Source organism: Chrysochloris asiatica, unplaced genomic scaffold (genome assembly GCF_000296735.1).
Source record: "Chrysochloris asiatica unplaced genomic scaffold, ChrAsi1.0 scaffold00249, whole genome shotgun sequence".
NCBI classification, from domain to species: Eukaryota; Metazoa; Chordata; class Mammalia; order Afrosoricida; family Chrysochloridae; genus Chrysochloris; species Chrysochloris asiatica.
Window position 1 is genome coordinate 597420 of NW_006408767.1, and position 56392 is coordinate 653811.

Consider the following 56392-nt stretch of genomic DNA (forward strand, 5'->3'; position numbering starts at 1 on the left):
TGTTTGTGTGTTTTTTTAAAAAAAAAGCTAAAGTAGATAAAGAGAAATACTTTTAACTGATGGTATATGGAGGGGATTATAATCAATGTAATGAAACAAATTATATGAATTGTTGAATGTGAAACTGATGATGTGCCCTGTAAACTTTCACTCAATTTACAATAAAAACCTTAAATTAAATAAATAAATAAATAAATAAAGCCATGGATAACATTGCAAAGAATGTGTATTCCAGGACACTTAATTGTGCTTATGAGGAAGCGATAGAAAGACCAAGCGGCAGTCATTCAAACAGAACAGGGGAATACTGAATCGTTTAAAATCAGGAAAGGTGTGTATCAGGGTTGTATTCTTTCAATACACCTATTTAATCTGTATGCTGAACAAATAAGCTGAGATGCTGGTTTATATGAAGAAGAACATGGCATCAGGATTGAAGGAAGACTCATTAATAACCTGCGATATGCAGATGATACAACCTTGCTTGCTGAAATTGAAGACGGCTTAAAATACTTACTGATGACGATCAAAGACCAGACTTCAGTGTGGATTGTATCTCAATGTACAGAAAATAAAAATCCTCACCACAGGATCAGTAAACAACATAATGATAAATGGAGAAACAACTGAAATTGTCAAAGACTTCGTTTTGTTTGGCTCCATTGTCACCACTCATGAAAACAGCAGCCAAGAACTCAAATCAAGTATTGCATTAAGCAAATCTGCTGTACAAGACCTCATTAAAGTGTTCAAAAGCAAAGATGTCAGTTTGAGGACTAAGCTGCACCTGACCATGGTATTTTCAGTAGCCTCATATGTATATGAAAGTTAGACAATGAGAATGACCTTAGAAGAATTGATGCATTTGAGTTATGGTGTTGGAGAAGAATCTTAATAGTGCCATGGACTTCCAGGGGTGGAGGGTGGGATATATAGATAGACGTATGTATGTTGGAAAAAGTACAGCCAGAATGCTCCTTAGAAGCCAGGATGGTGAGACTTTGTCTCTCATGCTGTGGACATATTATTAGGAGGAACCAGTCACTGGAGAATGACATCATGCTTGGTAAAGTAGAGGGTTATGGAAAAATAGGTAGACCCTCCCCCTCCCCCAAGGAGATGGATTGGCACAGTGACTGAGGCAATGGGCTCACCCATAACAACAATTGTGAGGATGGCCCAGGACCAGGCAGTGTTTCATTCTGGTGTGCATAGGGTCACTATGATTTGGAACTGTCTCAATGGCACCTAACAAAAACAACAATAAGTGTTGCTGATGAGAATTCTAATTACAATCTAATTGTAGAAATTTTTCTTTGATTAGCTATGATTTTACTATTATACACTTAGATGGGGATTGTTTCTTATTGTTTTATAATTTGTATTTAAGGTACTTCATTCATCTAAAATTCAGGTATTTTTTTTTTTAATTCTGAAAAATGCTTAATAATTATCTCTTCAAATGCTCCTTCTTACCCAAAGCATTGTTTCTATTTATGCCTCATGTAACTACTATTCGACATACATTGGAGTTGTATTGTATTCTCCTCTGCTCTAATTTCAGCTGTTTTTTCTCCCTGTGCTATACTAAGGAAATTTTCCCATGTCTGTCTTCTAATTCTCTCTTCAGTTGTCTATTACCCATTGTTTAGTTTAGCTGTCTACTACCCATGGAGTATTTTAAGATTCTCCTTTTATCCTTGAACATCATTTTTATTGCTTTTAGTTTAAGTTGATGTGTTTTACATTGTCAGTTATCCTGTTTTAGCTTTACAGGGTTTTTTTTTCTTTTAATATTTTATGCATGTATTATCAAGATTCTGTTAATTCTAGTTCCTGGAGTGCTTTGCGTATGCCTGCCGAGTCTTACCAAAAAAGGTTCATTTCCTTATTTGTTTTTAACTACTTATTTAATCTCTTATTCAACGCTAATTCATCTCTGTGTGTGTCTTGAGAACACTGATACATGTGATCAATCTTACAAAAGAGTTTATGTTTGTCTCTGCAAAAGATCAATGGGTTTTTCCATGCAAGATGAGTGTTTATGTTATTTTCTAAATTTAGGATCACTGACCCATGTCATTAGGTGCAATCCAGTCAGTTCCAACTCATAATGGACCTATGCACAACAAAATGAAACATTGCCCAGTCCTGTGCCTTCCCCACAATTGTTGCTATACTTGTATCTTATCCATCTCATTGGGGATCTTCCTCTTTTTCCCTGACCCTCTACTTTACCAAGCATGATATCCTTCTGCAGTGACTGGTCCCTCCTGATAAGATGTCCATAATATGAAAGACGAAGTCTCAACAACCTTGCTTCGAAAAACTATTCTGAATGCACTTCTTCCAACACTAATCTGTTTAATCTTCTGGCAGTCCACGATACTTTGAATATTCTTCTCCAACACCATTAACTCAAATGCCTGTAGGTAGTGACTCCTGGTATGGTGCTGATGGTTAAGCACTGGACTGTGAATCACAAGATCAGTGGTTCAAACCCACAAGCTGCTTCTCAGAAACCCTATACAGGGTAGCTCTGAGTCAGAACCCAACTCGATGGCACTTAACAACAACAATAACAGAGTTAAGCCACATCTATACACTTGTATACTATGAAGCACAGAATTCCTTTTCCACTCAAGACCCCAGCCAAATGTCAAGTTTTCTTGCAGTTCCAAAATCAGTAGGCAAGATGGTTTATGTTCTTGTTTCACATATAAGACAGTTTTTGTGATTCCTGGTTTTATACAGAAAGCTGTCTTCCAAGACCCATACAGTGACCATGACCTCAGCTCCTCATCTGTGCAAGTTAAAACATAACCCTCAGTAGGCACTGTATGATTTGCACTGTACTGTCGACAAGGTCAGCAGTTCAAACTCACCAGCTGCACCTCAGAAAGTCCATACAGGGTTGCCATGAGTTGGAGTTGACTTGATGGCCCTTAACAACTCTCAAGTTTTAAATTTTCTTTTCCTTTCTGGAACCCAAGGACATCTATTCTTTGATGTCAAACGCAGTTCACTGTATGTAATTGTGTTGTTGTTGCTTAATGAATCTAGTATTTTTATGTGTTAGAAATGGATGGAGGCATTTCTGTGTGTGCTGTCTGCCACACTGACCTAAAGTCACTCCTTAACATCCACTGTTACCAACAGAGCACACCATTCTTAGGAATGTAACACACAAAAATGATTCATTCCCTATTGACAAAAAGGTGTTATGAAAAGTCTAGAATAAGAATCTCCATTAATATGTTAGATTTAATCAATCCGTTTCAGTGCTTCAGCTGAAAGAGTTTCAAATTAACTATCTTTCTAACATTATTTGCTGACATTTACATCCAACTTGATTTGAAAAACATTCACTGATCATTTTGTGCAAGTTCTCTAAAAATGAACAAAAATAAGCTGAGGAGGTGTTTATGGGTTATAAGGCTGATTCACAAGTAATTAAACTCTCAGATAAAATATAAGTAGTGAAAGCAAGAGTTGAAATGTTTCATGAATTCTGAGGAGAGAGGTAAGGTAAATTAAGACAAGAAGGTGTTGAGATTGGTTAGATTGTAACTCCTTAAAAGCAAAGAAGTACAAACTGAAAAAATACAAGTTTGAGTTCACTGTCATCATTAAGAGCAGTCATGTCAGTTCCAATTCATATCAACCATGTATAGGGTTTCCAAGAACCACTGAACTTGTGTTTCAAACCAAGCTTGTGGTCCATTGCTTATCCCTACAGCACCACAACAGGATTCCAAATACAAGTTGCTGCAGCTGTTAAGTTCCAGTGAGTTGGTTCTGACTCATGGCGACCCTGTATAGGGTTTCTGAGGAGCGGCTGATGAGTTTGAACCACCAACCTTATGGTTCAAACCAACCTTATGGCGGAGCGCTTATCCAACAGCACCATACCACGACTCCAGATACAAGCTTAGATAATAATAAAAGAAATCAACAGGCAGGTGAGAAAGTGAATGGCGTAGTCAAGGAAGAGAAGGTAGATAGTTTCCCTGAACAAAGGGCCTTTCATGGGAAGAAAATAAGTTCTGAGGCTTAAAGGCTTAAAAAGGCAGACTCCTTTTTTTGTTGTTGTTATTGAGAATATATACAGCAAAACATTACCAATTCAACTAGTACATATACAAGTTAGTGGAACTGATTACATTCTACAAGCTGTACAACCATTCTCATCCTCCTTTTCCATTCACTTATATGTTGTCCCCTAAGGTTTCTATCTGATTTTGAAATTGTTGTTGTCACTTTGATCCCATATAGATAATTCTTAAAAGAGTATAATTCACATTCTGTTGTGCACAGTGTCACTATGAGTCAGAACTGACTTGATGGCTCCTCACAAAAAATAATATATTAAAATATATCTGCAAATTTATATGTTTCCAACATCCAAATACAAATAAGGATCAGACTTATAAAAATATTGATAACAGGTCCCCTCAATGTAAACCCCCTTCCAAGACTAAGACTCAATGGAAATACACGCTCTGATTGGTGACCACACGCATCACAGATAGGGGGAAGTGGGGTAAAAGCAGCAATGAAGTGGCAAGCTAAGCCCTACAATGTTCGGTGGGCTTCTGTGGACCCAGATGGGGACCTGGCTGGCCAGCAGTGTGAGGAGACCTGAGGACTTTTGGGCCCAGAGTCAGTGGCGTGGCCACGGAGGACTTGAGTGGAGAGTGGAGCTACCGACTGATGGAAAGAGAGGGCATATGCACAGGAGCGCCCACACTTGCAGATGGTACCCACATGAACTGGCCCGGATGACTGAATGATCAGAGCTCAACCAGGAGAAGAAGGAAGAGGAAAAAAGAGTGATCTGATACAATTTGATGAACTTGACCTACACCTATGGATGCAGTGACTCAAAAGAGGGAACAAATCCTTACAGCAAGAAACATTCCCACCCTCTCCACACACAGAGTAGACCGAGATGGGCAACGAGGATATTGGATACCCAAATGGGTGGGGGGGACTACAAAGGCAAGAAGTGACTGGCTTACAAGCTTTCAAGAGGAAACCTAGAGCTAGGGGGCATGGAGGAAGGCAGAATCTCCAGTGAGTATTATCCAATCTGTCTAGGAGGAGCGGATTAAATGAAATGCAGATGGGTCACTTGTGATACTATAGTGAATATTTGTTATCAGGACTGATTGTGAGGGTTGGAAATGTAAAGGTAGAGGTTTTGTAGCAAGGAAGGGGATGATTAATTCTCCAGTCTAGGAGCGGAGGTCTCTAGGACCATCAACGGAGAAATGCCCAGAGAAACAGCAATGCCTGAGATAGTAGCAGAGACGATGACATGGAGTGATGAAGCAGTTGGGGACTCTGGATCCAGAGAGGGAGAGGGACTGTGTGCTGATGACGGGGGGAGGGGCCCCCAGACTTGTAGGATATACCCTTTGGTTGGTTGATGATGCATGGAGGGGATTGGAACCATGGCAATGAAACGATATACAATGGAATGAATGTAAAACTAAAGTACTCTCATGTAAACTATCATATAATTCACAATAAAAAAATACTTTAAAAATATATATATATTGATAACAAAAGACAATAATAATGAAGAATAGTAAGGTATATGAATTATGTCAGAGCTGATTTATGACGTCAGAATGGAATCATCAGAATGGAACCACATTGTAAGTTGAGGGTAACCAGTATTTAATATAGATAACTATTATATAGATCACATACAGGTAGTTGTTGTCAGGTGTCCTTTTGTCAGTTCTAACTCATAGTGACTCTACGTACAACAGAATGACACCACGTCCTATACTGCACCATCTTCATAATCATTGCTACATTGGGGCCCATTGTTGCAGACACTGTGTCAACCCATCTTGTTGCTGTTCTTCCACATTTACCCTGATCTTCTCTTTTACCAAACATGGTGTCTGTCATGGATTGAATTGTGTTCCCCCAAAGTATGTGTCAGTACTTTGACAGATATGTGATGATCCCCATAATGTGATCTGATGCTCTAAAAAGAGGATCAAGGGTGGGATGGTAGTGATTGTGGTTGTGTGCTGTGAAGTCTGTTCTGACTTTCAACAACACTGTTTAAGGTTTCTGAGGCTGTAAATGTTTACAGGAGCAGAGACCCTCATTTTTCTCCCACAAAGAGACTGATAAATTTTAACAGCTGACCTTGTAGTTAAAAGGCCAATAATCCATTTGTTGTTAAGTGCCTTCGAGTCAGTTCCAACCCATAGCAACCCCTTTATAGAGTTTCTGAGGAGCAGCTGGTGAGCTTGAACCTCTGACCTTGCAGTTCAAGCCAACTTTGCAATACAGCACATCGACCCACAGCACCACACCGATAATCTACTATACAATTCTTAATCCCATCACAGCCCTGATCCAAATCAAGGGAGATGTACAGGGATGTGGCATGCCAAACCTTGTATCTTACAATAGATAAAAAGGAACAGAAGGGAGCAGAAGTTGGTGGTGGGGTGGGGGGAGCTACTACCACCACGATAGAAAAAGCCAAGAGTGGAGTGAATCCTTTGGCCCGGAGATTCCTACACTGTGAAGTGCCTAGATCCAGGCAAAGACTGATGCCAAGATCTCCAAGGAATGCTGGGACTACGGATGCTGAAAGGAGACAAGGACCATTTTCCAGATCCGGTGCTCTGAATTTAGACTTCTAGCCTCCCAAACTGTGAAGGAAAAAATTTCTGTGTGTTAAAGCCATCCACATGTAGTATTTCTGTTATTGCAGCACCAGAGAACTAAGACAATGTCCTTCTCCAAGGACTAGTCTCTCCTGATAACAGCTCAAGCTACATGCGACAGAATCTTGCAAGCGTCTCTTTGAAGGAGCATTCTAGCTGTACTTCTTTCAAAACAAATGTGTTGGTTCTTCTGGAAGTTCATGGTATGTATACTCAAATAGTCTTTACCAACAGCACAATTCCAGGACATCAATTCTTCTTCAGACTGCCTTATATATTGTCTAGCTCTCAAATATATGAGGCAATTTTAAAATGCCACGGTTTAGGTCATGTACACCTCAGTATTCAAAATGATATTTTTGCTTTTTAACATTTTAACAAAGTCTTGGCAGCAGATTTGCCTGATACTGTTTTGCTTCTTGACTGCTGCTTCCATGGACATTGATCACGGATACCAGTAACATGAAATCTTTTCTCTGTTTGTCATGCTGTTGCTTATGGACCCAGCTGTGAGAAATTTTGTTTTCTTTATGTTCATATGTAAATACGAAATACAGTACATAAATGTGTAGTATAGAATGTATATAATGACCAAGAACTATGGATTTAATACTCTAGATGCACAGACTATTGAAAACGGCATCTTTGCAAAGGTTTTTAAGAGTTGGATAAATACAGAAAACGCAAGTATTCAAAGGAAAATAGTTCTTGAACCACTTTCAATAATTAGTCCTCATCTTGTAATCTGGGAATACTGTCCTACTTAAAGCCCTGGTGTGGTGCTGTAGGATAAGCACTGGATTGCTAGCCTTAAGATTGGTTGTTCAAACCCACCAGACACGCCTCGGAAACCCTACACAGGGTCGCTACAACACTCAACAACAACAACTCAGAAACATGAAGAACTCTGGTAGCATAGCAAATTACGAGCTAGGCTGCTACCTCAAAATTCTACAGTTTGAATCTACCAGTCACTCCATGGGAGACAACTAAGGCTTTCCGCTCCCATAAAGATTCACAGATTTGGTAACCCTACATGGGGTTGCTTTGAGTCAGAACTGAATCACTGCTAACATCACTCAGAAACCCTATACAGATTTCATAACACTTAACAACAACATAAATAACGCTAAGGGACCCTGGTTACACTGTAGGATAAGAAATGGACAGCTGATCATAAAGTCAACAGTTCAAAGCCACCAGCTGCTCCACAGGAGAAAAACATGCTCTTTTCTGTAAAGATTTACAGCCTCAGATACCCTGTACTATGAGTTGGAAACAACTTGCTGGCTCTGGGTTTGATTTTTCTGGTTTAAAACCAACTCTAGAAGCTTTGGTGGAGTAGTGAGATAAACATTGGACTAATAAATTCAAGGTTGGTAGCTCCACAGGCGTAAGATAAGACTGACTGCTTCAGCAAATATTGAGACTCTCAGAAGCCCTCTCCAGCTGTTCTGTTCTTACAGGCTTATACCGTTGCTATGAGTCAGAATTGATACTAAAGCAGTGGGTTTGGTTTTTTGGGTTTGGATCTAACCAACCCTCTTCTGTCAGAAGAACGACCAAATTAGTCACTAGAATTCCTGACAGCTGCACCTACCAAATTTTAAGCAGGTTGTCTTGGTTACGAATTGGGCTGCTAACCTCAAGATCGGCAGTTCGAAACTACCAGCTGTTCCGCGGGAGAAAGATGAGGCTTTCTGCTCCCGTAAAGATTTATAGCTTTGGAAACCCTGTGCAGGGTCACTATGAGTCGGAACCAACTCCACAGTACTTAACAACAGTCTTCCTTTAAAGGAGTTTTCATGGTGCAGTGGTTAAGTGCCAGACTTCTAAGTGAAAGGCCAGCAGTTCAAATCCACCAGGCACTCTTAGGAGAAAGATGTTGCATTCTACTTCCTTAAAGATTACAAAAACAACAAAAAACAAATTCACTGCCATTAAGTGGATTGTGATTCACGACAACCCTGTATAGGGTTTCTGAGGCTAGCAATCTTTGTTGGAGCAGTAAGCCACATCTTTCTCCACATCTAGAGTGGCAGATGGGTTTGAACTGTGAACCTTGTGATTAGCTGTCCAGTGCTAAACTTTCAGCACCACCAGAGCTCCCTTGGAATTCCTATGGGACTGATCTATAGGGTCATTATGAGTCATAATCTAGTTCAGGGCAAAGGGTTTCAGTCTTCCTTTTATTATAACATGCAACACTAGACTACCAGTGTTTATCACCCCCACACCCTCCCTTCAGGTCAGGGAAGGTAATAAGAGATAAAAATAATAATAAAAAGAAGAACAAGAAATTCCCTTAGGAATCCATAGGCAGGTGGAAGTTGAGAGAAATAAGGCAGTGTGGCTGACTCCTCATAACTCTTCCTACTCTCTCGGAATATTAGACAGTAGGGCGGAGAGACACAGACAGCTTGATTCCCTGACTCATTGATTCTCCAGTGACTCTTTCCCATCTTATGTCTCCTTTCATCACAAACACACCCACCCAGAAACATTCCTACTGAGGCCAGAAATGTATTGGTAAGCTTCATAAAATCAAAACTAAATGTAGTTATCTATGGCTGCTTATCATTCATGCCTAATTACTAAGCAGCAAACTATCCATGGAGTCCTGGTGTGGTGCTGTGGATTAATGTGCCAGACTGCAAAGCCGTTTGAACTTCAAGGTCAATGGTTCAAGCTCACCAGCTGCTCCTTGGAAACCCTATACAGGGTCGCTATGGGTCAGAACTGACTCCACGGCACTTAACAACAACATACTATCCATGGTGCATAAAATTAATTACATATTTGATTAGCTTTTTGTAAGTTTTATTTAATGTCAATAGAACCTTTGTTCTGTGCCTACTCCACCTTCGTTGTTTGAAGTTCTGTGGTTGCAGGAGAGATAAGGAAGGGCTAAAATACAAAATCACATCCGAAGAAATGCCTGCTGGCAAATAAACCAGTTAATTGAGTCTAACTGATAGAAACAAGGGATGAAATGCAGTCATGGAGTTGGAAAACCAAGCCAAAGATTCACAACACAGGTGGACACAGGAGCAGAGAAGGGGACTGGAATACAGGTGACCACATCAGGGAGCTCTGAACTAGGCCTATGTGGACAGCAGTTGTGCGTGTATTCAAGCAACTGAAGATAACATTGGGTTTACGGGACAGAAAAGACTTGCATACTACAGTATACTTTTCATAGATCAAAGCTAGAGAAGAAAAGGTAAGTCATGAAGTTGAGTTGGGGATGGTGGGGCTAACAAGAGGCAAAATAATTTATATGTCTGACTTTAAAGAATCAGCCAGTTTAAGTTGAGAATAATAGCCGATATTGACTTGTCTAAGCTGAAGAGGCTGAAAAGAGAAAAAGACTAAAAGGGCCAGGCAGGCAATCAATTATACATATATTGGATTATGGCTTCTCTTTATTCCTTCAACGAAATAGAGCTTCATTTCTCCACTCATCCTCCTTTCTACATACTTTCTCTCAGCTACCATTGTGGTTGCCTAGCAATGCAACAGAAATTCTGAGTGGCATACCAGTTAAGTGCTTACCTATCACCAGAAGGTTGGAGATTCAAATCCACCCAAAGACAGATCACAAGAAAAGCCTGATGTGCTATTTTCAAAAAATCAGCCATAGGAAACCTACGGAGTGCAGTTCTACTCTGACACACTTGGGATTGTAAGAGACACAATTGACTCACAGGTGGTTGATTAGGGTTTTTTTTGTTGTTGTTTTTAATCTATGCAACCAGGCACAGTGATATCACTCCAGACTAAACGGCTGGAATTCAGAATCAGTTGATGCAGGGTAAATTAAAACTTAGTGCGAACAATACCAGATTGCACCTGAGAAGTAAATAATTTTGGATATTTATATTTTGAAAACTGTTTTTAATTGTCTAAGGGTTGCAGTCTTGCTTTGGTTAAAAGAATATGATACAATGGCAAATCAAAAAACATGGCTACAATATAGAAACCTTTACCTAACAAAAGACGACCAAAATGTGAAACTACTGTTTCTTGATGTATCCTCCATCTAGATGTATACACTTCTGAAAGAGATATTTCTATCTCTATAATCCTTCCCCACAGTCCTGGTGTGGTGCTGTGGGTTATTGCACTGGACTATAAAGTTGATGTGAACTGCAGTGTCGGTGGTGCAAGCTCACCAGCTGCTCCTTGGAAACCCTATACACGGTAGCTTTGGGTCGGAACAGACTCGACGGTTGTTAACAACATAACCCTTCCCCAAGAATTCTGTGCTCTTCAATTTACACCACATCAAAACAGCAGTTTTGGCATCATCAAGATTTTCTAATTGTGTTCCTTTTAAATGTTCTTGGTGTTTGGGGAACAAAAAGATGTCTGAATTGGCAAGGTAAGAATGGATGGGATAAGGTTTTCCAATGAAGTTCTCATAGTACATCTCTTTCTACCATCAAAGAATGTGTAAGTACATAGTCTTGATAAATAATTCTTTGGCATAAATTTCTTGACCTTTTTCTCATGAATGTACTTTTCAATTTTCTTAACAATTCCTCATAATAAGCCCTCATCATTGTCCTGTTTCCTTTAATAAAATCCATCAAGATGACCCATTTAGAATCTGAGTAAACAGTCACCACTGTAGCTTACTGAGTTGACCTCCTGCTTTGAATTTTACTGGCCCTGCATATCCACTTGAAAGCCACTGTTTTGAAGCTAACATAATGAGACTACTGCTTGTGTGTTACTGGAAGAATCTGTCTGCAGCCAGCTTCTATTGCAAAGACATATTTAAATATACTTTTATCAGAATAAGTCTGTGCATGTATGACCTGAAACCCTAGTAACAATCCTTTTTAACTTAGCCCCTAATATTATTAAAAAATTATATGAACATAATGAGTAATTAACATTGCATTTTAGTACATTAATATCTATGACCTAATGTGCCACAGAAATTCAACAGGAAATGTCATAAGCTGTCACTTGGAGCCGGAATAGGATGCCGGGTCTCACGCTGAGCAGACACCACTCTCTGGTGTCCTCGGTAACAGTGGGGTCTTGCCATCATGCCAAGGCTCATATCTCCAAGCCTGCTTAGCCCCGATCCATATGTCTTCTTTCTGTGGTTGGCAGCTGCTTTGTAGGTTTAGATGGCAAATGACAGTTGTAATTAATCGTCATGGTACTCCTCTTGATCACATTTTAATAAAATCATAAATCAACACCTGACAGTAAGCTAAATCCCAGGAAGTCACAAGCAGTGCCATGGGAACTAGTGCCATGGCAGACAGTGTGATGGAGAAGTCATGGACTCCTGGGTATTGGCAGAGGCAAGGAAGAGACTCCCTGCAAGAAGAATGCCTGGAATCAATAATGGAGTGACTTGCTAAAGACGAAACCCATCCCTCTAATCTTGTGTTCTACTGAAGTACTCAAACCCGTATTTGGTATTAGGGTTTATACTCAGTCAGTAAACATCTGTACAGCCATGTTGTGTTGTGTTATGTGTCATCAAGTCAGTTCAGACTCAAGAGTGATCCAGTATAGGGTTTCCAAGAAGCAACTGATGGGTTTGAACTGCCAACCTCGCGATTAGCAGTTTAGGGCTGATCCTACAGCATCATACCAGGTCTTCTAGACAACCATACCATCAATAAACTATTGAAATGCTTATATACCACATGATGAATATCCACCAACCCAAGTTCCCAATTGACCCTCCCACCACATACACTCAACAGTAACATTATAGAGCTCATGTAAATCAGCAACTAAAAAGTGAACCCCCAGCCCAGTTTTCGCTGCCTTTCTTGATATGTGGGTGCTCCTGGTATCCTGATATTTAAATATTTCTAATAGTACCCTCTGTGTGTTGCTTTCATCTGTATCAAGCAAATAATAACAGACCAGTCTCAAAAGATGAAGACTGGGGGGGGAGGGGAAGTTAATTCAAACATAGGAATATGTGTATAAATAACTGCGTTTACATCCTTAAAAAATCAAATGTATCAGTTCCAAAATCAGACTCTTCCAAATAAATGCACAGCTTTTCTTTATGTTTCTAGAATCAGCTTGGCTTAGGAATTATGGTGTTTGTAGAATAAATGGTTGATGGTTTTCTGCTTGCTTCGCCTGAACATTTGACATTCCCAGTTTATGTTTTCTTTCATTTAAAAAAAGAAAAAATCAAAGAGAGTAGATATTAATCACATATGTAACTTCAAAAAGTAAAATGCTGATTTACTGCATTAAAGGAGATGAATAAAGACAACAATTTGTAATAAAAAGTATGTGCTTTATCGTTGCATAAGTACTGTCAAGACAGTTCTGTGTCAGAAAACCCTGTGTAGAGTTTCCAAAGCTGTAAATCTTCACAGGAGCAGAAAGCCTCATCTTTCTCCCAGTTAGTGGCTGATGGGCTTGAACCACTGACATTGTGATTAGCAATCCAGTACTTATCCTACAGAGCTACCACACTCCCGTAGTTCCTCATACTATCTTCAATAATTATAGATCATACTTCCAGCAAGATGAAGACTAGACTGACATACCAACCAGCTCTTCTACAACAAAGACAGAGTCACCTAACGAAGCAGATGTGGATGATCATCTTAGAACCCTGAGCTCCAGAAGGAAGGATACAGAAGTGGATTAATATTGAGTCAAACATGGCAAAACTGAAGACAGACTAAATTGTCAGCTGGCCTGACACAGAGCAAGAATTCTGAACTTTTAAAAGTAGCATCCCATTGGGAAGAGCAACCAATGATTGGTGACCAAAAAGGTGAGACCTTTTCCCCCACACCCTCCTGGGGACTAAAAGTAAGAATTTAATGAAAATGAAAACAAGAGAAATTAAGAAAATGACAACAACACACACACACAAAATGTATAAAAAAGAAACAAGTAGCACAACAAAGAAACACATAGAAAAATGACAGCAATCAATTCATATCTATCAATAATTACACTGAATATAAATGAATTAAATGTACCAGTCAAGAGACAGAGTAACCAAATTGAAAAGAAAAAGAGGACATCAATATGCTGTTTATAAGGGACACACCTCAGACATAAAGACAAAAATAAATTACAAGTCTTTATGTTATGTTATGTTATGTTATGTTATGTTATGTTATGTTATGTTATGTTATGTTAAGTGCCGTCGAGTCGGTTCCTACCCATAGTGACCCTGTACAGGGTTTCCAAGGGTGTAAATCTTTATGGGAACAGAAAGCCTCATCTTTCTCCCGCAGAGCAGCTGGTAGTTTCGAACCGCTGACCTTAAGGTTCGCAGCCCGATTCGTAACCACTACGCTACCAGTGGAAAAAAATATACCAAACTAATGGTGATCAAAAAGAGCAGGAGTGGCAATATTAATTTCTGAGGACGTAGAGTTTCATGGGAAAGCCAGCACAAAAGACTAGGAAGGCTATTGCATAATGATTAGCCCGTCAATTGAACAAAAGAGAACATAGTCATAATAACTATGTACTCAATGAACAAGCCTCTGAATATGTAAATCAAACTAACAGAATGAAGAGAAAAATAGATAATTGTACAATAATAGTAGTAAACTTCATTAACCACTTTTGATGAAGGGCAGAACTAGGAAAAAATTCAACAAGGACACAGAAAAACTTAACAATGCAATCAGCCAACTTGACCTCATAGACATACACAGAACACTGCATACAACAGTACAATATACATTCTTTACCAGCACACATGAAACATTCTCCAGTGTAAACCATATGTTAGGCCACAAAGCATCTTTCAATAAAATGTAAAACATTAAAATACTATCATCTTCTCAGATCATATGATAAAAGTAGAAATCAATAATATAGGGAGAAAATGTCAGTCACATGGAAATTGATTAAGTGCCTGCCAAAGAAATGCTGAATTAATAATAGAAATTAGCAATGAAATTTAAAATTCCACAAATCAAATGAGAATGAAAACACAATATGTCAAAACCTTTGAAACATAGCAAGAGCAGTGCTCAGAGAAAAATCTAACAATAAATCCAAGATCAAAAAGAACAAAGAACTAGAATCAATACCTTAACTGAACATCTCCAACAATTACAGAAAGATCAGCAAAACAAGCCCAAAGTCACCAGAAAAAAAAGAAATAATAAATATTAGAGCAAAAATAAATGAAAAAGGAAAAACAAGAAAAGAACCAAGACTAGAATTCAGTTATTTGAAAGGATTAATAAAATCAGCAAAGAACTGCCAAATCTAACAAGTAAGAAATGAAATCTGTTATTCTCTGCTTTCAGTTGATGTCAGCTATGATCACCCTAATTCCACATCCTCTTCTAAATTTAGCTTGAATTTCTGGCAGTTTTCTTTTTCCATGTACTCTTCCAACCATTTAATTATCTTCAGCAAAAAATTACTTTCATGTAATATTGATGATATTGTTCAATTATTTCTGCATTCTGTTGGATCACCTCTCTTTGGAATGGGCACAGATATAGTTCTCTTCCAATTGGTTGGCCAGATAGCTGTCTTCCAAATATGTTGGCAACAGTCGCCACGGCCCAATGCTTGGAACATTGACTGCTAGAGATTTGCCCCAGCTTAGCTCTTTTTTTCTATAAGAGAGCTGTAGGAAGCAGTTGGGGTGGGTGGAGAAATAAGGAATGGTTTATAGATTAAGTAAACCCATCCTCATATTAAAAGATATGCCTGATCTTCCTCAAGCCATCACAACTGTTAGGATTCTTGTTTTGTGGTTAAGTTTCTTTCAGTATTTCCCTAACATTAAGGCAGTGTCTGATGTACACAGGCTCTTAAAGTTCTTTTGGATATCTGAAGGCCATGGGTTCTTATGTTACCCAGAGTCTACCAGGGAAACAAAGGACAGATGGTGGCACAGAGCACACCCTACTCCAACTCCTTTCTCTCTGCTCTCACCCCTCCAACCTCATCAGTCAAGCAGAGTCCCCAGATACAGAAAGATACACTCTGGACTGATATGGATGTCTGCAGGTCACAGAACTTAGAGCTGACCTCACTGAGAGCTGCTGCTTAATGAAGATCTCTCTGGTACCCATTCATCGTTGCCTCTGATGAGGACTATACTTACCGTGGGAAGAATAATAAGTTAATAGGAACACACTAAGTGCTAGTGCAAATTAAAAGCCAAATCATTCTATAATCAAATAGTCATTAATCCAAAAGATATTATTCACTGAGAACATTTTATAAGTATTTATGGCCCTATTATATTATAATGGGCTATTTAATAATAAAATGCATTATATTGATTGGAATCTAACATTCGATTCAAACAAAATTATAGTAGTCATGTGTATATTTTCCTACATTTTGTAATTTATTCTTTGCTGTTCTGCTTGTAGTTTGCCCTAATCCGCAGGATCGGTTTGGGACACAGGGCTGTATCCTCTTCTCTGGCAGGGAATAACATTGGACCAGTGATAAATTATGTGAAGTTTTTGGCTGCATTACAGAAATCAAACACTCATGGAAGAAGCAGCCAAGAAATTAAACGATGCCTTGCATTAGGCAAATCTGCTGCACAAAACCTCTTTTAAAGTGTTCAAGAGCAAAGATGTCAGTTTGAAAACCAAGGTGTGTCTGACCTAAGCTATGGTATTTTCAATAACCTCACACACGTGTGATAGGTGGAAAGTGAATAAGGAAAAGCGTAAAAGAATTAATGCATTTGAGTTATAGTGTTGGAGGAGCATATTAAAAGTACCATGGACTGCCAAAAGAACAAACCAATCTGTGTTGGAAGAAGTACAGCCAGGGTGCTCCTTGGAAGCCAGGATATTGAAACTTTGTCTCTCACACTTCAGACACATTGTTAGGAGGGATTAATTCTTGGAGAAGGCTATCATGCTTGGTAAAGTGGAGGGTCGGAAAAAAAGAGGCAGATCCCTAATGAGATGGACTGGCACAGTGGCAGCAACAATGGGCTCAAATGGAGCAATGTCTATTAGGTTGGTGCAGGACTGGGCAGTGTTTCGTTCTACTGTGCATACAGTCAGTATGCAAGTCAGTACTGACTTGATGGTACTTAACAACAACAGAAATCAAGTACTATTGCTTAACTACACCTCCCATGTTCCAATATTTTGCTCTTTACAAGTGAAGATGGTAAGTCTGACTCACTATGGGCATGTCATCAGAAAAGATTAATCACTAGAAGAGGACATGGAAAAAGAGGGAAATCCTTAATGAGATCGATTGACACAAAGCCACAACAATAAACTCAAACATACCAATAATCCTGAGGAGAGCACAGGTCCAGGCAATATTATATGTGGGGTTGCTATGAATTGGAGCAGACATAATGGCAACTAACAACATATTCTGGTTTGTTGTTGTTGTTGTTGTTAAGTGCCTTTTGAGTCAGTTCTGACTCATATGACCCTGTATAGAATTTCTTAGGAGCAACTGGTAAATTTAAATAATCAATCTTGCAGTTCAAATCGACCTTGTGGTCCAGTGCATTATCTCATAGCATCACACCAAGAGTCTACACATAAAACCATCCCCTGTGACAACAGAATATTAAAACCTCTGTCATTGCCAAGAGAAAGAAAAGAGTTCCGGAGGTAGGAAAACAGGTGAGGATGTGGGGACTAGAAGAGAAAGAAATGGAACAGGAGAGAGGTGAAGAATGAAGGTGAAAATGGAAATAGGGAAAGAACAAAATACAGAAGGCGGCAGAAAATAAAATAAATAAAGAGGATGAGAAGGGGAGAGGTTGTTGAGAAAACACATGGAGCTCTAGTTCTTATAAGCGTGCTACCAAAGGAAAGTTTTGCGGGGGAGAGACATTTCTTCCCTCCCATATGGTCTCTTCCCTAAGGTGTCCATCAGTACTGCTTCCATAGAACCACCTCAAAATGAACATACAAACTCAGCTAAAGCAATGAATTTACTAAGAAAACAGCTTGAAACCAGGCTGCCATCTCCTTTCCAACCTGATTGCCCCTCCAGTCCCATTGGTGAAAACACAGTGATCACATTGTTACAAACCTAATTCTAATGATCACATTGAAACAAACAGATAGTGAATCCATGTCGATATTCTTTATAATTCATTAATGTGAAAACGATGCAGAATGAAAGAGCTGGTCCAATATGGATATGAAAAACTGGAATTTATTCTAACAATGGTAAAAGTAATGCTGAAAGAAGAGTTATACTTAAAAACTGGTTGTTGTTGTTAGGTGCCATTGAGTCATTTCTGACCCGAAATAATTCTGTGTAAAACAGAACGAAGCACCGCTCAGTCCTGTGCTATCCTCACCTGTATGCTGAGCTCATTGCTGCAGTTACTTGCCAATTCTTTTTGTTAAGGGTCTTGCTCTTTTTTTGCTGACACTCATCCAGTTTACCAAACATGATGTCCTTCTCCAGGGACTGGTCCCTCTTAATAATATGTCTGAAGTATGAGAGACACAGTTTCGCCATACAAGTTTCTAAGGATCAATCTGGCTGTACTTCTTCCAACACAGAACTGCTTGTTGGTACTTTTAATATTCTCCTCTGCAGGACCAGCCTGAGCGAGAGGGTTTCTGGAGACAAACGGAGAATGAAAGTGGCAGGCGACTTGAGATGGTCAATCAAGAGTGAGTTTATTACCTCCAGTACAGCTTTAAATACAATCTTAGGCAGGAAGTGTATTCGGGCACCACAACAAAGCTAAAGTTCATTATTATCTAGATAACAGTCAGGCACAAATATTTTCTCCTCATTAGAGACTTCTCCCCAAGCCACCTGGTCAGTGTGTTCGTTCCCATAATCTCTGGCATGCAAGGTTTTCCTTGCGGTTCTCATCAAGGCATTCCTTGGTTTGAGAACTGCCTCAGAGTGGGTTTCACACATGTCCTGTTCTTCCTACATCTCCCCCTTTTTGTTTTTGTAAAGCAAGCAATAGAAGCGCTCCTTGTGATTTCTCCATAAAGCTTAATCTTTGTTGTATTCATTTTCAGACTAAGGACAGTAAAAGAAGACTAATTATCAATATAATTATTCCAGCAATAATAGAACTTTCCCAATTATGAAACCAATTCTTAGGATTAAATACTTGAATGGCTTAAAGAAATGTTTCAGCTACATTAGAAGCATGATTAATTTTGTATATACTGTTTAAAGATATGAATCATCTGAGTTTCTAATTTCTTTATATCTATAGACACATTACCTCTGAAACCATATAGATGATTTTTTATTTTTTGCCACTCTATTTCATGACAATTACATTCTGCTGGGGTCACACAGAAATTGTTGTACTGCCATTCACATTTAAGTGAATTTTGATATTCTAATGCTACAATTTGTTCTCCTAGCCATTTTAGATTGTTGCAATTCATATACTTGAGAAACAATTTATCTAGTTTATCTTGTTGTCTCCATAAATGATGAGCATTCTGCTGCCAGTCATGTATGAATTCAGCATTTTAAATACTTCAACTTAAAGCCACTCCTGCTACCGTAGCAACTATAACTGTAGTTTTAAGTTCAAGGATAAGGGCTACAAGGGCTCCAATAAACCTTTTTGTTCTACTTAACACTTTACCCAACATTTTCATTAATACATGTATTTCTACACTTTTTTCCCAGGGCCTGGTTAGATTAATGGGACGACAAACTCCCAACCGAGTCTTTAACAAGATAACAGACATGTTTTTGTTATAAAGCGTGCAATTCAAACAAGTATACCGTTTACAGGAATGAGAAGTCAAACTTCTGTCCGTTACATTGATCTCTATTGTTCCTATACCAATGATATAAGGCAATCGAACACAGACTTGTATTTAGTCTCATTTACTCTGAATTCATAGATGCCTTACTATGACTCATTCCAGAAAAATTCCCAGTGAATATTTTGGAAGGTCATAAAGCAAAAGGTAGTTTCCATAAGTCTTATTGTTCAGGTCCTAAAACAGGATGAATCATCTGTGGCCGAGAGGGTGCCATTCCTCCCTCGTGCCAAGCCATTAATTGTGATGCCTGAGTTCAGATCACATCAACTGAAATATTTCAGTGAGGCTCACTAATTAAGTTACAAATAACATTAGCCTTTTCTTCCAATGAACAATTTGTTAAAAATTTTCCATGAGGTCCCCAATCAATAATGGTGACTGCATAATTTTTTAAAATACTTTAGCATGTTCTCCTCTGCATCTTGACCATTCTAATCTTTCAGAAACAATCCGATTACAACTTATATGGGTATGTTCTTTCTCATTATTCTTTTGTTCGTTTTGTAGTCACATTTGTCTCGTTCTCATAAAAGTTTAAACATCCTAACTATACAAAATGTCTTCTGCTAGGTTTTGCATTAATCCAATTATTCCACCCTTGCCATCCTATTTTTATACATAGTTTCCTTTCCCCTAAACACATTCTTCTTGGATCAACTATCAACGTTCATGGAAGCAGCAGTCAAGAAATCAGACAACATATTGCATTAGGCAAATGTGCTGCACAAGACCTTTTTGAAGTGTTGACAAGCAAAGATGTCAGCTTGAGGACTAAGGTGTGCCTGACCCAAGCCATGATATTTTCAATAACCTCATATGCATGTGAAAGCTGGACAGTGAATAAGGAAGATCAAAGAAGAATTGATGCCTTTGAGCTATGGTGTTGGAGGAGAATATTGAAAGTGCCATGGACTGCCAAAAGAACCAATAAATCCATTTTGGATGAAGCGCAGCCCGAGTGCTCCTTGAAGGCCAGGATGGCCAAACTTCGTCTCTCATACTTGGGACATATTGTCAGGAGGGACCAGTCACTGGAGAAGGATATCATTTTTGGTAAGGTGGAGGGTCAGAGAAAAAGAGGAAGACCCCCAATGAGATGGATTGGCCAAGTGGCAGCATCAATGGACTCAAGCATGGCAACAGTAGTGAGGTTGGCCCAGGATCGGGCAGTGTTTCGTTCTGCTGTGCATAAGGTTGCTATGGGTCAGTATCAACTTGATGGCACCTAACAACAACAAAAAACACATAGGCAAATTCCAGAGTCAAATTAATATTTTTCCTTCTTCTTGAGGGAACTGTGGACCCTTATCACTCCAGAGTTTGGGCAGCCAAATGCTGTCATTCACAAAAACTGTCTGTCCCATTTCCTTCCATTCTATTAATTGAGGTAAAGGAGGATCAAAAAGTTGTGCCTGCTGTGCCTAAGTGAAGAAACTGGTAATCACCCTTTCCATGGGACCCCAATAAGCTGCTTTTCCTTTTCTTGAGTCGTCCACAAAATAGGTATCTGTTCCTGTAATGGGCGTACTCAAGACAGTGTTAGAAATTATATACAGTGTACATTTTAAAAATCCCAAAGTTTAGATTGAGGGGAATAAATTGAAATAATTCCTTGAAATTCAGCAAATGCAATTTGCCATTGCTTGTGCAAAGTAAACTTGTTCTATGGGTCTCTGTTCCAATTCCCCTACACAGTTTCATATAATCAAAAATGTTACCAGTTTCTCTATAAAGTCCAATTGCTACTTGACAATCTTGATTTGCATTATCATAAGCTAATGTTCTAAGAAGAGTTTTAGCTGCCATGGTATCCTTAATCCATATTCCCTTGCTTAGTGGCCTCTAACATACACTTCTCTATAGTAGATAATGCTTGGGAATTGCCTCAAGACAAAGGCTCACTAGGGTCTGCTGGGGGGCAGGTTACAATGCTTTTATTGCCCTGCAGTTTGTTATGGTTCCAAATCTCAGCCAGAATATTTTCTCCTTGCCTATGATAGCTTTTTTTTTTTTTTTTTTTTTTAATTTCATTTATTCTATTCCATGTTTTCAAATCTAAGGTGCCCTCATTGGGGAACCAGGGACTATACTGTTCTACAGTATTTAATAGTTGAATTAATTTACCTTTCGATATTGACACCCCTACATTAGTTATAGAGAGTGTAATAAAGAAACGTAGGGTTTATATTTACTGTCCCCTTGACCCATGGCCCTGCTGTGCCTAATCCTTGGCTTTATGCCCTATGTTCGGTATCCCACCAAATTCTTTTTACTTACCTTCCAGGGCTCCCCTATGTCCATTGCCTACTGTTTTAGTTTCTCCTTTGTCAAGAGCTTATCCAGTCCCCTCTTGGGTGCCATTTGCAGGACCAGCCTGCACGAGGGGGTCTCCGGAGGCAAAAAGGGAATGAAAGTGACAGGGCACTCGAGATGGTCAATCAAGAGTGAGTTTATTACCTACAATACAGCTTTAAGTACAATCTTGGGCAGGAAGCGTATTCAGGCACCACAACAAAGCTGAAGTTTATTATTATCTAGATAACAGTCAGGCACTAATATTTTCTCCTTATTATAAACTTCTCCCAAGCCACCTGGTCGGTGTGTTCGTTCCCATAATCTTTGGCATACAAGATTTTCCTTGTGGTTGTCATCAAGGCATTCCTTGGTTTGAGAACTGCCTCAAAGTGGGTTTCACACACGTCCTGTTCTTCCTACTCAAATGCATCTATTCTTCTATGGTCTTCCTTATTTATTGCCCAACTTTCACATGAGTATGAGGCTATTGAAAATACCATGGCTTGCTTGAGTCAGGGGAACCTTAGTCCTCAAACGGACGCTTTTTCTCTTCAACACTTTAAAGAGGTCTTATGAAGCAGATTTACCTAATGCAGTATATCATTTGATTTCTTGACTGCTGCTTCCATGAATGTTGATGTTAAATCCAAGGAAAATGAAGTCTTTGGCAAATTCAATCTTTTCTTCATTTATCATGTTATTTATTGATCCAGTTGTGAGGGTTTTTGTTTTCTTAACATTAAGGTGCAACCCATACTGAAGGTTATGGTCTGTGATCTTCATCAGTAAGTATTTTATGTTCTCTTCACTTTCAGAAAGCAAGGTTGTATCATATACATATTGCAGGTTGTTAATGAGTCTTCCTCCAATCTGGATGCCATGTTCTTCTTGGATTATTTGCTCCGCATTCAGATTGAAAATATATGGTGAAAGAACACAACTCTAGTGCATGCCTTTCTCAATTTTTAAACCATTCTCTCTTGGTCTATGTACAGGTTGTTCATGATTACAATTAAGTGTTTTGGAATATTCATTCTCCATAATGTTGTCCATAGCTTGTCATGATCCACACAGTTAAAAGCCTTTCATAGTCAATAAAGCTTTAGGCCTTTTGCATCATAACGGTCAGCTCTCTTTTAAGGAGACAGCTCTTCCTGAGTCATATTTTGAGTGCTTTCCAACCTGAGGGGATCATCTTCCGTCACTATATCTGACAATATTCTGGTGCTATTTATGTTTCAATATTCAATATTACGGTGCTCTCTCACAGTGTTTCACTGCTATTCATAAGACTTTCAGTAACCGAGTCTGTTTTAGTCTGGAAGCTCTGTTAAAACTTGGGTGAACCTGCTGGCATACAAAATACTGGTAGCATAGCCTTCAGAATCATAGCAACATGCAAGCCACCACAGTAGTGGAAGAAAAACTGGTTCATGCTCTGTAATAAGACCATCACTTTTGAGTACTGAGTTTTTTACTAGTCATTAAAAAAAAAAAATCAGGACTCCTTATCAGCTTTCTACAAATTAATCTCTAATTTTGTTGTTAAGTGTTGTCAAGTCATTTCCAACCCATAGAAACCCTGTATAGGGTTTCCAAGGGATGACTGGTGAGCTTGAGCACAAGATTGTAAATACCTAGGTTTCATTCCCTTGTTAGTCAAACACAATTCCATTCCCCAAGAGAGTCAGAAGACAATCAGGTGGACTGTTAAGCAATGCTTGAGCATTGTATTCCAAGGTCCAAGGTCATTAAACCATATTTTTACTTTATCATGACATTTTAGATTATTTTACTTCAATATTCTATTTATAAATTTAGTGTCTCCAGTGATTCCAACACAGCAGTCAACTTTAACCAGAATTATATTCAGCCTCGTCTCCTAGGCTCCAGTCTTCAGGCATAACCTATCCTCTGCTTTCTTGAACACTTTTTCTATCCCCAAAGAAGTATGCTGACCTTATTAGTTATCTATTGGAGTCCTGGCATGGCACTGTGGGATAAAGGTTGAAAACTGAAAAGTCAGTTTGAACAACAAGTTGGCAGTTCAAACCCACCAGCTGCTGGCTCTTCAGAAATCATATGCAAGGTCACTATGCTTTGGAACCAACTTAAGGGCACTTAACAACAACAAAAACAACATAACAAATTACCATCGATTTAGCTAAACAGAACACATATTTATCATCTTACCATGTCTGAGGCAGGAGTCTGGACCCGGTTTAATTGGGTCTTATGCTTCAGGGTTTCAAGTTATGTGGCAATCAAGATTTCAACTAGGGTTGAAGTCTCATCTGAGGCATAACTTGACTTCCAAACTCATAGGTTCTTGGACTGAGGATCTCAACTCTGTGCTGACTGTCGGTCAAACGCCCCCTCAACTCCTTGGTTTTGCACCTTTCCATATGGCAAGCTACTTCATTAAAGCCAACAAGGGAGAAAGTTACTAAAGTCTGTTAGCAAATTAGAAGTTTCGATTGTTTTTAACCTGGGTGATTTTTAGCCTCTCTATATTTCTTCATTCTACAAATTATCTGTAATGAATATATATTACTTTTTATTGTGTAAATTACTTTATAATTTACATATATATATATATGGCATTTCAGCATTAATTGCATTCACCATGTTGTTCCATCATTACTATTATCCATTTCCAAATGTTTCCATTTTCCACATTTATCAGAAGCTCAGTACTCCCTAAACAATAGTCCCCCTGTCCCTTTTCCTCCTGTCTGCCCCTGGTAACCATTAATACACTTGTGTCCCTAGACACCTGTCTATTCTAGGTATTTCATCTAAGTGGGATCAAACAAAATTTGTTCAATTTGTTATGGATTGAATTTTGTTCCCCCCAAAATCTATGACGTAAATCCCAACTTCCATGACTGTGGTTATAATCCCATGTGGGCATGAATTTTGTGGTATTTCAGGCAGGTTTAGTGTACGATATATCTTGAGTCAATATTTACAGGCGATAAAAGGAACACAGTAGGCAAACAGACAGGGGAAGATATATGGCCTGTCATGTGAAAGTCACCAAAGGAGACAAGGAACAAGCACTTTCTCACAAAGCCGACAGATAAAAAACAGCCTTCCCCTAGAGCCAGAACCCTGAATTTGGATTTCTTGTATCCTAAATTATGAAGAAATAAATTTCTATTTGTTAAATTATCCACTTGTGCATTTCTGTTATAGCAGTAACAGACTTCTGTGACACACTCACATAAGTGGCATCCCATGATTCTGCTAATTAGAAGCAATGCTCAGGTCCTGCCCACCCTTTAGGAGAGTGGATTGCATAGGCAAGTGGGATAATTGAGGCCATCTTAGAGTCTGACCACCATGTTTTCCATCAAAACCTCTCCAAGGGTTTGAGAAGTTTTTGATTTTTAAAATTTTTTTATTATTTAAACCACTGACAGCTCAGAAGAAACATAGTCTATAGAGTAAACATTTGTTAACTCATTAGCATCTCACCCTCTTCTTTACCCCAATCCATGGTCCTCAGTTTACAGCTGGAACCATAACTGAGTCTCAATTATAAAGGCTTTATTCTCACTTGGTGCCAGGTCCAGATTAAGTACTGAGAGGATGTACATTAATAGACACAATGTCTGCCCTTAAGGAAACCAACTACAGACATCGTGCCAAGAGACGTACTGGTCTGTAGACACCAGGAAGTAACAATATTTATTTTAGAAAGAGACTTTGGGTAGCAATGTGAAGAATGAAGACAAAAGCCTTTTTATCTTTTTGTGATTATTTAAAATGTCATTCCTGTAACCAAGCCAATCTATGAAGTCAGGAGGCCTGCCAGAAGCAGCTGGCAGGCTGAAAGAGTGAGTCTTCATCATCAAATTCTCTTAGGAGCCAGGTGAGCAGCAGGGCCCTTCCCTTCCTGACACCTTCTGTGGTATCTCTGCCCCACCAGCATGAGTGCTGGAGAAAGTTGCCCCACCTCCCCCAACCTGCAAAGCAACTCTGCAAAGATATAGTCAAGCCAGCAAGATTTGGAATCCAACTAGGTTCCAGGAAACAAGAAATCTACCTTTCTGAAGATGACTTATAATTATGAAATTGTTGGATCTGAGTGGAAAGGAAAAGGTCATTTTATCCAACCCTTTGTCATATAAATGAGAAATTAAGCCCAGAGAGAAGTCATTTGCCCAAGGTTATCCAGCTACCTGCAGAGATTCGTTTACCAGCCAGTTCTCCAGACTCCGTGACCATGCTACCTTCCACATTTTTATGACTGTAGATGAGTCACTCACCCTTGTGTCGGCCCTAAAGTCCCAGCTATTAGATTAATATCATAGTTTGCTGGACACCTCATAAACACTTAGCTTTGCACATGCCACTATCAAGACATAAAATCTTGTGATTATCCTGTAAATTGATCCACTGTACCATTCTCATCAGCACCAACATTGTAGTAATTCATTCACTATCAGAACATGAATAACTACAATCACCTCTTAGCTACTCCAGTCTCTCTTGTCCTCCAAATAATGCCACGCACGTTCACCAAATGAATTTACACCTCTTTTCTTTTTGTCAGAGTTTCTTTTTCTCTAATGATGTCTGCTTCTACTTTTATCCTCTTTCATTTCCCCTTTTGTTTCTTCTTTCGCTTCAGGTTCTATCAGCTAGTCACAATAGAGATATGAAGGCAGATTTTAATTATTTTTATTTTTAATTTTGTATTGTCAATTTTTAATTTTAAAAACAGAAACAAAATAGGTTGGGTTTATCTCTTTTTAAAACATAAAAGGTCCAGGAATTCTGGTGTGGCACTGGAGCATAAGCACTGGCCTGGAAGGTTGGTTTGAACCACAAAGTTAGTGGTTCAAACTCACCAGCTACTCTTTAGAAATCCAATGGAAGTTCACTATGAGTAAGAACCAACTCCAAAGCACTTAACGACAGCACTTTACAACAATTGAATACAAACTATTTTCACATATAAAATATGTCTCTAACAAATAACATCATTTTATTTTTTATTCCATGTGGTTAAATCCTTCTCAACAGAAAAGAAGACCCCCACATAAGTCCTGAAAAGCCATGCAAAGTTACTACTAAATATGTAGGCATTTATTAGATGCTTTGCTAGGATCATTTATTTAATCCACTTAATATTAAGCTCAAGAATTTATCAGATAGACAAGTTGTATTTTTAGGAAGCAGCAAAGAAGAAGAGTCAGAAAGGCCCCTCATTTATCTAGGAAATAAAATAACAAAAATAATTTAATTAAAGATGTTGTGAGGAAAAAGCAGGATAAGAGTAGCAAATGTCTTAAGAGAAAAATAACACCAACCAGAAACATGTTGCCATGGAGCAGTTGAACACTGTTGTTGCTGTTAGGTGTCATCGAGTCGGTACCGACTCATAGCAACCCCTATGTACAACAGAATGAAACTACTGCCTGGTCTTGGGCCAACCTCACAACTGTTGTCACGCTTAAGCCCATCGATGCTGCCATTTTGCCAATCCATCTCCCTAGGGATCTTCTTCATTTTCTCTGACCCTCCACCTTACCAAACATGATATCTTTCTCCAGTGACTGGTCCCTTCTGACAATATGCTCTGGTAGCGTAGTGGTTATGAATTGGCCTGTAAACCTTAAGGTCAGCAGTTCGAAACTACCAGCTGTTCCATGGAAGAAAGAAGAGGGTTTCTGTTCCCGTAAAGATTTACAGCCTTGGAAACCCTGTACAGGGTCGTTATGAGTCGGAACCAACTCCACCACACATAGCCACGACCACCACAAGAGACAAAGTTTGGCCATCCTGGCCTCCAAGAAACACTCTGACTACACTTCTTCCAACACAGATCTGTTTGTTCTTTCGGCAGCCCATGGCACTTTCAATATTCTCTTCCAACACCATTAACTCAAAAGCATCAATTTTTCTATTGTTTTCCTTATTCACTGTCCAGCTTTCGCATGCATATGAGGTGACTGAAAATACCATGGCTTGGGTCAGGCGCACCTTAGTCCTCAAGGTGACCTCTTTACTCTTCAACATAGTGACCTAATATTTCACATGCATTTTTTCCTTTAATCCTAAGAATTGCCTCTATTTAAAAAAAGTGTCCACAGAAATCAAGAATTCAGGGGAGATTGAAAGACAGAGAGATTGAAAAGAAAATAAAGCAATACAGGGCAAAATTCAACAAGTTGAAAAAATAAAACTATCACAGAAATTATGGTAAGATTAGAAGGAGAACAAGGACAAATAAATCCTGGTATAGCCACAAAACCCCAAACCAAACCCATTACTGTTAAAACAATTCTGGTTTATATCAACCCAAGATAAGCAAACAGAACTGACTCATAAGATTTCCAACATTGCAAATCTTTATGGAATTAGGTTTTTCTCCTGCAAAGCGATTAGTGGGTTCAAAGACTCCCTATTAGCAGCCATTGTCTAATCATGGCACCACCAGAGATTCCTTAAGTACTATTTATGGTGGTTATGTGCCATGGAGTCAGTTCCAACTCACAGTGACCCTGTACAGGGTTTCTCAGGCTGTAAATCTTTACAAGAGCAGAAAGACTCATTCTTTCTCCCGAGGAACAGCTGGTAGTTTCAATCTGCTGACCATGAGGTCAGCAGCCAAAGGCTCAAATTTACATAGCTAAATAAAATCGAATGAAAGAAAAGACTAGAAAGTCTGTAACATATTGATTAAAAACATGTAAAAAGAGCCAACATGTTCATAATTGGATTCTCAAAAAAACTCAAAATAATGGAACAAATTAAAAATATAATTTAAGAATGCTTTTATGAAATAAAGATTTTTATATGAATATTTAGAAATAAATCCAATATACCAGGGAAATTTAACCAGAAATATTGACTCCATAGCATTTGCTATTAAAGTTACTGAACTTTATGATAAAGGAAGAATTCTTTTGGCAGCCAGACAAAAAGATGAAGTCACTTTTAAGGCTAACGAGTCAGGCTTGTCTCAGCAATATTCAAAGTCAGAAGACAATGTAACAATATATACGTGGTCCATGGTACTATAGGATCAGCACTGGCCTGTGAACCACAAAGTCAGCAGTCTAACCCACCAGCTGCTTCTTGGGAAATCTATACAATGTCGCTAATGAGTCAGAACTCACTCAATGGCACTTAAAAGCAACAACAAGTGAAGACAGTGTAAATCAACCTTATTACACATAGAAAAAATTCAGATATGAGACAACTGTTAGAGTATGATTTTTAGCTAACCATAATATTGATTAGAAAACTAAAGCAAACAGACTAATGAAGAGCCTTGGATATTTAACAGTAGAAAACCTAAAACAAACACACTGACAAAACAGAATATAAATATTAGGTGCCCAATGATGCAGAAATGAGACAACTAATAAATTGGGGAGGACAAGAATAGGTAGGAGATTAGATACAGCATACTGATTTTCTCATCCATAATAACTATGATTCAAAGAGTAACATTTAAAGCTAACAAATCACATAACAAAAGTAAAGAGATAGATACTAAGGAAGATAGTATTAACTGAAATTTGGTATAAAGTGGGGAAGGAGAATGAAAAATAAAACTTCATGTAACTTTCAATAAACAACAAGGACATAATTATTATAAAGACAACCTTTAGAATATATAAAAATCTCTTCTCAGAATAATTTCACAGAACATGAAACAGAATATTGATTACAAAGTAGAAGGCTTAAGAGAAAAATTACAAAATAGCTCAAAGGGCCAAATACAGAAAAATGGATACACACTGGTACAGTCTTTAAAAGGCTATAAAAAGGGGAGAAAAAAAACTACTGATAAAGCAAGAGCATGTATGAATCTCACAGACACTATACTGAACAAAAGAAACCAGACACGAGAACATGTACTCTATGATTCCATTTACGTAACATTGTAGAACAGACACAACTAATTTAAGGTGGAAAATCAAAGACCATTTGTTTTCTCCTGAGACAGGGATAGACTGTAAAAAGTCACAGGAGGGAGCAATAAGGAGTGGAGGGGGGGGGGGGTCTCATGGATGTAAGACTAATCCAAGAACTTTAGATTTAAAAGTTGTCTATTTCAACGTATATAACTTTTACCTACTAAAAATTACTCTGAAAGTCACCATGGTGAATGCCCACATGGACAGCTGTCCCATTAACCTTCTCATGCTGCACCCTCTCAATGTAGATGACATACTTCTTTCTGTACACCTGGACTACCTTGCCAATCTGCTGACCTTTGTAGTGTCCTCCAACCACCTGGACCTCGTCGTCCTTGAAGATGGGCATGGAGCACACAATATACTGCTTCCAGCAGCTCTTTGGACAGTGGGGACGACATGATCTTCCTGCGCATATGCGAGGGAACACATTGAAGTGGCGTTTGAGGTTCTTGCTGCGGTCCGAGGTCATGAAGGGGTTGAACATCATGGTGACAGTCGGGCGTCCGGCAGCCTCGGAAGCTTGGCGCACAAGGCCCCAATCATATTTTGAGTGCCTTCCATCTAGAAGGCTTATTTTTGGCACTGTATCAAATAATGTTCCACTACTATTCATAAGGTTTTCAGTGACTAACCCTTCCATAAATGGTCCACCTCTCCTTCTTCCTAGTCAGTCTTAATCTGGAAACTCTGCTAAAATTTGTCCACCATGGGTGATCCTGCTGGTATCTCTGAAACCATGGTGACATAGCTTCCAGCATTACAGCAAAACACAAGTCACCACAGCACAACAAACTGACAGACAAGTGGTGGCCATCAGTCATAAGAGAGATGCAAGTCAAAACTTCAATAAGTTACTATCTTAAGCTGCCTAAAATGGCCCTGATTTAAAAAAAAAAAAAAAAGTTAACAATCAATGTTAATGATAATGTGGAGAGATTCAAACTCTTATTCATTGCTGGCTGGACTGTAAAATGGTTTCATCATTATGGAAAATAATTAGGAGCCTCCTTAAAATTAAAAACAAAACAAAAAACCACTAGAAATAGAACTACCATATGATCTAGAAATCCCACTGGTGGGTATGTAGTCTGTTACTGTCAAGTGCCATCAAGTCACTTCTGACACAATCCTCTGTACAACAGAACAAAACACTGCCCAGACTTCCTTACCATCATTGCTATGATTAAGCCCATTGTTGCAGCTACTGTGTTAATAGTATTTCTGGCCGCAAGGTCATGGAGACTTATGTTCATGTGTATCATTGGTCCATTAAACTAACTGATTCCAAATGTCATTAGTTTTCATCACTCTTTTTTCTTCTGCTCAAAGAGAAATCAATAGTTGCAGCTTAGATTGCCACTCATGAGCTTTTAAGATCCCAGTTGCTACTCACAATGTAAAACACTGTCCTTATAGAATATGCTAATGACAACTGAACATGGTGTCCTCTGAATTATGGGCCTCAGGGACAACAACTCATTTCCGTAAGGTCTAAGAAGTTTTCATAACGTTGCCCCCTGTATGCTCGACCACAGTCATAGGTATGTTTGCAGCAAAGGTAAATACCCATTACTAATATCCTCTGACAAACCTTTGTGTCTTTGAGTATACTCCCACTCTCCTTCCTATACCTGTTCAGCCTGTGTGCCTGTCCATGTATCTACCCATACATCACTGCTGTTGTACGGTTGTGTATATAACAGTATTTACCTCTATTCCTTTAACTCTTGTACCCCTCCCATCTTCCCATCTTCATGGCTTTTCTGCTGACCTACCTCTTGTTATATATTGCCTTCACTGTCACCTGATCTCATCTGTGCTTCTTTATTACACTTTATTTATTTATTTATTTTTTACAAATTGAAGCTTTGTAGCAACCCATATCGAAGAAGTCTTTCTGCACCATTTTCCAACAGCATGTATTCATTTCCTGTATTTGTGTCACATTTTGCCAAATTTCACAGTACTTTGAACTTTTTCCATAAAGTTTTAACACACTACAGTACAGTGCATACATAACTTGGCATGTACTGAGATACCAAGAACTTTATGTGACTCATTTAGTTGTGATACTCACTTTATTGCATTGAGCTGAAACTGAATCTCTAATATCTCCTAGGCATGTCTGTATTCAATATTCTTCACCAACCCCATAATTCAAAGACATCAATTATTCTTTGATTTTCCTTATGCATTGTCTAACCAGTGTTTGCACACATAGAAGGTGATTGAAAATGCATGACTTATATCAGTTGCATCTTAGTCCTCTAAATGACATCTTTGCTTTTTAACACTTTCAAGAGGTATATTACAGATTTGTCCAATGAAATATATAGTTTGCTACTATATATATACTGCTGCTTCTACTTCAATCTTTTCTCTATTTATCATGTAGTTGCTTATTGATCCTGTTTGCCTTCATACTGAGATATAATCCACAGTGAAAGCTGGAGTCTTTGATCCTCATCAGTAAGTGTTTCAAGTTCTCTTTGCTTTCAGTGAGCAAGGCTGTGTCATCTGCTTATCACACATTGTTAATACGTCTTCTTCTAGTTCTGAATACCACATTCTTCAGTTTATTGTCCAGTTTCTTGGATTATTTGTTCAGCATACAGATTGAGTAAGTATGGTGAAAGGATACAACCCTAATGCGTACCATTTCTGACTTTAAACCATGTAGTATCTCCTTATTCTATGGAAACAACTGCCTCTTGGTCTACATACAATTGAACATAAGCAGAACTAAGTGTTCTGGAATTCCTACCCTTCACAATGTAATGGGAGTTTTGGTGTGGTGCTGTGAGTTAATGCGCTGGCTGCAAAATCAGTTTGAGCTGCAAAGTTGGTGGTTCAAACTCACCAACTGCTCCTTAGAAACCCTATACAGGGTTGCTATGAGTTGGAACAGATTTGATGGCACTTCACAACAACAACAACACAATATTACCCATAGTTTGCTGCGATACACACAAGCAAATGCCTTTGCATAGTCAATAAAATACAAGCAAACATCTTTCTAGTTTATTCTTTCATCTAACAGCCATCCAATATCAACAATGATAGCCTTCATTTCACATCATCTTTCTAAATAAGGCTTGAATTTCTGGCAGTTCCCCATTCCCTGTTTAAAAACACTGGAACAAGAGTTTTTAAATTATATTCAGCAAAATGTGCTTGTATGTGGTATCGATGATATTGTTCAGTAATTTCTGCCAGCTGTCAGATCACCTTTTTTCTTCCAGTGAGATGGTTACTAATTGGGCTGCGAACCTTAAGGACAGCAGTTCGAAACTACCAGCTGTTTGGTGGGAGAAAGATGAGGTGTTCTGCTCCCGTAAAGATTTACAGCCTCAGAAACCCTAAACAGGGTCGCTATGGGTCAGAACCAACTCAAAGGCACTTAATAAGAACAACAGCATATACACATGGTCGTATTTGGGCTTTATATTTATTTTATTTTCTTCAGCTTCAACTTGAAATAGCATACAACTATTTATTAATGGTCTATTATGCTGGTCCTTATTCTGGCTGATGATAATGACCTTCTCCATAGTCTCTTTCTACAGATGTAGTCATTTTGATTCTTGTTTTTCCTTCCCGTGGCATCCATGTATATAGTTGCTGTTTATATTGTTTTAATAAGGGTATTTGCAATGAATAAGTCAAGCGCTAGACTGCTAACTGAAAGGTCAGTGATTCAAACCCACCAGCCACTCATTGGAAATCCTATATAGAGTTGTTAGGGATCAGAACTGATTCGATGATGCTTAACAACCACCAACGAGTCATTGATGTTGCAAAATTCTATCTGAAAATTTCTATTTTCTAAGGTCATATTTTCCAATTACCAATCTTCCCTTGTATATATTTGTTGTGGTTGTTTACTGCCATTGAGTTGGTTCCTAGAGACCTAAAACTGATGACACAAATAGACTTATGCACACCTATACTCATTGCTGCTATATTCACAATAGGAAATCAATGACAATCACCAAAGTGTCCATCTGTAGATGAATCAATTAGTGAATTGTACTTACAATAGAATGCCATGCAACCATAAATAACAGTGATGAGCCCATGAAATGTATTATGATATGAATAAAATTGGAGGACATAATACTAAGTGAAATAAGCACATAAGGACAATGTCATATGATCCTTTTTCTATAAGACAAGAATACATACACAGACTAAGACTCAGTGGGAATACACGCTGTGATTGGTGACCACGCTCGACACTGATAAGGGGAAGTGAGGGAAAAACAGCAATGAAGCAGTGAGCTAAGCCCTACAATGTTCAATAGACTTCTGTGAACCCGGGTGAAGACCTGGTTAACCAGCAGTGTGGCAAGACCTGGGGATTCTTGGGCCCAGAGTCAGTAACATAGCCACAGAGGACTAGAGTGGAGAGTGAAGTGTCCAGCTGATAAGAAGAGAGGGCATATGCATAAGAACACACACACTTGCAGATAATACCCACTTATCCTGGCTTCAGTGACTGGATGATCAGAGCTCAACCAGAAGTAAAAAGAAGAGGGAAAAAAAAAAAAAAAGGTTTCTCATACAATTTGATGAACTTGACCTACACCTATGGAAGCAGTAGCTCAAAAGAGGGAACAAGTTCTTACAGCAAGAATGATTCCCACCCCCTCCACACACAGAGTAGACAGGGATGGGCAACTTGGACATTGGCTACCCAAAATGGGGGATGGTGGGGCTACAAAGGCAAGAACTGACTGCCTTACAAGTTTTCAAGAGGGAACCTAGATCCAGAGGGCATGGAGGAAGGTAGAATCTCCAGTGAGTAGTATTCAGTCTGACTAGGCGGGGTTGATGCAATGAAATGCAGACAGGTCTCTTGTGATACAATATTGAATAACTGTTATCAGGACTGATTGTGAGGGTTGGAAATGTAAAGGTAGACATTTTATAGCAAGGAGGGGAGTGATTAACTTTCCAGTCTAAGAGCAGAGGTCCCTAGGACCATCAAGGGAGAAGAGCGGAGAGCGGGACCCTACCCAGAGAAGCCGTGATGCCTGAAATGGAGCCAGAGATGATGATGTGGAGTGATGGAGCAGCTTTCCAAAGAGTAAGTATTTGTTTGAAACTGGCCAATAGCCCCAGTTACTATCTAGCATACCCTTCTCAAGGGCTCAGCTGAAGTTCCATCTACTATTCAATACCATGTTTTACTCTTCTAACTCGAAAGGATATTTTCCTACAGAGAATTATTACTAAAGAGAGAAAAGCATGGTCTTTTCCAGAGAGGGAAAGCGACTGTGTGCTGAAGACCTGGGATGGGAGGTACGGGGGGAAGGATTGCATGAAGGGGATTGTAATCATGGCAATGAAAGACAATATACAATAGAATTAATGTAAAACTACTGTTCTCCCATGTAAACTATCACATAATTCACAATAAAACATAAAAAAATAATAATAATACATACACATATATAGAAAGAGTTCAATATTCATTGGTGGTTACCAAGTTAAGAATGGGTGAGTACTTTTTATATCATAGATACTTGTTATTTTTTTGGTGGTGGTGGTCATTGGAAAAGTGTCACTGAATGTGGATGTAGTGGGAATAACACACCCAAAGCAAAGTGAGTGAGCACATATGGTTTGGTATAGGGACACAGGTATGCAGATAGGTGCAGTTGTGTACATAAGTGAGAATAAATATATATGTGCTTGTGTAAATGCAAATACATATATTCACCAAAGACACAAATAATGATACTCCACAAACATAACCCAACACCTTCCAAAATTGATTTTCTGGCTTTGAAAGCTTAGGACCAGAGTCTCATGGACCAACTTAGTCAATTGATGTAACATAGTTTGCAGAAATCATGATCTGCCACATTATCAAGTAAATGGCATCTGGGGCCTTAAAAACTTGCAAACAGCCACTTAAGATACAACTATAGGTTTCTGCTTTCTAGGAACCAAGAAGGTAACCAAAAACACAGAAAATAAACAAGCTTACACAAGCCACACCTCACCTACCCAGAGACCAGGAAAACTAGATGATTCTCAGCTACCACCACTTACTATTCTAACCAGACAGAATGGGAGAAATAATGTGGAGCCGAATTCATTTTTTTTTTTTTTAACTAAAAAAAAAGTCAAACTGGAACAGTTGGAACAGTTCAGGGACTCCCTGAAACTATCACCCTGAGACTCTCTAAATCTAGAACCAAGCCTATTCTTGGAGATCACCTTTTAGAGAAATAGCAAAGTAAGATCTGTGCTCTGATTAAAAATTCAATAAAATACATACTTTTAAAAAGAGGAATTCTAATGTCAGAAACTTAAACTGATAAATTTTCAATGCTTTACAAGAATTCTGTTTATAAAATGTAGTAAATTTTGCATTTGGTAATGATACATTCTCACAAATCAATCAGCAATAGCAGGTATTTAAGTGGAGAGAAAAAGAAGGGTCAGAAAATATTAGCCACTTTCATACATTGGGGCAGTTTCCAAAGAGTAAGTATTTGTTTGAAACTGGCCAATCGCCCCAGTTACTATCTAGCATACCCTTCTCAAGGGCTCAGCTGAAGTTCCATCTACTATTCAATACCATGTTTTACTCTTCTAACTCGAAAGGATATTTTCCTACAGAGAATTATTACTAAAGAGAGAAAAGCGTAGTCCTGGGCAACAGAGTTGATCCATGTGCACAGTGTGTATCTGGTGTTGTAGAAAAAAAATTCCCTCTTACTGTAGACTCACTGTTAGTCTTCTGGGAACCATTAAATACCTGTGAGCCTTAAAGGATACCTATAGTCCTGGTGTGGCGATGTGGGTGAATGTGCTAGACTGCAAAGTTGGTTTGAACTGCAAGGTTCAACCTCACCAGTCACTCCTTGGAAACCCTCTACAGGGTTGCTGTGGGTCAGAATCGACTCAATGGCACTTAACAACAACAATATTTAATATGGCTAATTAGGACACAACTGCTTCTCTGGGGGCATTTCTCTGATCTGACTGATGAGGGTCTCTTTGTGTCCTACTTAGTTTTGTCCAAAGCTCACAGCCCTGCTGGCCTCTCATGTCTAATACTCTCGCTACCTGAATGCCAACTATAGCAGTCTCCAGCAGAGCAAGCCAATGTCATTTCCCAGTAGTTTATCTCATTCTGTAGTATCATGATTTCTGATAAGCCATGAAAAGCTTTTCAAGTATGTCTGAAGAAATATTGAAAAAGAGCTACTTTCTAAGTAAGCAATAGTAAAAAGGAGAAAAATATATAAATACCTTGCAATTATATAAAATCAGGTGTCTTTCAAAGTGCTTTACCTTGTGTTGGTGTTTAGTCCCAGAAGGGAAAAGCCTTCTGCATAGGCAGTTGCTGAGAGGCTGGAAAAAAAAAAAAAAATTTACCAGGACCCAATCCAAGAGACATTAGTTTGTTACAGAAAAGAAAACTAAAAGATGGTTTGCCGACAGGGAAACTTACTGACAAGGGACATGAGCAGCTGTCTCCTGTGGCAGCCAGCAGGACAGTGAAGTTTTTCTATACCAGAGGGGGCTGGAGAGTCTCCTTTGATATGATGTGGTAAACAAGCCCAATTTCCAAGGAAACTGGAGAGTGGTATGTAGAATGTGTAATGCACGGAGGGAGCCATAAAGCAACCAGGCACCTAACTGCCAACTTACTCCTCTATGATAAGGAAACACAGAGCCCTGGTATGTAGGGTTAAAAACACGTGTTCAAGGGAAGAGAGGGGTGACAAAGCTCTTCTGGGTTGACATTAGTTTGGCCATTTGGGAGTGGTCAGCTTTTGTCCCTGCGCTCCACTCCAAAACCCCTAAATGGTCCTTGTAATCTTACTGTCAGTCTTCTGCACAATCCCTTGGGCCTGGGTGTTAGACATTTGTAACTGAAGGGTACAGCAGTAATATATACTACAGCAGAGTCCTATTCCTAAGCACATAGTCCCCTAACTGTTAGAAGTATACACCACCACATTGAGGGCAAAGAGTCAATCCAGTTAGAAAAGGGGTCTATCAATAACTGTTGAGTAGTAGAAATGTGGTCCTGCATTTGTTGAAGAGCCACAGAGATGTTGTGTTGATCGTCAAGTATGTATGCACAGCATTCAGTATGAAAGAGAGTACAGGTGACTTTCAGAGCATTTGTGAGAATGTCTAGAGCCATGAAGTTCTGTAACACTACCTACACATCTGCTCTATCTCGGTTGACAGCAAAGCAAGAGCCTGGTGGGTTTCATTTAATGCCATTGGCCCTATGCTTTGCCAGGGCCTCAGCTTGTGACTACATGAACAGATACAACATCAAGAGCCAATGCTCCAAGGGGATAAAACCAACAGGAGTTGGGTATTGGCTGTACACTGTGTCCCAGTTACTGGGTTTACCAGGCAGGCATTTGTAAATGTTGCTAAGGATATTGGACTATCCCCATGTTCATTTGCCTGTCCAATTGTGGGGTAGGTGTGGTCATCCATGAGACCCACTGCCCAGAGCCAGGCAGAGATTGAGAAAAAGGCTCTGACCCTAGCATTGCCCTGTGCACTCAACCACAAATATTCTACCCATCTGATAGGGAATTGGTTGATATGGTTCGACAGGGCAGCTAGGGCAAGCTTCCACAATTTGTTGCATGGAGATGGGGAAGCCCACATTCCATGTGATGGCCTTTAATGTACGCTGCCCTTTACGCTCCAGTTTTCTGTGTAACTACTTGACCACTTGTTCTACTGGCATTTGCTCTACGGCATGCAGCCAGGCCTGCTCACCAGCTTGGGCATTCCCTGGTGAAGGAAGAAGGCTATGAGCTGACACATGAAAGCCCACAATGTCCTTTCCCTATGGTGAGGCCCAAATGTCTCTCCAGAACTCCATTCCCCAGAGGGCTCATTGGTTCACTAGCCACTCTTGTTCTTTCCACTGTGTTCGCCATAATGGTAGTTCTTTGTACACTGCCAAGCTGGTCACGAAAAGGACTATGGGGCTAGGGTTGAGCATCAGTAACACCCAAATAACCTTCAACTCAGTCCATTGGCTACTCTGCTCTGTGCCCTGGTCAATCCACATACCTTCTGTGGCAGGTTGTATCGCTACTGCAGTTCATGGCAATTACCTTGAGCTGAGCTGTCCAGGTACCAGATCTTCTAAGGAATAAATCCTAACCTTTTACATGACTCTCCCTTGTGGCTGCTTCCATCATGGGTGACTGGGGCTTTCTACTGGTGACATAGTTAACCAGTCCAAGTATCTGATGTAACGCAACTTTCAAGAGGCTGCTTGAGAGGACACTTTTCTGTTGTAAATATGTATGTCATTTGGCCAATTTGCTGGCTTGGGCCACCCTCGAATGAGGCCTAGAAAAGTCCTTTACCCAACCCTGTATAGGGTAGTGTATTCCCACTTGTGTGAGGTCTTCTATAAGCTGTTGTACACTGAACACAGTTGCTTTTCTAAAGGACTGCATCTGGTTTCTGAACCTTTCCACAAAAGACATCATAATCCTAAGGGAATATGCAGACCTTATTAACATTGCCACAGGACCCAGCCATAACCCTCTGAGAGGCTAGAGGCATACAATTCACTTACACTCTTGGCTCTCCAGCTATGGTCCCAAGAGCCTGCACCTGCTTTGCTGCTATTTTAGGCTCATTAAAGGACTGTTCTGCCTTAGAATTCCATTCCTAAAAGCTCCCAATACAAGGCCTCTAATATTCCAGCATCCCCAGGAATGTCTGAAACTCCTTTACTTTGGTACATCAGGGATATGCTTTAGCTTTGTCAATCATGGCCTCTGGAATTACTTTTGTCTTACCGGACCACACAGTACACAAGAATTTGACAGATTATCTAGGGCCCTACAATTTGGCATCATTGACGGCCCATCCCCTGGAACTCAGGTGTGACATTAGCCACAGTGTTACTTGTTGAAGCAAGGGCAGAGAATTACAGGCTAACATAACATCATCAATATAGTAAACCAGTGGGTTTATGCCACTTTTCTAGATCCTGGGCAACTAACCCATGACACACTGTGGGGCTGTGGACATACCTCTAGACAAGAGTTGTAAATGTAAAGTGTTCTCCTGACATTAGAAGGCAAAGTGTTCTTGGCTGTCAGAGTCCACAGAGATACTAAAAAAGGCATTAACTAGGTCAGTCACAAAGTGATAGGTACCTAAGCATTCCTCAGTGTTAGGTACATCTATCTCTCTGAAGATGGGACACCACCTTATTAAACTCATAGTCTACAGTCATACAACATAATGCGTCTGGTTTCCATATTGGCTACATTGGGATAGTGAGTGGACCTAAGAATTCCTACCTGGACAAGTTCATCTACAATAGCTGTAATCTCCTCATGTCCTCCAGAAAGGCCGTATTACTTCATGTTAACCAACCACCTGGTGAGATGAGATTAAGTGGACTGGGAACCACTTCACCCATACCCGAATAATAGATTTTACCACATGGACCCTTAAATGGAATTCTCCTGCAAGGGTCATAAGTGTCTTTCCTTCCAGTAGGTCCATCCCTAGGATATATTCGGGGAGAGGAGAAATGTATGCTTTATATTCTTAGGGGATAAATTGCCAATCTATAGAATCAAAGTCACTTGGCACACTTCAACTGTGTTGCCCCATATTAATAGTACTCAGTAGTCCCAGAAATCAGTGGATGTTTCAGCCCCGGTGTCCACTAGGGTTAAAATTGTTTACTTATTTCTTGGAGACTTGTGAATGGTAAATTCTACACAGGGCCTCCTGTACCCAATAGTTTCCATAACCCAGAACAATGGAGACCTTGCCCCCCCCCCACCCCTAATCAAGGAAAGTAGGCACTGCCCATGCCTGGGGCATGTTAGGAGTAGCGGACCTTTGAAGTCCTTTACCTTGATTAACTGCTTCTCAGGGCAGAGTTTCTGCCACAGTTTCATGAGGGCCTTATTAGGCTGTTTGTCAGTCTTGTACCAGAGGGTGTCAGCAGAAAGCAAGTCAATCCACATTTGCTTTCTAGTCATTTGAACCGGGGCTTTCCTGTTGCCTGATTCATTTGCCCACTCCTCCCATTCCTGCATTCCCACAGCCCAGACATTCCGGTGGCTCACCTTGTCAATTTCACCCAGGTCATCTATAGCCTGAGCAGCCCAGTATACTGGTTGTCCTACCATAGGGCTCGGTATAGATGCCAGGGTTCCATACCATTGGTTAGAAGTATAATGGCATCCTTCATTCCACCTGTGAGCAGCTCATTATCTGGGCTCTGATAAAGTTCTATGCATATGGTATACTTCATTCCAAGTCCCCTAAATGCTTCCTGCAGTCCCTTCATAGCTGTCCAATGTATCAGGGAAGCTGGAATGTCTCCCTCATTTCTACAGGTTGCCCTACAGACTTCGATCACACACACCATGACCAATACTACCTGGTTCTTATAATTGCAGCATAAAGGCACTGTCTCTATGCAGGGTAAGTAGTAGCAGAAGCCATTTTAGACATCTGCCTGTACTGAGAAGCCAGTTCTAACTCAGCCAATGTGTAGTCAGTCCCTCATTGTTATGAATTGCCAGGATTAGGGGCCTGGCAGATCAGCAGGATCCACACCAACTGGGTGGGACTGATCTGTTTTAATCTTAGTACTTATAACCTGTCTGGCTCAAGATGATGGGCCTCTATCTCGTCTTCCCAGTTTTCCTCTTCTGACGCAGTTAAAGACAACAGCAAGTTCCATTGCTTGGGGTTCTCATCCGCCCAACATTGGGACGTCGTGGCAAACACTGTCCTTTCATGTTAGTCAAGTGGCAGGCTAGAGTCTCCATCACAGAATCACGGGTTTGGAGAAGGGTGGCTAGGGCTTCAGTGTTAAGCAAGCCTCTCATTCAAAAAGCACTTCATACTTCAGTCTCAGTGCTTTTGTTCATGCAGCCATCTTTGCTTCTATAGTAGTGTGGGCAGTTCATAGGAGGGGCCAGGCTACTGAGGTGACGAGCACTTTAGTGTTTTTCTTGGCTTTACAGACCCCAAATCCCTGTAGGAGTCCTATGGTTTACAGCACATCCCCATACTCACACACCGGTCTCCAAGGCTCTAGCAAATGTGCTAAGGAACCAAACATGGATGTCCATCTCAGAATATTCCCCATAGAGTCCATTTTACCTCCCATCTAATTTCAGTAGTCTGTTTTTTTGTTGTTGTTTTTTTCGATTGCCTGCCTGACTCACCAATTGCTAGGGTCTGTACCCAGAAAAGCCTTCTACATATGTAGTTGCCAAGAGACCAAAAAAAAAAAAAAAAAAAAAGATCAAGACCTAATCCAAGAGACATTAGTTTATCACAGAAGAGAAAATAAAAGAGGTTTTGCCAACAGGGTTAGAGATATATGCTCCAAGGGAAGGGAGAGAGAGGAGTGATAAAGCACTTCTCCTGGTTTGAGATTAGTGTGGTCATTTTAGAGGGTTCAGCTTTTGTCCCAACACCTGGGATGTTCTATCAGAGTAAATATGGGATTAGTTGTTTGGATATTTTTCTTATTTCTAATGTTGCTGAAAGGAGCTCTGGTAGCGTAGTGGTTACGAATCAGGCTGCAAACCACAAGGTCAGCAGTTTGAAACTACCAGCTGCTCCGCGGGAAAAAGATGAGACTTTCTGCTCCCGTAAAGATTCACAGCCTCGGAAGCCCTGTTCTTCAGGGTCACTATGGGTTGGAACTGACTTGACGGCACTCAACAACAACAATGTTGCTGAAAAAGTACACACCAAAACATACCAACTCAACAATTTCTACATCTACAATTCAGTGACATTAATTACATTCTTCAAATTGTGCAAACATTGTCACATTTCTCTTCCAAATTATTCCTCCCCCACTGACAAACTCCCTGCCCCTTAAGTTCCCTCTCTTTTCAAGTTACTGTTGTCAATTGTATCCATTACACCCAAGTTTCTTAAAAGAGCGCAATGCTCCAAACAGACATTCTTTACTGCAAAAAAAAATTAAAATAAAAATAAAAAGGACGCCAACCATTCCTCCCACAGCACTCTACTCATCTGGGTTCGTGATCATTCATTGCAATGACCACAGCCGACTCATAGCTATGGAGTTCATTAGGGAAGTCAACAACTTGTGATTCAGGTTCACGAACACTCAGCACAGTTCTTCCTGTCAGGACAACCTCTCCTCAGCTGTGCTTATAGACAGGCATCTCTCTGCCTAGAAAAGAATTATTTTAGGTCTGCTGATAAATGTTACATGCTTCTGTCTGAAAACACTAAGCTCTAACTCCATGGATCAGCAAACTTAATTCACAAAGTAAGTTCCTGGAGGCACCCCACTCTGAAGATGAAAGTCTTGTTAAAGCACTCAGCTTTACTTACTCCGTGGATCAGCAAGTCCACCGTTCTGCCTCATGCTCTGCCTCTTGGTTCTGTTGCCACTTATGCTACCCCTCTGGTGTCACGGTTCTGACTCCTGCATCAAGGAGGTCCAACACACAGGAATCTCAGGGTTCGAAGAACACAATCCACTCCTGGCTCTTTTGCCTTAACAGCAGCGCAAATCCTCCATTCCTGCTTCTGAGGCGGCTCATTTTATAGCCATGTTGGAATTCCAAGTTTTTACAATCATAATTAGCCCTGTTAACAGTCATTCACAACTGAATCATATCATCCTATCAGAAATCTTCTCCTCCCTTCTCTTACCCAGATCCATCAGAAAAAAATTACTCCTGTAATTGTTATGGTGTGATTTTCTTCATATAGTCCAGCTTCTTGGATTATTTGCTCAGCATATAGATTGAATGTTGTTGTTGTTATGTGCCGTGGAGTCGGTTCCGACTCATAGTGGTCCTGTAAAGGATTTCTGAGGATGTAAATCTTTATGGGAGCAGAAAGCATCATCTTTCTCCCTCAGAACAGCTGGTAGTTTCGAACTGCTGACCTTGAAGTTCACAGCCCATTTGTAACCACTACGCTACCAGAGCTGGTGAAAGAATACAATCCTGATGCATACATGTTTTCTGATTTTTATTATTCAGTATCTGCTTGTTCTGCCTGAACAGCTGCCTCAGAGTCAACATACAGGTTTCCTATGATCACAGTTAAGTATTCTGGAATTCCCATACCTCACAAGGTTATCCATAGTTTTTTTTATGATCTGCACAGTCAAATGCCTTTATATGTCAATAAAGCACAAATAAACATCTTTCTGGAACTCTCTGCTTTGAGCCAAGACCCATTTGGCATCAGCAATATATAATCCCTCATTCCAAGTCTTGTTTTGAATTTAATAGGAATTTTTGGCATCTTCCTGTAGATCAGGAGTGGGGAAACTTTTCTCTGCCAAGGGCCATTTAGATATTTCTAACATCACTTAATATGAATTTATGCTGCTATGAAAAAAGCTCCTAGACTAAACGAATTTCAAGTCCCTACTGCATGGCCAAACCACATGATTTCATGGGCTTATATGGCCTGTGGGCCAGACATTGCCTACCCCTTCTGTAGGTGTTATAATTGTTTTTGTTATCTTTATTATAATTGTTTTTTAATTCTCTTCAGTAAAAGTTTACCTGCTTGTGATATTAATGATATTATTTTAGTCAACTTTTTTTTAAATGAACACAAATACAAATCTCTTTAAGTCAGTTGCCCAGATAAATGTCTTTTTTGGTGTAGATGAGTGAGTACTTCCAACAGTTAATCAATTTGTTGAAACACTGAAACATTTCAATGGGCATCCCATCACTTCCTAAAGGCTTGTTTTTTGTCAATGCCTTCAGTGCAGATTGGACTTATCCCTTCAGTATCACTGGTTCTTGATCATATGGTACCTCGTAAAATGGATGAATGTCAACCAGTTCTTTTTGGTACAGTAACTCCTTCCATCTTCTTTTGATGCTTCCTGCATCATTTAATATTTTGCCCATGGAAACCTTCAATATTGCAGCTCAAGATTTGACTTTTTTCTTCATTTCTTTCAGATTGAGAAATGCTGAGTGTGTTCTTCCCTTTTGGGTTTCTGACTCCAAATCTTTGCACATTTCATTATAATACTCGACTGTGTCTTCTCCAGCTGTTCTTTGAAATTTGCTGTTCAATTCTTCATTTCTTCCATTTTTGTCTTTTTAATGGCTTTTGCTTTCTTCATATGTGATGTTGTTATCATGCTTGGGTCATTAATATTCATTGCCTCCAATCTGTTCTTGGGAAGGACTCTAAATTCAGGTGGAATATGTAGCACTGTAGGATAAACACTGGACTGCTAACCATAAGATCTTCAAGGTCAGCATTTCAAAGCCCCCAGCTGCTCCTCAGAAACCCTGTACAGGGTCGCTATGAGTCAGAACCAGCTGGGCAGCACTTAACAACAACAGTATACTTAAGGTTGTATTTTAGCTCTCATGGACTTATTTTAATTTTCTTCAGCTTCAACCTGAACTTAAATACAAGCAATTGATGGTCTGTTTCACCATTAGTACCTGGCCTTATTTTGGTTGATGATATTGAGCTTCTCCATCATCTCTTTGCACAGATGTAGTAAATTGATGTTTGTGTGTTCCATCTAGTGAGTTATGTATGCATAGTCTCTGTTTATGTTATTGAATAAAACGGTATTAGCAATGAATAAGTTGTTGGTCTTGTAAAAGTCTATCATGCAATATCCAGCATTATTTCTTTCACCAACGCCATATTTTCCAACTCTATTTTGAGAAGGCAGCTCTTCTCAAGTTGTATTTTGAGTGTCTTCAAACACAGAGACTCATTTTCTGACATTATATCAGACAACGTTCCACTACTATTTGTAAGGTGTTCAGTGGCTAACTTTTCTGAAGTGGTCTGCCTCTTCCTTTCTAGTTTGTCTTACTATGGAATCTCCACTGAAATTGGTCCGCCATGGCTGATCCTACTAGTATTTGGAAAAGCCAGATTATAGCAACACACAAGCCCCCACAGTACAACAAACTGATAGAGGAATTTTCTATATGTAAGTATAGTTAATATTATTAAAGTACATAGTGTAGGTTTTGAACCCTTTGGAGAAACTTAAATGGCATTGAGCTTCTCCATGATCTCTTTGCACAGATATAGTCAATTGATGCTTGTGCATTCCATCTAGTGAGTTACACATGTATAATCTCTGTCAACATTCTGCAGGGACCGCCTCTCAGACTTTTTTATAAGTTTCTTATGGTACCCACCACAGTCATGTTCACATTGGAAACATTTAATTACTCATTACTGATTTGCATTTTATTTTCAAACTAAAGGTTATGTAGCATAGGTACGTGGGGCAATGGTTATTCAGTGGTAGAATTCATACCTTCCATGCGTGAGATACAGGTTTGAATCCCAGCTAATGTATCTTATGCACAGTATTAGGTAAGGCTTCTATGTTGCCGTGTTTCTGGACATGTTTCAGTGATGCTTCCAAACTAAGAAAGGCCTGATAAATCTACCTCTGAAAAGCAACCAGTGAAAACTCTATGGATCATAATGGTTTAATCTGCAATTAATCATGAGGATGGTGCTGGATCAGGCAGCGGTATAGACATGTAGAGTCTCTAAACAAATGCAAAGCCTTTTTTGAAATCTACAATTCACAGTGGGTAAATTTTTAGACATAGCTTATAAAGAATCACCTACACTTTAGATTCAATGAGCAATCAATTATACACATGTATGTGAGTGTGTATATATATCGAGAGTAAATTCAAGTCTCCTCATTTCAAACTTCGTCTTTCATGCTTCAGACATATTGTCAGGAGGGACCAGTCACTGGAGAAGGATATCATGTTTGGTAAGGTGGAGGGTCAGAGAAGAAGAGGAAGACCTCCAGTGAGATGAACTGGCCAAGTGGCAGCATCAGTGGACTCAAGCATGGCAATAGTAGTGAGGTTGGCCCAGGATCAGGCAGTGTTTCATTCTGCTGTGCATAGGGTCATTATGGGTCAGTACTGACTCGATGGCACCTAACAACAACAACAAATTTCAAACTCAGCATCAATTAAAAAAAATATATGTCAGGTAAGACATGGTCACTCTCTGCATATATACTTTTACCCTGTCTTTTATCTCTTAGATTAAGTGAGGTCAAGCCCAGGTGCATGGTCACACTTTGCTAATCCAGTTTAGAATCTTTCCTGAGCACTCACAGCTGACTGACATCACAGGGCCTCTACTATGCCTTCCTTCCTTCCTCCTGCTTCAAACTCTTTCAAGCCTCACTAGTACATCAGAATTAGGCCCAAGAGTTTGAATGGGAAATTCAAACACTTCCATACTTCAATTCCTCTCATGTTACAGTTCACTTCCATTCAGAGCATCCTTTGCTTTGGCCACACCCACCTACCCCATCTGAAAGGCCCCAGCACCACCCTCTAAACTTTGCCTTGTGGGTTGATTGACTGATTGACTGAAATGATTGACTGGTCACATTAGAATTGGAGACCCCTGAGGAAAGCACCAATCGCTAAGAACACTCATATGTCCCTGTATAATGGTTGACAGAAAAATGACCCAAATGTAATTTCTAAGAGGTTTCACTTTCTAAAGCAAACAGCCTATAAAAGCAGATTTCTTTTGCTGACTACAATAACAGATATTGTGCATCAGCAGTTCATCAGAAAGAGGCATGCTATATTCTTGTGACCTTGCTCAAGACCCTGTTAAATTTGTCAAGTCCACAAATATTAAAACACAGGACTTTCCAAGTATACTGCTGATTCCCTCCAGCATGACATTGTTTCCTTCCATTTCTCACCACCTCAGTGGCTGTTACAGAGGAAGAATCTAAATCTAGATTTCCAATCAATGCCGAAGGCAGCAGGATCAGGTCTGGTAAAGATGTTCAACTATACCAACTTCTCCTTCTTCCTAGGGACCCATGCCCTGTCCTTCCTGTACTCTCCTAACCAATTTATCTTCCTCATCCTTGTTTTCTAATAACAGAGGTTACTTATGGACTGTCTCACTGGATCCTTATTCTGGCATTCAAAGGTCCCCACAACCTGGCCACCATCTGCATTCCTGACCCTTTCTTTCATGACATAGGGAACCTCAGCTTCATTCAAGCCGGCCTCATTCCTATACATCCAATGTGCCTCAAGATTTCCTTCACCTCCTGAAATCACGTATAAATAAGTAGACTTATTGATCCCTATCACCCATCATATCCATTCTAACCCATCTCTAAAAGGCACTAACAGACTTCAATTTTATCCCTTATAAAGGTCATTCCTGGTATGGCACTATAGGATCAGCACTGAACTGTGAACCACAAGGTCGGCAGTTCAAACTCACCAGTTGCTCCTCAGAAACTATACGGGGTCCCTATGAGTCGGACCCACCTTGACAGCACTTAACAATAACATAAAGTGCATTAGTGCAGAATTTGGTAGGTAGAATAAATGGAGAAGCCATTATTCTCAGATGTGTAGAAATTACCAGACCAATAGTAGTGGGATTGTTGACATCATCTTTTATCAGTGTTGTAACTTGGATCACTAGCAATACCTCCAAACCTCTCTGGTCATCTTCCTGAGAATCTCCCACCACCAGTACTACCTACCAGTGCCTGTACCACCTGCCCTCAAGCCCCTACTCATGGCAACCTAAGATATGTCAAAGTAGAATGGTGCTTTAAGGAATTTTGATAGCTAATTTTTCAGAAATGGACCAAGTCTTCCTTTGGAAGTGTTTAGAAGTGAACATGAACCTCTAACCTTTCAGTTAGCAGCATGGGTAGTTCAACTTTATACCACCCAGGGACTCCTTGAGTACAACAAAAGGTCATATTTCTTGCATTTCAGTATTTCCTGAAAATAATCTCCATGATATTTACTTCTTCAGGTCTCTGATGGTTGTGCAAGGTTGTAATTCTCTAAGTTTGTTCCTATTTTAAACATCAAAAAATGCATCTGTTGCTTGACTGTCTTATGAATATTGGTTTCCATTGCCTACTACTGTAAAATAGACATTTGAGTGGATTAGAAAGGAATGTTGCGAAACATGATTACAGAAAACTTGTAAGCCCATCTTCAGCCTATAACTGATTGGATTACCTAAAAGGGGTTCTAGAACTTGCCCAGAAAGTGGGCCTCTTGCAGAGCCTTTGCAGGTAGAATCCTGAGCCCCATCCAGAACCTTATGAGGTAGAAAGGACAAGCAGACCAGCCTGGAAGAACTAAAGCAACAGAAGCTACATCTTCAAAGAAACATCAGGAAGAAAAGCCCAAAATAAAAATGGCAGTATGACTGGCTACTACAAGAATAAGCAAGATGTTCGCCAGGAAGCCATCAAGGCAAGCAATCAAGTCCCTTCAGGGCAAACTCCCCTTTAAGACCAAAACTCAAAGGGAATACATGAGAAGTATGTAAGATTGCTGGTGACCACATTAGTCTCCTGGTGAGTGAAAGAGGGGGAAAGGCAGCAATGAAGAAATGGGCTGAGTTCAACCACGGTCCATAGATTCCCATTGACCTGGAGATGAGAGACAGAAGAAGAAGGGCTGGTTGGTCCAAAGTGTGGTGAGACTCCTGAGCCCATGGACAAGGACATAGCCATGGAGAGCTAGAGCTGAAAGTTAAGTGTCCAGCTGATATGAAGTGAGAGGAGATGCACAAGAATGCGCAGACTTGCAGATGGTACCCATATGACCTAGCCTCAATGGCTTGATAATCATAACTTGACTAGAGGAAGACATAAAATCAATTTTTGATAAAGGAAATGAGTATAAATTGCTATAATTTGATGAACTTGACCTATACTTATGGATGCAGTAGCTCAAAATACCAACTGAGAGGGAAGGAGTCTTCACATGAAGTATCAATCCTATTCCTTCAGTATACAGGGCTCATAGGTATGGACAGTGTAGACATTGGATACCTAAAACGAGGTGGTGATAAAGGCACGAAGTGACTGGCTTACAAGTTTTCAAGAGGGAGTTTAGTTTCAGAGTGTGCAGGGAAAGGTACAGTCCCCACTGAATAGTTTTCATCTTGTCTAGAATGGTCTGGTGAAGAGAGAAGGGGATAAGATTCTTATGATTCAATAGTAATTGTTACAACTAATTGCACCTTTCAAAACTGTAAAGGTAGAAGTTTTATAACAAAAACAGGGGAGTAATTAATCTTACAGTCCAGAAACAGAGGACCCTAGCATCATCAGGGGAGAAGAGCACTAACAGAATGTGAGATCCTATCCAGAGAAGCAGTGACACCAGAGATGGAGACAGAAATGAGGACATGGAGAGAAGGAGCAGCTGAGGACTCTAGACTCATGGAAAGAGAGGGACTGAGTGCTGGTGGCCAGGAGGCAGGTTTACAGAATATGCCCTTTGGTTGTTTAAATTATTATATATTCATTAGTGTTTTTGTGTACATTCTCCCCACTCCACCCCCCACCCCAAAAAACAGAGGGAATGGAAGCAAATATTCTTAAATGATGATGCACAGAAGAGACTGTAATCATTGCAATGAAATGATGGTGTAAAGCCAATGCAATCCCATGTAAACTATCACTCAGTTCACCTAAAAAAAAAAAAAAAAGACATCTGTTTTCTGGATGATCCTGTCTAATATAGTGGGTATAACATTAACATTTTTATTAACTGGCTCAACAATTGCTCTTAGAAAAGATTTGGGAGTTTGGGAACTCTTGTAAAGTGTTCAATCAAATGTGAGACCACCAGGATCAAATATGCAGAATCACTTCTCTGGAAAGACAGGGATTGATGAGTGAGGAGAATGGAGGTGGATCCAAAGATGGTACCACTTCCTCAAAACCTTCAAATCTCCAGTAAATGTAAATTTGAGAACATTATGCCGTTCACTGGAGTCCTGATGTGGTGCCATAGAATGAGCATTCGACTGCAAGGTCGCTTTGAACTGCTTGGTTGGTGGTTCAAACTCAACAGCCATTCCTTGGAAACTCTATTCAGGGTTGCTATGAGTCAGAACCAACTTAACGGCACGTAATAATAGCAAAATGTCAGTAACATACATATCCTGTTGTTATTGGGTTCTAAATCATTGTTACACTATGCAGAACAGAATAAAACACTGTGCAGACCGGCACAAGTCTCACACTTGGTATGTTTGCGCCTACTGTTGTTGCCACTGTGTCAATCCATCTTGTTGGGGATCTTTTTTGCTGACTCTCCATTTTCCCAAGCATGATGTCCTTTTCCAGGAACTAGTCCCTCCTGACAATATGTCCAATGTACAAGAGATAAAGTCTTACCATCCTTGCCTCTAAGGAGCATCATGGAAGAACTTCTTCCAAGACAGATTTGTCTGTTATTCTGGCAGTCCACAAAGTTCAAGTGTTTCTTGAACTCGGGTAGAAATCAAGATGTCCTGGTTGAGGCTGAAAAGGCTAGACCTCATGGAAGAGCAGGCTCGGGCAGGAACAGAGAAGTATTCTGGGATGGACCTAACAGGAAATGACTGGACGGGACCTGTGCCAGAAGACCAGAGGGGTAACAAAAGACCAACAGCAGTACCTTGGATGGCAGTTTACAAGGTGACATCAAGTCAGGTTCCACTCTACACACAACAGAAGAAAACGCTGCCCTGTCCTGTCCAATCCTCAGAAGTGTTATGTTGGAGCCCACTGTTGCTACCACAGTGCCAATCCATCTCATTGGGGGGGTCTTTCTCTTTTTTGCCAACCCTCCACTGTACCAAGCATGGTGCCCTTCTTCAGGGACTGGTCCTTCCTGAGAACACATGTTCTAAGTAGACAGAACAGAATTGATAAACATGTTATTAGGCCAACTAACTGGGATGTTCTTGTAGGCCTATGGATAGTATCCTATCACAGACAGCATTGTACTACAAGATGGATCTAGAGATGCTCTTTTTGACAATGAATGTGACAACATTCCTCTTCAATTTGCTGTTCCCAGAACAGTAAACCATAAGATTATCTAATTCAAAATGGACAATATCAGTCCATTTCAGCTTAATAATGCCTAGGACATCAATCTTTATGCATTCAATTTTGTATTTGATAACTTCCAATTTTCCTAGATTCATGCTTCATACATTCCATGTTCTAATTATTAATGGATGCTCATAGCTGTTTCTTCTCATTTTGAGTTGTGCCGCATCAGCAAATAAACATTCTAAAAGCTTTTCTCATCCATATCATTAAGATAAACTTCTTCTAGGTTTTCAAATTCATGGTACTACAATCCCTCATCGTTGTAGAAAAATCCATGCATATGAATTATGTTTTTATTTATTTATTTTAGAGATCAAAGTTTATTACTGATTACCAGGGGCATGAGGATATGGGACATGTGTGTGATTAATTAAATGAACAACTGTCAATTTTGCCATGAGATCAGAACTGAATGGTGCCTGCCTATCATTACCGAACATTTTGATCAAGAATTCTAAAGAGGAATCCTGATCCAAAGAGGGAACATGAACAATAGAATTTTTAATTTTCTTAGACTCCAGATTTTCTGGAGCCATAGAGGCTGGATGGACCTCTGAAACTACTGTCCTGAGACCGTCCTTAAACCGTAAACCAAAAACACCCCCTGAACTCTTTATAAAACTAAACAGTTTAGCTGAACTTGTAAAAAAAAAAAAAAAGCCTGCCTTGAGCATTATGTTCTTTTATGAACTATCTTCATGGGATCAAATTGAAAACACCCTGGAAGATTATTAGATAGAAACCTTGGGAAGAAGTGAGTTTATGTTCATGGAAGAGAAAGAACTCCGAAAAGGAGGGTGAGAATGGTTGTGTAACTTAAAATATAACCAATGTTACATAATTGTGCATGTAGAAACTGGTGAATTGGTGTATATGTTTTGCTGTGTGTATTCTCAACAAGAAATAATAAATCACTTTTTTAAGAAAAACTCAGATCTCACCCCAGACTTACTGAATCCCTCTCTAGCTATACAGATGTTGTTAGTGTAAAGTGCCATTGAGTCAGTTCTGACTTATAGTGACCCTAAAGAGAGTTTCTAAGGAGTGGCTGGTGGGTTTGAACCACCAACCTTGTGGTTAGAAGTCCAGTTCTTATCCTACAGTGCCACGGGAATCTATATTCTAACAAGCTATTCATTCAAATATATTGAGAAGATGACAAGTTTCCAATTCTTTTACCTAATAAGCCAGAATAACTAGAAAAGCAAAACCACTGCAGAGCTAAACCAAAAAATAAACCAATCCACCTGCCTGAAGTCCATTCCAATACATAGTGACCCTAGAGGACAGAATAGGTTTCCACTGCTGTAAATCTTTATAGAAACAGACTGCCTAATCTTTCTCTTGCTGAGTGATTGGGGGGTTTTAACTGTTGACCTTTCTGCCAGCGGCCCAATGCCTAGCCCAGTGAGCTATCAGGACTGATTTTAATGAACTGTTGCTTTAAGTGCCATGGTTGTTGTTCTTACGTACCATCGAGTCAGTACTGACTCATAGAAACCCTGTATAGGGGTTCCAGGAATGACTGGTGAGCTTGAACTGCCAACCTTGCAGTTCAAACCGACCTTGCAGTCAGGGCATTAACCCACTGCACCACATAGCTGCTGCTGTTAAGTGCCATCGAGTCAATTCCGATCCATAGCGACCCGGGTTTCCAAGGAGCAGCTGGTGTGCTTGAACCACTGACCTTACTAGGACTCCATAAAGTTGTTTGCAATTCATAGCGACATTGTATAAGGTTTCCGAGGAGAGGCTGGTGGGTTTGAACTGGTGACCTTGAGGTTAGCAATGCATTGCTAACAAGGATATATCCATATTTGCCTTGTTGTCGTTGTTAAGTGTTGTCAAATCAGTTGTGACTCATAGCCACCCTGTATAGAGTTTCTGAGGAGGTTTTGAACCGCCCACTTTGTGGTTTTAACTCCAGTGCTGATCCTACAGCCGCACACCAGGAATCCTAAAGCAGATACTATCTAGTGTGAAATTTAAGAGACATGCCTTTTTGTTTGGTGTTTATTTCCACAAAAATCCACCTAAGACAACTATCATTCAAATAAGAATTTTCTTGGGGACTCTAGGTACCTGTACCTTGATAAAGTTGATTTTTTTTCCTCAATGTTCTGTATTGCTTTTAGTATATTAAAGGTATTTTGCAAGAGCTACAGGGGAAAGTATAGTCCCAGTAAATCAGGATAAAAATTAATAGAAATTTGCTTGCTATACCTTTGTGGGGTGTCTTGCAACAGGAGAGCAATATGCTAGCAATTAAAATGCTAATACAGGGCTCACCCTATTATTTGGGTGCTCTTTCCAAAACACTAGGGGCAACTCCACTGGAATGCACAACAGTAAGTTGGGCTGAACTCAATTCAGAAGCCACTGATATACCAGAACTGTAAACAGCACTAGTAGAAACATTATGGTGTTTAAAAATAACAATCATAAAATAACCGTTTGCTGAGATGCAAAGCTAATTATTCTCAATGATCTTAGTCTATCTAGTCGGCTCACTTGTTAAATACTTGGTGCTGTTAAAAATAACTGAAACTCAGCAAAATCTGAACATAAAGTTTATTCTCAGCAGTTATTCTATATACATATTTTGACCATTTGGTTCCAGATAATGTAAATGACTGACTATAAGAAGCTAAGTACAGCTGGGCTTATATGCTAAAGAGGAGAGCGAAATAAAGATCAGCCATTGGCTAATCTTTACATGATTGATTGAACCCTGCCCTTCCCCTTTGATGAGATCAAGGGAGATCAGTTCACAAAATGATTTCTGCCCCTCCGCCCTACCACCTCTTTTAAAATACAAATTTAGTTAAGCACGGCTTGGAATAGGAAAGAAAGGATCTGCAATCCTGACTGAGAAAAACACTGCTTGAGAATTTATTTTAGCCAGGAGTTTCTTTAAAGTGAATTTTTGGTTTCATGATTAAGAAAACCCCAAGTTAAGATTTTACCTTCTATATGAAAGCCTTCCCAGACTATATGAAGACCCCCTTTACAAACCCAATTAAAAAAAAATTTTTAAAGCATCTGAGGGAGAGGAAGACACTGTTCTTTTTTGAACTCCCATTGCAAAAAATATATTGTTGTTATTACTGAGTCTTCAAGTAGGAATAGGGTTTGCGAGGAGAGGCTGGTGTTCCCAATCACCAACCTTGCAGTTCAAACCGACCTTCAGCTCCAGTACTTATCCTACAGTGCCACACCAGGACTCCGTAAAAATATATTTGTTTTTGTAAAGTGCCCTTGAGTCGGTTCTGACTCACAGCGACCTTGTCTAGGGTTTCCGAGGAAAGGCTGATGAATTTGAACCGATGACCTTGCACTTCAAACTGACCTATGGTCCAGTGCATTAGCCTGTAGAGCCACATCAGGACTTCTACTCCATTACCAAAAGTATGTGGAAATGTACCTATTTTGATTATCAAGGACTACACATAAAATCTTTTGGTTTTTAATGTAGCTAAATTTCACATGTAATTTTTAAATCCTAATGTCTGGGAGTCCTGGTGTGGCAGTGTAGGATAAGCACTGGACTGCTAACCACATGGTCAATGATTCAAACCCACCTAACCCTCCTCAGAAACCATACACAGGGTCACTATGAGTGCTGGTGTGGAGCTGTGGGTTAATGCACTGGACTGCAAGATAGGTTTGAACTGCAAGGTTGGCGATTCAAGCTCACCAGCTGCTCCTTGGAAACTCTATACAGGGTCGCTATGAATCAGAACTGACTCAGAGGCACTTAACAACAACAACAAAAAATGAGTCAGAAATGACTCATTGGCACCTAACAACAATAACAAGAGTATCTGGTTCTAGAGTAACCTCAGAGTCCCTGGGTAATGCAAATAGTTTGCACCCAACAACTATTCTAATGGTTCAAACGAACGTATTAGGTTGGGCCAGAGTCATGGGATGTGAAAGAATTCATTAGTTTGGAGGTAAAAAGTAGAGAGCTGTATTCATTTTCTGGGGGAGGAAAGGGGCCTAACACCAAAGACTAGTGCCAGCCCTGAGGGTCAGGTGTTTCAAGCTTTTATTGGGATTTTAGGAGGCAAGGCAAAGGGGCATTTTGAACAGGTGGGATGGGAGGCATATTTACAACGTAAGTGATGGCACCTCTGGGCTAATATAACAGGATATTGAGAGGTGATTTAAGATATTGTCCATCTGGGTGAGCATCACAGGATATTGGGAGGTGATTAAAGATATTTTCCATTGCTGGGCCTCTGGGAGGTCCTCTATGGTCGCTGGGCAGAGTTTAGGGAATAGCTCGTTAGTGAGGCCAGCTGTTCTCTATTACTGAAAAACAAGTTCAGCTAGGAAGTTGCTTGTAAGATCTACATTCCTGCAAAACAAACTCAGTACAACAGTCTGGGTTCTTACAAGAGTTTAAACACTGCAGCTGACTCTTCGTACTCCTCTGGTAAAAGATGAGGCTGTCTACTCCCATCAAGATTTACAGTCTTGGGAACCCAATGGAGCAATTGTACTCTGTCTTATTTGAGTTCGAATCCACTCGGTGCAGTAGATTTTTGATTACTAACCTAAAAGTTGGTGGTTCAAATCCACAGAGTGGCACCTGAGAGAAAGGCCAAGTAATCCGCTTGCATTAAGATCCCAGCCAGGAAAACCATATGGAGCATTTTCTATTCTGTGACACATGGGGAGAATCATAAGGAGAATCCGCTCAAAGGCAACAGAAAGGATTTCTTCCCTAGGTTATTATACGAATCAGTTAAA

At 39.7% G+C, this 56392-nt stretch overlaps 1 pseudogene; it reads right to left on the reverse strand.

Annotated features, from left to right (window-relative positions):
• Positions 1–28343: 28343 nt before the first annotated feature.
• On the reverse strand, positions 28344–30178 carry LOC102825444 (annotated as a pseudogene).
• Between the last annotated feature and the right edge of the window lie 26214 nt (positions 30179–56392).